At 38.0% G+C, this 72,089-nt stretch overlaps 1 pseudogene; it reads right to left on the reverse strand.

Annotated features, from left to right (window-relative positions):
• Positions 1–22,848: 22,848 nt before the first annotated feature.
• Positions 22,849–30,533, reverse strand: LOC133828706 (eukaryotic translation initiation factor 5B-like; annotated as a pseudogene).
• Positions 30,534–72,089: the final 41,556 nt, after the last annotated feature.

Below are 72,089 nucleotides of genomic sequence, written 5' to 3' on the forward strand. Positions count from 1 at the left end.
TTCCTCAAAGGGAGGTTCTCAGACAGTAGCTGTTTGAGTTTATGTCTTCCATGGAGCAAGGGATACTCTTTTTTCATTTCTAAAGAATTGTTGTGAGTATATGCATGTTTGTTTGGCCGTGTTTATCTTGTGATTTGTGACAATGTATGTGCTTAGATGCTGTTTGATCTATGTACTGACAGAACTTTTTGTATGTGTGTTAGAAGATTTTGATGTTGAGTTCAGTTTTGTTGGTATTGGAAGTACTAGTCTAGTTTCCGATATAGAATGAACGTAGAAATACATTTTGGAATATATTTTAAACTGGATCTAGAAAAGTATCTTTTCATTTCATTATATTGTTATGCTTACCTTTACATATGCTTTGTTGATGAGTTTCACATACATACTGCTAATCTTGTGTCTACTATGGCATTTTGATTTTCTATATAAACAATTTTATAAGCTTCTAGAAGATCGTAGTTTGGTATTTTGGAAGCTGGATATTAAAAGATTGGACTTTGTGTACTTGCTACAAGATAGTGACAATATATCAATTATCTCATTGAGTTGATTTTGTTGTTGGTCTTGTGAATGCAGGGCTTTGTTGATTTTCATTTCAACATGGCTTATATAGTGAAGAGAGTGGATGGTCCATTCTCTTTTATACAGCTCATGAACACCTTTCGCAGTGACTCTCAAGCTACCTTAAAAGCTCTGACACAAGTAATGTATGATTTAGTCTCTATATGATTGTTGTATATGTTATGAACTTTCATTTACCCTGTTGTATGAATCTTTTTTATTGCAAATACTTTGCCTCATTGATATTAATTTACAGGGATCAACAAGCTCTTAATTTTGATGAAGTGGATCAGCATTGTCTCAAAATCAAAGGGAGTACTGCATGGTAATGAAAGGATTGTTAAACTCCATGCACTATGTTGACAATTATAACTGCTTTTATTAGGTTGCAGATCATATAGTCATTGATCATTTTCAGAATCTTTGAGATCAACCTATTTTTTTTCACACATGTTGTCATCGCCTGATATGGGATTAACATTCAGCTGTTTTTTTTTCTTTCTATCATTCAATAAATGCTTATCGTATGCAGCGATCATCATTGCATCATTATGATTTACTTATGTTGATTGTTGCGATGTTGTATAAAAAATTGGTTTACCACAAATATTGTGCTTGTGGAAAGATATGAGACTAACCTTCCATATTTTTTCTCATTGAATACATGGTTGTCTTATTTGGAACTCATCATAACAGCGATATGATTTGCTTATGTTGGTTGTTGCGATGTTGTTATGGAATAACTAACTACTATATTCATGAGCAGGCTTTTGGTGGAGTGTTGACAATTATTTGTATTCTGGTTTAGGCTATTGGCAGCGAAATATAGACCATATGTAGTTTACAAGGATGGTCGGAGTATTCTCGTAATTCATAACCTGGCACGTCAGGTGAATTTTTTCTTCCATAAAAAATCTAAAATCTCAAAAACACATGAAAATGTCAGAACATTACATACTTTGCTGCATCATTAGAATGATATATTAGAAAAAATTAAACCAAAGGAGAATAGAAGTAGAGGTTCATCTGGTGATGACAATATAATTTTTATAAACAAAGGCTAAACTGCTAAAATAGTGAGACCAAATGTTAGTCACAGGGGAGAAACCCACAACTTCATTTTAAATACATTTGATGTTCTTTTGTAGAAGTTGTTGTTCTTGCGGCAATATGATCATTCTATAGATTAATTTGATAACTATACTTAAAAAGAAAGAAGAATTTGATGTCTTAAGATGTAGTGAAATCTGAAGCTAGATATATTATAATTTATGAAATTGACCTTGTAGTAGTGGCTAGACGAATGCATATTGAAGCTGCTTATATGTATTGTGCATGACTACAATGCAGTGACTGAAGAATTGATAGAGAGATCAATGGCAACATCTGCATCATATTACTTATTGGATGAGAGTGTTGAAGCTCTTAATCAAATTGATGGAATTAGTTGAGAAGTATACGCAAAGGCTATTGAGAAGTTTGAGAACGGGGTGTCCAGAGCATTGTTTCTAATGATGCAAGAGCATAGAAGAATAGATTTGTTGCTAAATTTGAAGTGAAAAAGTTTAGACTTTGTTTAGCTATGAACAAGATGACTTTATTTAGCTATTAACTTTAGTTTTGTTTAGCTATTGACTGAATGAGTTTGTTAAGCTATTGACTGGATGACTTTATTAGTTATTGACTGTATGACTTTGTTTAGCTATTGACTGGATGACTTGTTAGCTATTGACTAGATGTCTTTGTTTAGCTATTGCCTGGATGACTTGTTTTGCTTATTTTGCTTTATGGTTTGACTTTGACACTCTAATTATCGACACTCTATTTTGAGAAATGTCATTAAGCTTTTCAATTATTGACACTCTTTCCTGAGAAATGTCATTGAGCGGTGTTTCGGCGTGTTGAAGGCTCTCTTTCCAATCCTAAAGCAAATGCATTCATATGATCTAAGAATACAAAAGTACATTGTCATTGCTTGATGTGGGATTCACAATTTTATAAGGACAAATGCAGAAGCAGATGTATATTTTGATGGAGGTGAAGGAAATTCTGAAGTACACGGATGAAACTTTGACTGATAGTGTAGAGTTCAATATTTCTAGAACTCATACGTGAAATGGCTCATGTTCGTGATGAAATTGCTGATCATACATGGAGAGCTAGTCGATGATAGTGAGATTGAGTAAATACATTAGTTTATTGTTATGACTCGTTTAATACTTCACTTTAAATTTGGACAATCATCAGTTCATACGTTTTTATTTTACTATGTAGACTTTATTGATTTTGTGTTATCTCATGGATAGATATTAAGTTTTGAAATTTTTTATTATTTGGATATTATTAATATGATCTTTTTTTTACTATAATTTTCTCATTTTTTATTTTAAAATAATAAATAGTGGTCACAAAAAATATTTTTATTTTTTAGTTTAGAAAATGAAAATAAAGAATAAAATTTTAAAAAAAATGTTTACCAAACATATTTTTTAAAACAAAATATAAAAATAAAAGTTACCAAACACATTTTTATTTTTATTTTAAAAAACAGAAAACAAAAATAGTTACCAAACGCATTTTTATTTTATAAAAATAAAAAAACATAAAACAAAAATATATTTCTATTTTTTATTTTAAAAAATTTTAAAACAAAAAATTTAACAAACGCAACCAATATAATTATGATTGGAATCTAATTATTTAATTAATGACTCTCTCTTTGAAAAAGTTAGAGTGTTATTTTTTAATTTTCTATTTTATTTGTGTTAGAAGTTTCAAATAAATAAATATCATAGTGTGTAACTAAATACACATTGTGGAATTAGAGTGTGTATAGTATTACTCTCTATGCATCAAATTAATTCTCATATTCTTTATTTTATTTTAATAGTCTATCACAAAATTAATAAAACTACATTCACACACAGATATTGTAAGAAAATTATGTGCATGCACACCACGCACATGCATTGCAGGTATTAAACACTAGTATATATTTATATGTGTTTTTATGCGTTCTTGCACTACCAGCCCTCTTCTTCTCTGTTTGCAATTTAGTGAGTCAGTCCCAACATTCCACGGCAGTAGCTTATCCTTCCATCTCCTTCTCCTCTTCTTCACGTGTCCACAACCGTCTAGGTCAGTGACATTTTTTTTTTTGGACTGCATCTCTTTATTTATACACATGGATAATTCTTCGGTGCAACTCTATCAAATGGACCAATTGGTGGGACAATTATATTTTTGTTTGCCGCGTAGAGATATTATAATCTATATTTTTTTATATGACTGTATACATTGTAATCATAGGAACATCTTACAATTTTATAAGAAATTTGAGATTATTTAGAATGCTAAAATTAGAATTCAAATATTATATTGCATTCATGTCTGTTTATATATATAACTACAATGTTCAACGTCATATAAAATTAATTTGAGTTATAATTTCTCCAAAGTGCCGAAATAAATTTAGTCCACGTTGTATAAAAAAATTTCAAGGGTTACTAACTATACATACTTTATATAGTAAGTAAATGTATATGTATGAGTTTGATTCACCACATCTCATAACAATTATATATATATATATTCATTTTCATATATACGTATATTTTTTTGAAATAGAATTTAATTTTAATGTGATGCTATCCGAATTTACTTAAATATATAACTGCATGTTTACTTAATGTTTGAATATTTTTTAATAGACTTATTGCCTCTATATATTCTCTTAGCCCAAGAATAGTAGAATTAGGTACAACTATGTATTTAAATATGTATCTACTAAATGGTATGAATATTAATTTAATTCTGATACAAATCTTATGATTGCACTTTTTGAATGTTTGATCTGATTTTATAAATCAGATCAAACATTCTATTGTACTATTATTTAAATATTTTTAATTAAATAATTAGTACTATTATTTAAATATTTGTATCCTTATTTGAATGTTTTTTAGTATTATTTGGATCTGAATTTAGTACTTGGTATTTTAGTTGTGTTTGTTTCTGTATAATACATAGAACAATATAGATTATTGATAATATTCATTTATAATGCTTTAATATTTTGAAGAATTGTCTCAAAATGATTTGTTTTATTTTAGTATGATATATAAGTACTAATTATATTATCCTTTTTGTAACGACCCGAATTTGTTAATTGGGCTTAGGGCCTTGATTAGTGTGTCTGGAGGGCAATAAATGATTTAATATGCTAATATGTGGAATTTATGTGTATACATGATTATGGTGCATGTTTAGTTAAGTTAAATATGCATGTGGACCCCATCTAGATATTAGGGGTATAAATGTGATAAATGTTATATATATGTGATATGCCTGTGTAGCACGGACCGAGACAGTCCTGGTGAGTGGTTAGTCAGAAAGTCACAACCGGGTTGAGATTCGGACTCGGGGCGAGTCGAGGGGTAATTTGGGTACTAGGTGTGTTATGGGATTATCGGGACATGAAAATAAATATTTGGAGATATATTTGATGATAGAATGTCTAGGCGGGAATATTGGGGAAATTTTCCATTTTCACCCTCGGAGACCTTTTGGTACCCCGAACCTTGAGGTAACCCTTTAGACTTAAGTCAAATAAAACAAAAAGAGGAATTACTTAGAAACCCTAGGGAAACCGACTTACTCTCTTTTCTTTCAGCTGAGGATAGTTTTATCTCTTTCTTTCTCATTCACTCTCTAAGATAAACACAAGGAAAACTATGGGAATCAACTTGAAGGTCTAAGGAGTTCAGTTGGGATTTAGGGAGCTTGGAGCCTAAGGGGGGCTGGTTCTAGGGTTTAATTCAGCAAAAGGTAAGCTTTAATTGTTGAGGTTATGTTTAGAATTTCAGCTGGTTCGTTGGAGCATGCATGTTAGCAAGTTTGAATTGTTCTTGAGTGATTTAGTTGAGATTTTGGAGCAGACTTTAATGGGTTTTGATGTTGATGCTGAGCAGGAATGATGGTGTTAATTATCTAGGATTGTTAGCTTGGTTTTAGTGAGGATTGGCTTGAGGAAAGTGCAGGAAAAAGGGTGAAAAATCTGGGTTTGGAGGTGAGAGTCGCGGCCCTAGGAGGGGTGCGCCGCGGCCCGTGTGCGCGTGCGGCCATGGGTGGTCGAGAGGTTCATGCGCGCCGCGACGCTTGGTTCGCGCCGCGGCTCGTGTGGGGGTCAGTGTGGTGCTAGCCTCTATTTCAAGGCTAGCCGCGACTCTTGTGGGTGGGGCCGCAGCCCTTAGTGCCAGTTTGAGTTTTTAAGGGTATTTTAGGCTTGGGAACTCAAGGGGTAAGGCTCGGGTTGGATTTTATCACCCGGATTGATAGAATTCAAGGTACCGGAGGTTAGGGTTATGACTCGAAGTTATTTATTGGATTAGAATTTGATGGATGGACATTGTTAATGTGTTGTGACTAGGGTTTCGGCGAGGCTCACGTTAGAGGACTGTGCTCGGGGCATCGGTGCTCAGAAAACTTGTAACTCAGGTAAGAAAACCCTTGTTCCCATAGAGCTTGTGTGCAGGGATGAGCCCAATGTGTCTTAATGGATTGATATGCAGGGCCGAGCCCAATATGTTAAAAGTGCGGGGCATAGCCCTTTAACTGATTATGCTAGGATTCTGTACTTGCTTGCTATGCTATATGTATTATGATGTGAATGATCGGCTAGAGCCGGGAACAGTGTGGACCGAGAACGGCGAAGGGCCGGGAACGGCATTGGGCACGTTGAGTGCAAGGCCGAGAACGGCAAGGGGCCAGGAGCAGCGTTGAGCACGTGGAGTGCGAGTTTCCAGGGCGAGTCCCTAGAAGGATACCTGGGATATCCTCACGGTGTGGTCCGCGAATCCAGGGCTTGGTAAACGCCTGGGACGGCTAGGCCATATCTGTTTAGCCAATTGGTGGCCTATTTATATGCTTGATATATGTGTTGCATATGTTATCTGTTTGTGGGTTTTCTTGCTGGGCTTCGGCTCACAAATGCTCTGTGGTGCAGGTAAGGGTAAAGAGAAGGTCAACCAACCATGAGTATAGCAGGCGTGAGGCGGCGTGTACATGTTTGGCCAGCCTGGCTGCCACAGCCAGAGCATTTTCGGGAGATGCTTGTAAAGGAACTTAGATTTTGTCGTTTAGCCGACTTAGTACAGTTTTTATGTTGTAAATATTTATAAATTGTATTTTGGGATCCCAGGTGTCAAACTTTTATGATCTTCAATGATATGGAGTTAATTATACATGTTTCCTTTGTTTATGGCTTAATTACATTGTTTGACTTAAAACCTCGATTAGCGAGTGAAGGCACGCTTTTAAACTCACTTAGTAACGGCTCTAAGGAAGTAGGGCGTTACACTTTTGATAGGTTTTTATTAAATATTATAATAATGAATACTCTTGACTAGATTTTCTCTAACAATTAAATAAACTAAAACTCAAAGAAAATCATATTAGAACACATATTTTATGAGACAGTAGTGTCGTTTGTCGTTTGTATAATAAAATCAAAGAAAATCTATTTTGTCGTTTGTACGAAGTCAACACAACAATCCATGAGACAGTAGTGTAAGAAAGCTATCTATGGCCCAGTGTGAGTGTGCTTGACACATAACTACCGCTCTACTGTTCCAAAGGAAGCTCCTAGCATACTCGAAAGAGGTGATCAGGGAGGAGATGGTCTTGTAGCTAGACTTGGAGCACCACCCTATGAAAGGGTCCTCAGGGAGGGGTGCTTCTACGAGGATGTACTCCTCTGGTGGTAGTGAACTGCGAGGAAGAATGGGCTTAACTCCATGGAGCCTTAATTAGGCTCCGTGGAGCTTTATCAATTTACATGGAGCCCTAATTTCCCTTAATTTGTGCCACCTGTCACTCGGAGAAAATATGGACAACATGGTGAATGGTTGGTGGATGTCCTATCAGTGGACGATAAATCTATTGTACTTTAGGCAGTTCCTCGAGCCAAGAACCTTTTGACTGCTCCAGCGTTTTCTTTAAAGTGGCCTTAAGCATCTTGTTGACAACTTCCACTTCTTGTGTTTGCCTGAGGATGAGAAGCTTTTGATGACTCTGTGTCTTTCCCAAAATCATATGAATAGATCACTGTCAAATTCTCAGTGGAAAACAATATTTTCAATGAAAAATTCTAGCGCCTTTTTAGAGGTGATTGTAGCAAGAGGTTCGACTTCAACCCACTTCGTGAAGTAGTCGACTGGCGCAATCACATACGTTACTCCTCCTTTTCCCGTGCGCAAGGAGCCTATTAGGCCAATGCCCTAGACTGCAAAAGGGCAACCAAATTGTCATCTAAGTGAGCTCATTAGGAGGAGCTCGGGGATGTTACCATATCGTTGAAATGTGTCGCATCTCTTAACATAATCCATTGAATCGCTATAAATTATGGACAAAAAATATCCTTATCGCAATCTTCTTGGCAAGGCTTCCCCCACCCAAGTGTGGTCACTGCAGAAACCTTCATGCAAATCTTGGAGGATAATTTTGGCCTCCTTCTCAGAAACACATCAGAGTAAAGCCACTGAACGTCCTCGCCTGTATAATATGCTATCCATGATCACGTACCGAGGAGCTTGGTTGAGTGGCTTAGAAAAGATCTTTTGTCACGAGGTTGGATTGTTTCCACTTCCCTGGTAACCACGATGCTTGGAGAAGCCAAGTAGTCAATTGGGACCTCATTTACCATCTCCACGTCCTTAGTGGTGGTTAGCTTGGATAGAGCATTAGCGTTGGAGTTCTGCTTCCGTCGAACTTGTTGGATGGTAAATCTCTTGAAGCTGTGTAGCATTTCTTGGGTCTTGGCTAGGTAGGCAGCAATCTTGGTTCCTCGAGCTTAGTACTCTCCAAAGACCTGGTTCATAACCAGCTGAGAATCGTTGTAGATTTCAAGTCCCTCAGCTTTAAGCTCCTCGGCAACTCGTAATCCAGCTAAAAGGGCTTCATACTCAGCTTCATGGTTTGTTGCGTCAAACCCAAATCTAAGGGCACTGTGAATCCCGTGTCCCTCTAGAGATACCAATATTAGAATTTCTCTGGCACTCGTTCTCATTTGACGACTCGTCCACATATAGCTTCCTTATAGGCTCAATGTGTACGACCTCCTCGATCCCTTCATTCATTCTAGTGTACTTCATGATCAAGTCAAACAATGCTTTTCCCTTTATGGCATTCCTTAGTTGGTGAGTTCTGTCAAACTCGCTATGCTCGACCGCCCATTTGAGGAGTCTCCCAAAGGACTCCGACTTCTGAAGAACTTGCCTGAGAGGCTGGTTGGTGAGAACTTTGATGGGACGTTCTTGGAAATAATGCCTGAACTTCCTAGAAGCTATCATCAAACAAAAAGTGAGCTTCTCCATGAGTCGATACCTGGACTCCATTCTAAGAAGTCCCTTACTGACATAATAGATTGGTTGTTGGGAGCGACCCTCCTCACGTACTAGTGCCACGCTAATGACATGCTTCGCAATGGCCATATAGAGGAGTATGGGTTCTCCATCTAATTTCTTTGATAGTATTAGATGATTTTACATGTGCGCCTTGAGCCATTGGAAGGCCTATTCACACTCATCCCTCCACTAGAATCTTTGACATCCTCAAAGGGTGTTGAAGAAGGGTATGCACTTGTTAGTCGCCTTCGATACAAAGCGGCTGAGAGTCGCAATCCAACTAGTCAAACTTTGCACATCCTTGTGCTTTCTGGGTGATGACATCTCAATTAGGGCTATGACCTTCTCAGGATTTACTTCCATTCCTCATGCATTCACGATAACTCCAAGGAACTTCTCGAAGGCTACTCCAAATGTCCATTTTTGGGGATTCAACTTGTTGACCTGTGAAATTTGATAACAGTTGTATGTACAGTAAACGATACCTTTGAACGAAATGAATATAATATATGACAGAGTACAAATATCTTAAATAAACACACATAAATTTTATAGTGGTTCAGCCCTATTATGATGAACAATAATAACCTAATCCACTTAGTCTTTGGTATTGAATCACTTGATAGACAATTACACGGATGAACTGAAGTATTCACTTGTCACCAATTGGCCTAGAGTTTCACTCTAGAAAATACCTCTTTCAAAATCTTTCCAAGAAAGATCTAACAAGCCCTTTTTATGAAGCTTTGGGTCTTTATTTATAGTACCCAGGGGCTGTTACGTGATCAGTAATACTGGAGATCATGGTTTGGTACACGATTATTGTGTAGTGGAGATACGTGTACACCTCCCCATGATTATGAGATCGTGTGTCTTCTCGTTGTTTCTCGGGATCGTGGTTGACGATGCACGATTGAAACCTTCGTGAAAATGCTAAGTCTTGGTTGGTTTATGAGACTTAGGTGCTAGGCTCAATGACCTTTTAGAGCTTGGGTGTTAGGCCTGATGACCCTTTGGGTGCAAGGCGTGTTGATCTTCTGGGTGCTAGGCCTAATGACCTTCTGGGTGCAATGCCTGCTAACCTTCTGGGTGCTAGGCTTGATGAACTCTTGGGTGCTAGTCTTGTTGATTTCAGCTTAAACGAGCGTAAACTTTATCCAACAAAGTGTATTTGGGAGTTTAGGCCGACCACCCCCATGAAGAATAGGGTGGGTCGACCACCACATGCAGTTCTTTAGCATGTCAGGCTGACCACCCCTACAGGTTGAGGTCAGGCCGACCTCCCCTAGGGGGCTAGGGCCAGGTCAACCACCCCTAGGGGGTTTATGCCTGGTTGAGATCCTAGACCTATCCTTTTTTGTTCATCGATCTTATTTCAATACTGTGTCATTTTTCCATGACTTGTGATGCCACGTGCCACTTTCTCATTCGCCACATCATCTCTTGGATTTTGAGGGATAACATTTGCCCCCCAAGTTTATCATACTGTGTTCAACATTATGGTAAACTTGATCTGGCTCGAGAAACATATCGTAGCAGTACCCTAACAACAAAGTTCCTCTAGAGATTACGTAGTACTTTTTATCAACTGTCTATAGTTTTCTCAGCACATATTTTTCAAGGATAATTGTAATTCCTAAAAATAATTATATTTTTTATGGAAAATTAATTTATTAAAAATATTGTATATTTTTCAAGGAATTTTGAAGTCCTAAAAATGTAATATATTTTTGAAGGATATTAATTCCTAAAAATATAAAATATTTTTCAAGGATTTTTAATTCCTAAAAAATATAATATATTTTTCAAGGAGTTTTGAAGTCCAAAAGATATAATATATTTTTCAAGGAGTTTTGAAGTCCTAAAAATATAAGATATTTTTTAAGGAATTTGAATTCCTAAAAATATCAGATATTTTTCAAGGAATTTGAATTTTTCACAATCCTAGATATTTTTCAAGGAATTTGAATTCCTAAAAATATGGTTAGCCTAAGAGGCTATAAGTAGGGCCTCACTTATCAAATCTCTAACCCATGCGCCTCCTTCAGGAACTTTTGAGCAATGGAATTCTCCAATTCTTCATCAACTTTTCGTATCTTCTCTTGGGTCAGTATTTTCTCCCAATCTTTATGTCTTTGATGCATCTGTCTGAATTTCCTTGCTTTGCTCTACTTTGATTCAAAACAACTGACTTATGTGAACAAAAAACTTGTTTTGAATCCAAAATTGGCTTGATCCTTGCCTCTTTCTACGTGATGCTTTAGGGTTTAGAGGTTAGTAGGCCGACCACCTTCAGATTCACTAGCCTGGGTGATTTCTAGGCTTGGGAAACCCTAACCTAGGCTGATCACTTTTGAGATTTACTAGCCCAGGCAATTTTAAGGTTTGTAAAACCCTAGGCCGACCACCCTTAAATTTCCTTGACCTGGGCGATTTCCGGGCTTATAAAAATTAGAGTTGGCGATTTTCAGGTCTTCACATTTAGGCATAGGCGACTTCCATGGTTTCAAATCCAGGCATAGGAGATTTCCAGGTTTGTAAATTCCATCATGGGCCGACCACCCCAAGGGTTTCCCTTGCCTTGTGCGATTTCACATATCCCATCATGGGCCGAGCACCCCTAGGGATTCCCTTAGCTTGAGCGATTTCCAAACTCGTGAAGCTCATAATAGGCCGACCACCCCTAGGGCTTCCATCATAGGTTGACCACCCCTAGGGCTTCAATCATAGGCCGACCACTTCTACGACTTCCTTAGCCTGGGTGATTTCCAGGCTATAGACCCTATGATTGGGCGATTTCTAGGGTTACAAAATCTAGCTCTAGACTCTATTCCCCATGTCCTAGGAGATTTCCAGGGTTCCTAGGCCTGGGTGGTCGGCCCAAACCTTAGCATAGACTAACCACTATACTCCCATGGCGATTTCCAGGGATCAAAGATCCAAGGTGGTCGGCTCAACCATAGGCCGACCACCTGGGACCCTAATTTTTTTTTCTTCGGTTTTGCTCCTTAGTAATGGATATGCCCCCAGCTATGGCCTCATTATGTTGATGTACTAAATTTACTCATTATCTTTTCTTTGTTGTAGATGTATAGCTCCTCTTCGTCAGATAAGTCTATAAGCGAGTGTACTCCACAAGAGTTCTTGGAAAGGGTGAAAAGGAAAGGATTTTCCCTCGCTCTACTTTATATTTATTTAGTGAGGAAGATTTCTTAAAAAGGTATAGCTCAATGGCGAGAGTAAAATAGACAATTCGGCAATCCTCTGAAGATAATCCTCAAATTTCTAGGCACATCACTCAGGGCTCTTTACCTGACTCTTCTCATATCTCTTCTCAGCATAGTACTCCTATGGTTATCAAGGTACATCTCAGCGAAGTCATTTTTCTCAGCGAGTCTATCTGGCCAACGAGACTCCTTGCAATGCTCTTTGCATCGAGATATCAGTCGGTTTCCCCATCACGCTTCTTCTCAGCAATAACATACCGAGGGCTCTCATTGCCAGGCTACTCATCCTCAAGAGCGTTCTATTCACAGGTTCTGACCTAAGGTGGTTTTCCCTTCTCCCAAGAGCAATACAATCTTGCTAGTTGCGCAGCATAAGAAAAGACGACAGAAAGAGTTCCATTCATCAAATTCTGGGGCCACCATTGCAAGTGAGATCATATGGAAACCGGTTGAGAAGCCTTGCCTTGCTGATTACGAGGTGGTTTAGTTCAAAGGGGCTGCCTCTGACATAACTGAAGAGAAGGTAAATTACTTAAGGAAGACCTTTGACCTCTCTGGCATTTCTATTATTATCCTTGGTCCAGATGACAGAGATGAAGACCCCCCTTTGGGTATGTGTGCATGGACACGCTCTGCCATCTAATCTTGCGCCCTACTTCCTCTTCATCCATACTTCCAGAGCGTGGCAGATTATTTTGGAATGAGTCACTCTCAACGGGCTCCCAATCCAACCTTGGTGTTATCTGCGTTGTACATTATCAATCATCATAGAAAATGGGCTGCTCCAGTACCTCATGAGATCCATTACTTATTTGATCTGAAGGCAACCCCTCTCAGCGTAGCTTGAGGTACTTCCACTTCCACCATTATACAAGTGAGGGTACCGACACCTTCTTGGAAGAGATCTCTGGAAATAGCAAGGCGTTTAGATATGCCGACAACTATTTCTTCACTAAGGATGCAGAGGCCAATTACTCCAAGTTTAAACATGTTGGACCTTTTTATAGACCGCTCTCGAACCAGGCTATGACTGTTAGGGCTAAGTCATTGATTTCAATGACCCCTGAGGAGAAGAACGTAAAGACCCTCGTTACTTCAGAGAACCTTAGGAAGGTCGGGCTATTTCCTTCTACTATCGTCGATGTTCCAGATGAAGAGGGTCCTGAGCCCGAGAACGCCATAGACTCCCCCAGACCTATTCATATTGAGGAGGTACCATCTTCACCCATGCTAGCTAGATAGGAGTGTGATGTGGTGGGTGCATCTGTGCGCTCACTGCTTGCTTCAGATGATTTTGATGAAGCCATGGTGAAACCCAAATCTCCTTCAGAAGGTTATGTTTCGTCTGTATTTGATTTCCCACTAATATTTGATCTTCTCTTGGAGTTTCAGATTTGTTAGACTTTGTTCACATCCAACAAAGGTCGACTCCAACCGAGAGTAGCCCTTCCGTTTGAGCGGCAAAGAGGGCCAGGTTGAGGCCGAGTCGATAATAGAGGTTCCTCCCGAGGTGCCTCTTCCAACTCCTTTGGCGTCTAGTCCTGTCGTAGAGGTAGACCCATCCTTGCCTACGCCAGTTCCTCCTAGTATTATTGGTACGGGTGCCTCCTCTTCTACGTCTGCTCCCTTATTTGAGCCACACCAGTCTTCCATATGGAATTTAGGTGCCATCATGGACCAAATGTCTCATCTGGAGCAGATGACAATGGCTTTTAATGGGATTAAGAATGAGGACTTGAGAACCATCCTCACAAAGTCACTCCTTCACTTTCAAAGTGTAAGTCCTCTACATTTTTCTTTTTGTCTGGTTAACTTGTGTTCCGACGTTATCTAACACTTGTATGTTTTTTGCAGGTGCTGATGTTGGTCTCCCATGTCTGTGGTAGGTCTGTAGAGTATACCTCTAAGCTTACCAACCTTCATTCTGAATTGGAAACTGTCTGCCATGAGGTGCTAGACCTTATGCATGTTCTTGGCTCTAGGGATGTGGACATTGCTTTGAAAGATGAAGAGATCAACACTATGTGCAGTACCGTGGAGCTTACATAGCAAGAAGTGACCGAGTTGACTCTCAGGGTAATCCAAATGGAGGGGGAACTTGCTGATCAGCTCAAACAGTCTGAAGCTGAGAAGGAGAAGTTGATTGCTGATATGGATCAACTGCGGAAGGATGCTCTTGTCGAGAAGGAGCAAGAGGTCAATGATTCCTGGGACAAGGCTTGAGAGGAGTATTCATAGACAACATTCTCTTGCTTCTACTTGATCTGGAAGTCAAACAAAGATCTGAACTTGGATTTCCTTTCCAAGAAGACACGAGCGAAGGAGCTTAGGAAGTGTCTGGCTCGTGAGGCTGTCGAGGCTCAGGGTGGTCTTTCAGATGATACTCCTCGCCCTAGTTAGTCTTCTTTTGTTCTCTTACTCCGTCTTTCCTTTCATGCCATTGGTGGGGCACCTTGTACTTTACAATTTTTACATATGACATTTTATTCATTTATGCTTTTTGTTATGAGTATTCATTTTATTGATTAATTTTTTTTTTAATTTTCAATGCTTACTATGTATATCAACTCACAACCCTCATTGGTTCAGGTATCATTATACTCTGAACACATGTATTTCACGTGCCATACTAAACTTACTCCTTTACTTTTTTCATGTTAACAACCATGGTAATGTGAGTAGTACGATACTTCACCAAGTACCATGAACAAAAATGTTAGGTCGACCACCCTATGGGTGATAGGCCGACCACCTTATAGGGTTGATGATCTAGTCGACCACCATATAAAGGACTTGGTTAGGAGTCTCCCCACCAATGCATTTTTTTTGTTTTTGATTTTTGCACATTTGGAACACATGTTTAACAAATCTCCTAGAAAAACTTGAGCTTTCTTAGTACTTAAGGTCACGTCCTCATTGCCTATGTATACCTCGATCGGTATGTACTATATGCCCCCCAAGTGATCATGGGTTTAAAAGCATTGGTCACTTGGTACTTGACCATGCCTTGCTTCGAGTGTTTAGACACATAGTACTATATTTTTCACCCAATGATGCAAGTAGCAAATGCTTGTCCCTCATTGGTAGTCAGGTGATGGTTTCATACTCAGTAGTAATGATACCTATACACAGATGCAGATTATGTAGTAAGTGTCGATCACAATCTACGTAATCTCTCATGTACTCATTATAATGATTGTAGACAGAAGTGTCTAAGATGGACCAACCTAGTCTAGATGGGCTAATCGAGCCTGTAACGAGTCTTAGATCAAATTATCGATCGGTCCCTCAAGGACCAGATTTGATTATGATCCAATGATGGCGATTGGTCTTCAGCCCAGTCTCTTTTTGATCGTATGGGTTGATAGGTTCCTCAAGAACCAAGATCAAACATGATTAAATAAGTTGGCGACAAGGTCCTCAGACCAGTCTGTTGTTTGGATCGTATAGGTCGATAGGCTCCTCAAGAGCAAAGATCGAGCATGATTTATAATTTGACAATAATGTCCTAGGACCTGTCTCTCTTGTTGATCATGTGGGTCATAGGCTCCTCAAGAACTAGGATCGAACATGGTCAAATAGTTTGGCGACAAGGTCCTCAGACAAGTCTCTTGTTCGGATCGTATGCGTCGATAGGCTCCTCAAGAACTAAGATCGAACATGATTCATAATTTGATGACAAGGTCCTAGGACCTGTCTATCTTGTTGATCGTGTGGGTCGATAGGTTCCTCAAGAACCAGGATCGAACATGATCAAATAGTTTGGCGACAAGGTCCTCGGACCAGTCTCTTGTTTGGATCGTATGGGGCGATAGGCTCCTCAAGAACCAAGATCAAATATGATCCATAATTTGACAATAAGGTCCTAGGACCTATCTTTCTTGTTGATCATAATTTAAAGAATCAAGAGAAAATTAAGAAATTAAATTCATTCATTCATTGAAGCACGATGGTTGTTACATAGATAATTTGAAAATACTACATTTGCAAATAAAAACTTATGTCGTTGCTGAATAGCTTCCTTGATAGTATCGACGGAGGTGTTTTCCATTCCAGTAGTTTTTTATTAGTTCTCCATTCAATTGAGCATTCTTGTACGTCCCTGGTGGGATCACCTCCTTCATAAGGTATGACCCTTCCCAATTTGGCCCTAGTACCCCTGCTGCAGTGTCCTTAGTGTTCAGGAACACCCTCCTGAGTACTAAGTCACCAACTTGGAATTTTCAATCTTTCACTCTGAAGTTGAAGTAACTAGCCACTTTTTTTTTATGTGATGTTACTCTGAGACTTGCCATTTCTCGTCTTTCTTCGATTAAATCGATCGACTCTTCTATTAGTTGACGATTCCTCCCTTGATTATATGTCTCTCATCTATGCGATTTCTTCGATTAAGTCCGCCAATGCTTGTCCTTTTATTGCCGTCCTCGAATGATAAGTGTTATCAAACTGTCCTAACTCCACACCCATTTGAGTAATCGTCCCGAGGCCTCTTGTTTCTAAATAACTTTTTGTAGAGGTTGATCAGTTGGGACTCGAAATGAGTGAGCTTGGAAGTATGGGCACAACTTTCGAGAGGCGATCACTAAATAGTAGGCTAGCTTTTCAAGAGGGGGACACCTAGACTCCACACCTACTAGCCTATTATTGATATAGTACACAGGGTGTTGCATCCTGTTCTCTTCTTTCACCAAAGCAGCGCTGATTGCGCTCGGTGATTGCCAAATTGATTAATAGTACTTCACCATCTATTGGCTTCGCTAGGATGGGAGGTTGAGCAAGATGCTCCTTCAAGGCTTGGAAGGCTTTCTCACTTTCCTCAGTCCATTGAATCTTCTTGCTGCCTCTTAGTAAGTTTAAGAAGGGGTCACACTTGTCTGTAGACTTTGATATGAACCTACTGAGGGCAGCTAGTCTCCTTGCTAAGCTTTGCACTTCTTTGATTGTGGTAGGTTACTTCATGTCTATCAATGCTTTGATCTTCTCGGGGTTAGCCTGGATTCCACATGAATTGACTGTGTATCCGAGAAACTTACCAGAACCAACTCCAAATGAGCACTTGAGAGGATTTAACTTCAAGTGATACTTTCTAAGCATTGCAAAGCATTCCTCCATGTCTTGAACACGCCCTCCATCTTCTTTGGACTTGGCCAACATGTAATCGACATATGCCTCCATATTTTTTCAGCTATTCACTAAACATTGGTAGGTGGCTCATGCGTTCAAGCAGAATGGCATTACCTTATAACAGTACAATCTGTTGTTTATCTGAAAGCTGGTATGTTCCTCGTTGAGAGGGTGCATACTTATTTAATTATACCTAGAATATGCATCCATGAGTGAGAGTATTTCATGTCCTGCAATTGCATCGACCAGTTGGTCTATTCTGGGTAGAGGGAAGCAGTCTTTGCGGCAGGCCTTGTTTAGATCTGTGAACTCCACGCATGTGCTCCACTTCTCATTTGGTTTTGAGGCCTGCACGAGGTTTGATACCCAATCTGGGTAGTAGGCCTCCCTTATAAAACCATTTTCCTTGAGCCGCTCGACCTCCTCCTTCAGAGCTTGAGATTGGTCTTTGTCAAGTAGTCTCCTTTTTTGTTGCACCGGTGGGTAGTTTTTGTCCACATTAAGGAGATGGCTTATTACGGACGGAGAAATTCCAACTACGTCCTTGTGTGACCAGGCAAAGACGTCCTGGTTCTTCGAAAATTCTACCAACCATGCCTTAATTTCTGCCTTTAGCTCATTCACAACTTTGATTACTCTAGTCGGGTCCTCCTCCTCTAGTAGGACTTCGTCAAGATCTTCAACTGGTCCTACCCCCATGACGTCATCCCCAAAGCGAGGATTGATGTCATTTCCCTCGCTTTGGGAAACTTACTATAATAACAAATCTTTGTTAAAAGGAGCCCCTGACTCAAGTATAGTGTTTCTTTGAACGTCAACTTCCATGTTGACAACCTCATTGGTTCCTTCATTCCCTTCGCAACAGGTTACTACCATGTTGTTTAGGCATGGTCCTTTCTTTGCCTTGACCACTGACGCATTATAGCATTCCCGTGCCTCCCTTTGATTACCCTATACACATCCTTGCCCTGCGCTTGTGGGGTACTTCAAAGACAGGTGCTAGATAGCACTGCTGCATGTAATGCCATCAAGAGGGGTCTCCTGAGCACTGCGTTGTAAGCCGATGAGCAATCTACCACCAAGAAATTTTTCATCATAGTCTCATCCCTAGGGGCATCCCTCACCATGACTGGTAGTCTGATAGATCCTGCTGGTGCTAGGCATTCTCTTGTGAATCCATATATCACTTGGGAACAAGGTGTCAGGTCCTTGATCGTGAGCTTCATCTTCTCAGGGGATGATTTGTAGATGATATCTACTGAGCATCCCGTATCCACCAAACATCTCTTCACTCGGGCATTGGCAATTTAAATGGTAAGGACCAGAGGGTCACTGTGGGGATACCTCACGTGCCTGGCATCATCTTCCATAAAAGTAAGAGTTTCGCTTTCACACTTTGGATTTTTTGGAGACCGCTCCTCGATTTCCATGCACTGGGAAGACTCCCCTACCTCATGTCTTAGGGTCCTTGCATATCGCTCACGAGCATTGTTACTGTTTCTTGCTATGTGGGGCCCCCCCACATATGGTATCCAATGTGAAGTCCACAGCCGTTGGCTCTTGTAATGCCCCAAAATCCCAAATGCGGTTTAATGGCTGGATTAGTAGGCCGAGAGGGCCATAATTGTTTTATTATGCCATTAAATGATTATATGCATGTTTATGTGAATTATATTATAATATGATGTTAAATGCATTTATGTGGGTCCACATTTGATTATAAGGACATTTTGGTAATTTGGCCCGTTGAGGGCATATTTGTGTATTTTGGTGCATGTTGTGATTTATGGATGAGATCCCATTATTATTGGGATATATTCAAGCTATTTGGCATGAGACGGTCTTAAATTGAAAATTAGCAGTTTTGTCATAACGGGGTCAATTATTGGGATATTGGATAATGAGAATGTTTATTTGATGATATATTGGGAGTTATTGAGATCAGGAGGAAATTCTGGGAGTTTTGACTATTTTATCCCCGGGGGCATTTTTGGGTCCCCGAGCATTAGGTTTTATTTGAAGTTACTTAAGCCTAAAGTAGTCTGTCAGAAGGAAACCCTACGTTAAAAACACTTTTTCTCTCTCCCGTTATCCTTTGTGGAAATTTCAAAGAGAACTTCAGTTCTAGGAGTCGGAATCAAGCGACGATCGAGGCATAGCAATCCTAGGAAAGATTAGAAGCTTCTTGACCGAAGGATTTAGCGAGAAACAACCCAATCAAAGGTAATCTAAGCTTTAATTTTTTAGTTTTAGAGTTTCTAAGCCTTGATTTGGATTTTGTGTATCGATGAGTTTTTGATTTGATTAAGCCTCAGGATTTGATGATTTTGGATCATTGGGAAGTTTGGGAACTTTGATTTTGGATTTGGAGATGTTTAGGTATGTTTTTGGGTTTTTACTCAATCAACGTAATCATAAACCATGAGGGTCCTTAGATGTTGACCAAGGTCTTGCGCTTAAGTCTTGAAAACTCAAGTCTTTATCGACTTCTCTTAGTACTTGGAAAATTTTCAAGCCTTTAGTGTTGCTCTGTAGGCTCGCAGTCCTCAAAAGTAACTTTAAAGATAGGTCAAGTTATTACTCAATGCGGCCCTACATCCCCGAGTTCCCACGACTCAGGATAGGGCCAGCTTGTGGTACTTAGAGCTTGAGCATCTTCCTGTCAGTGTTTAGACGCTTGTGCATTTAGTGTTTCATCTTAGGCTCGAGGTCATTAGAGTAACTTTAATGTGGTGTAAGTGAGGGCACTCAATTATCCCTCGCCTTCATGTTTTAACGACTTGGGTTTTAGAAGGTCTTGTCACTACTACAAAATTGACATGGGACGATGGTTTTAAACTGTCGTATGAACTCTCGTACGTCGGTTCTAACACCGTCGTCCCATGCAATGTCATGCCATGTAAAGCAAGATAAACAGTTTAAATAAAAGCGTCATCTCTTGTGTTACATGAGATGATGGTTCCTATACAAACGTTATCTCTTGTGGTACATGAGACGACGGTTCCTACTTAAGCGTCATCCTCCTGCAGTATATGAGATGACAATTTATGTGCAAGCATCGTCCCTGCAATACATAAGATGACAGTTTTGTGGAGACCGATGTCCCATGTAGAATATGAGAATTTTTTCATTTTTCTATTTCCAACCACTATATTCATTCATAATTTTTTGTGTAATTACAATATAGTTCAGTCAGAATCAGCAGGCAGACAAATCAATAGAACTCAGTATGTTCCAAATCTAAAAATTACAATATCAAAATATACTTGCAATAACTATGTAAGTGCTAACTAAAAATTACAATTAGTATATTTTTTAATTCTGATTTCAAAAGTTACTCTAGCTATGACTCATCCACTCAAGAAGCTTGGTTGCCCATTCATTTCGAGTTTCATTAATTTCGTCAAGTGTATATGTATTCTTCCCAGCACACTATAAAACACAAAAATAAAAAACTAAGTTAGAAATTAAATTCAATAGAATTGTAGTTCAATAATTATAAATACACTTACATTACTAGTTAGCCATCGCATGGACGTCTCATTCAAGCAATAGTTCTTCATAATCCTTATGATATAAAAGCCGCACTCTACTGATGATGTTTGACGAGGACAATTGACTATTTTCCACTTGTAATTTTTTTCATTCCTTCTTGTCTTTCGCTTGATGTGTGAAGAGACACTATATATACATCAATATGAAGAGCACATTAATTTTTTATTTCCATATCAAATAACCATATTATATTCTAAAATGAGTTTCAAATGTATTACCTGTTCATAAGGTTCTTGAAATTATTTGGAGGAGATTTCTAAGTGGATCAAGATAGTAAAATATATGGTAATCTGGATCAATGATCACTAACATCCAGTGACGTTTGCATTTAAAATAGAGTTATTAAAATAAACATCATAAGATATAAGTAAAATTAATAATAAATGAAAATTTTACTTACAAAAAATGGTATGGCATTAACCAAGTTTGACCCATCACTGCGTTATTGATATGCTCTGAGATCATTTCAGTCTGATTATCCATATTTGCTCCAATTCTCGATGACCACGATGGCTCAATGAAACCAAAAAAGTGTGATATCTCTCTATTACACAACTCAAAATATATTATACTACATACTGAAAGTTAATGATATTATATTTATACTTAAAAAGAAACTAACTTATATAATGTTTATTAATTTAAAAGAAACTATATAAGTCATTTTATGTATAGCTAACATGGATATTTTATAAACACTTCCACTCTCACAAATAAATCACAAGTAATAAAACACCACATTCAAAGATTGACCATCTTTTGGGAAGGTCTCTCAAGTAACTAGGTAGTTTTAACCACATTGATAAATAATTGGCTTACCAAACTTCATGGCTTCAAATATATAAATTTATAAAAAAATATATATTTTAGACTCAAAAAGTGAGGAAATGGAATGGTGTAAGGAGCAAATCACATAGTGACACATTTCTTACTTCAAACCTTAACCTTTACCTCACTAGCGTAGATCTTACTCCATGAGTTTCTCAAGTCCATCAATCCAAATCAAAGTCTTAAGTATATTTATACTATTAATTATTGAATACTTAAAACTTCCAAACTCTAGCTACCATGCAGAAGTGCATGGAAACACTAGATATTTCAAAATAAATGAAAAATTAGAATGTATAGACAAAGCTATAAGCTCAACTTTCAGGTTGCTAATATATTTTTAGAACTTAAAATTGTGTTTATAAAATTACATATTACCATGAAATGAAAGTGTACAATTCTCAGCCTTAAACCAATGTGCCAAAGAGCTGTAAATAATAATTTTAACTCACTCTTGTTAAAATGAGAAATCAACATTATTTTCTTAAACAATTTACCATCTGGGTAAAGAAAACTACAGCAGAATTTAAACTTGACAGACTAAAGCGCAACAAGAAGCATACATAAATATTGATTACAAATATATGGTGCACAAAAATTAAACAACAATTTGCACATCCCAAATAAATGTGAAAATTTTAATTGGGCGTATCATTTTTCATAGCATCAACTTCACAATTTCACGTTTAATTTTAAGAGAGAAATCAAGATTGGCCAGTCCAGTTAACTTTCAAGAAAGTTGCACCAAGCCATAAAACCGATATTTTACTTAATTGATAATGTTGACAACGCATGAAATCAATACTTGCTACACAACAGACAACAAATTCAACTTGACTAATACATGCGTCAAACACCACATTAAATATTACTTTAATGGTCACCCCCTCTGGCGTCAAAAGCTAAAATTCTCGCAAACTCCTTTTTCTTTTCTAGCATCACACTGGCCTTCATGACATCTTTCTTGTGTAGAGGGCCTATGCTTATACAACTAACATGAATATTTACTTATGGGGTTTTAAGAAACTCCAACAATGCTTCCAAGGAACCAAGAGTAGATGCTTGCACACAAACTCCTTCACCACTCTTGTTGACCCTGCTCGTGACAGACTTCATATCCTCCATAGTTGTTTCCTTGATATCTTCCAAGTCATCATTAGGGCCCACCACATATAGACTAGTACAAGCAATAGCATGCTCAAGGCCCAGCATAAAACATTTATTAGAAAATTAAGAAATCTCAATTCAGATGTGGACCTCATCAGTAACCAGTTCAATTCCAAAGAGCTTAGGGCTTAAAAAGCATGGAGGATTAGCAAGAATAATCACCTGTGCTGTGATCTTTATACCCTGTGCAGCCTTGATTTCCTTGTGATGTAGATAGGTTCCCTAAACATCAAACAAATGATAAATCAAAATCAAAATATTTCAAAACTATGATTAAGGGACACAAGGACATCACAATATCCACACAAAACGGTAAAATAACATATTTAATGATTTAAAGTTCGCTAGCCCAATCCATAAAAATTATCTCTGTGCAAGACATTGTGCAATTCAAGTTTAATGAAATGTTCCACCTTGTCACCTTTGGTGACCTCTAAACAATAATAATTTTGTTAATTAGGAGTAATCAGTAAATCATGGAAAGCTTATATCAGTATAGAAAACAGGAATTCCTAAATGTAAAGTAAAGAAAAACCCTTGGAGGAAAATTGGCAGCACATGTTAGAGCCCAAATGTAAATTTCCTTGCAATTTTTCTCTATTTAGTTTCTTCACATTAGATTTACTTTAGTTAGTTTTCAAAGTGGAGAAAGACTTTAGGCGAGGCTTCTATAAAAGACACAATATAAAATTAGTAATTGAATTTCTTCTGGAAGATTCTCCAAGAATCTTAGTTTCTCAGGAAAAAGATTACCTTGACACAGAGCTCTTTCATGGGATGAGGTGTTAACAATGCTCGAATGCTAGCAACAATTGGTCCCTTCAAAATAGAATACATATTGAAAATAATTAGTGAAAATCTAATGTAATATCTATGACTTTTCATATGAATAATGAATCAAAAGAAAAAATAATGAATTACACAAACTACAAACTCAGACTCTAGGCTGGATTTTGAAGAAGGATTATAGATGCTTACTTTCATGCCACAAACAACAATTTGATCTCCTTCATGAAGCACTCCGTTGACTAGTAAAACATCAATAGTTGTCCCATGACCTTCAATGACCTTAACTTCTAATACAATACACTGGCAAAAAGAACGAGATTTAATCAGATTAAACTAGTTTTAACTGTCTGAGAGTTGAGTAATGGTATGGTGAAAATAAAGCAAACCTGCACTTCATTGCTGAAAGTAAGCTTTTCAACCATAGTTTTCTGAGTCCATTGAACCAATAGTAACAACATATCTGGAATGCCTTCACCACCGAAATAGTTACCCCAAACACAAAACATCAGACAAGGAAGCAAAAACAGACAGTCCAAAGAGAATAAAAAGTTACAATGAAATATGAACCCAGAGTTAGTAAATCATACGTAATGGCACTTATATGTACAATGCTGTTTGTCTCTCCCATTTCTTTGTTTTTGTAGTAGAGCTCAGTATTTAAGCCTTGTTCCTTGAACTGGGTAACAATCTGATGAGCCGATCAAATTTAAGAAATTTATTAGTACAATCGAACAAACAAAGTATAAAAGAAAAAGAAATTGGAAAGCTTCTAACCTGAGTGAGCCTCATGTTGAACTCATTTTGGACATCCTTGGATTGTTGCTTCATTGCCTTTACAATTGGTGCTTGCAGGTGCTTTTCCACCCATAGAGTCTGTCTACCTGCAAATTTAAAAATTGAATAAAAAAAAACATGAGTAAAATGTGAAGTAAATGGTGAAGGAAGACACCCAGAACTGTTCAGCTATAGTGTGCACCTTGTTCAATGCGACAATAAACTCAGTATTCCTCATTTTCAAAAGATTCAATGACTCGATTGTTTGTGGTTCTAAGCCGTGCATAATATCCACAACCAAAATTGCAATATCACATAACCCTGAACCCCTTGACCTCAAGTTTTATGAATGATTTGTGAGCATTCATTCAAGTTCAGTAATTATATTCTCATGTAATTCACTTCTGTCTTGTATACTCTGGTAAACTAGGAATGCAAGACAAAAATTTAGATTCAAACATTAGAAAAATTCTTCAATGCAAGACATTTTTCAATCACCAAAAATGCCCACACCACATTCGAATGCAGAAAGTAGAGCGTCCATGAAATGGTAATAATCAAGAGTAATGTGCATAGGCAGAAAAAGCAGTATTTCAGTACCAAACAAATCTATAATTCACTTCTTAAATCACATAAATAAAAGAAAATCTAATTAGTCAAAATGAACTACCAGGAGAGGAGGAAAAGCCATTGGCACATTCCTTGCTCACATCCACTCTACTGTGTTCTTTCTAAGTTGTATGGTGCTACTACTGATGATCAAGTTAGTTCAAAATAGTGAAACAAATATGAAACATTAATTATTGGTATTGAGACCATAGATATATCAGTTCAAAAACCTATCTTTCCATTCAAAGAGTAAATTAAACAATTCTTAACTTATCGCCCTTAAAAAGTTAGCACTTATGTCTGGTTTGTATACAAAATTGACTAGACAAGTACAAGGGGGAGAAATAATTACTTCAACACATCATTGAGGCCTTGAGGCATTCCTAAACTCTGAGCAAGATCGCTCATTCTTTCCTTCATAGCCTAAGGTATAAAAAAAATTAATATTTTCATTCTTGAAAATAAAATATGAATCCCCAAAATAGCCAAACCCATTATCAAACCCTTACAAATTCACATTTATAGAGCAGAAGCCCCAAATAACCAAACCCATTATCAAACGCAGAACAAAACTTAACTATTTCCCACATATAATAAATTCACCACAAAGAACAACCAAACATGCTAATGCCGCATAAAGCACCAAATCTGAAAGAATGTCGTTTGAAAGAGATGCTTACCCAGATCTTCCCAGACACCGGAAGTTCTTACTTCCCCAAATCTGCCCAAATGTTACGCCTTTGTTGCGCCCAGAAAATTAATGAGATGCTCGGATGCAGGGACAACAAAATTTGTCTCGTTCGGCGCTTCGTTGACAGGGACGACGATGCAGATGGAGGAGGGAAGAAGATGGAGCGAGTAGGACAGAGCAGCAGCTGAAGAAATCGGGGAAAAAAGAAGAAGAAATCGGGGGAAAAAGAAACAAGGTCAGAGGGAAAAATAAAATAATATCTTTAGTTTTTTACTTTTATTAGATAAAATATTATTATAAAATCAATTTCGTTAATTTTCTTTTGGCACCAAATTTCAAAAATCATCTCTATTAAGTCCTTTACTAAATTCATTTCATTTTTTAAAAACCCCAATTATAATTAAATAACATTTTAATCCAATAATCTTGACTAATCAAAATTCTTTCTTTTAATCTCAAATATTATAATTAAATCATAATTTATTTTAAATCTCACAAATTTTAGGATAAACCTTTCATTCAATTGGATATATATTATTATTTATTTCAATAAATGATAATATAAATTAAGAGGGGAATATTTCTTTATAGTCTCAAAATTGGTATAAGGGAAATTGGTGGCAAAAGTACCCAATATTTTGGATTTCTTGCGATTTAGTACCCAACTATTTTTTTAGCACGAAAAGTACTCAATATCAAGTTCCATCAGTTTATGTAGGTACCCACTTTAACAGAGCCGTTAATTTCTGTAGGTACAGTTAGGGATCTTGATCACCAAGAGTAAGATCACACCATTGATCTAGCATTTAGAGGCTTGACAATTAGTTATGAAGTGGCACACTACGACATTCGTGCTATGTTTAATAGTCAAAATTTTAATTAATTAAATAAAAAACTAATTTTTTAAGTGTTACCAAATAGCACCATCATTAATGAATTTTTAATAAAAGAAATCTTCTTTTATTAAATATATAATAAGTAATTCAATTAGAAATTAATATTATAAAAAAAGTATTAAAAATTTAAACAATTATTTGAATAACTTATTTACAAACAAAACTCATTTTTTAACTAGTAGCTATTGTGTGTTACAAATTATTAATTAATACTTTTTATTAATATATTTACATAAAATATATTAAATTATATTAAAAAAATACAAATTAAATTAATACTTATTCATTAGAAAATTGATATTGCATTAGACAACAGTTTAAGTAGAAATGTTGTTTCATGTTAAAAATAGGCATGTTACAACAGTCTCATTAGAATTGTCGTTTCATGTGAGTTTTAATTTGCATGGCACAAAAGTTTGTGAGCGATTGTTGTGTCATGTATATTTTTAACATGACACGACAATTCTAATACAAAACGTCATCTCATGCATGTCGTCCAAGTACAAATTTGTAGTAGTGTGTACTGTATGGTCCTGTCTTAGTGCTCGAAACTTAAGACATTTAATGTTGCCTTCCAGACTCAATTTCCTTAAAAGTAACTTTAATGTCATCTCGTGTCCCCAAGTCCTGATTACTCTGAACTTTAGGGGGTCAGCTGCACTAAGCTATGTGCCCCCTGGGTACGTGGTCACCGGTGGGCCAGCTTTGGATTCTTGGTTTGCCCCTCGAGTATACAGCTTAGGACTTAATCATGTGTAAGACATGAACTCATTATCTCAAGCCCAAGAGGTTGAGTTCCCCGCCTTTTGAATAGCTATTTTGTGACACTCAAGTTTTAGCACTCGAGTTCTGGCTCCGAGTTCCAACGACTCGAGCCTCTGTTTGCATCTCGAGATCATAGGGTTCATTCACTACTCCTCAAGCACGGTGTCCTCGGGAGGTAACATCAGTCCATACTCGCGCTACTTGGGCTTTATTAAATCTTAGGATCGATTCCAAACTCCGAGTGCAAGTGACTCGAGTCCCAACTCGCATCCCAAGATCGAGGGACTTGGTTCTTACTTCCCAACCATGGAATCCACAGAAGGTAACCATAAGTCCAATCAAGCGCTATTTTGGGACAACTAGTGTTAAGGTCCCGCAGAGTATTCTATTTAAGTCTTAGGCGACTTAGGCTCCTGCCCGAGTACTGACGATTTCGGCTTAAGTTCACATCTCAAGGATTGGAATTTGTTTATTACTCCTTGGGCAAGCGCTGTCTTCGTGAGAATATGATAAATCCAATCTCATGTTACTTGGATCTTTTCGGCACTTTTTTTATCAGGCGACTTAGCTATGGGGTCTCATGACATTAGGGGTGCTTCACTCTTCGACTAGCTAATCTTCCCATGTCATGGACTTCCCAATGCTACTTTTGCTCAAGGCATACTTTGGACTTGGTCAGAGCTCCTCGGGCGCAATGTCCACGGGAGGTGACGCAGGTCTGTTCTTGCGCTACTAGGATTCTTAGTTTAGTCTCTAAATGCTAAACCTACTCTTCTTTGAAAAAGCTTAGTTTCCTAGGTTTTTCTATTCTCGAGCTAGTGACACTAGGCTTACTCTGCTTTTGACAAGCTTAATTTCCTAAGTCATTCCTCGCAAGGCCTGATGTTGTGTGAGGCTGCCCTAACTCCATGGCCCCCAAGTGATCGGAGACTAGTCCGCGTTCACTTGTCCAAGCAAGCGAGCGGGTGCTCTATGAATAGTACATGCAGAACAACGGAAACTAAAAAATATAAGCAAAAACACAAACAAATTTCTTCTTTACCATGTTTTATCTACACGGTTTCCATTAAATGTGCCTAAAAGCTACAAGGGAGAATACAAAATTTAATAAAGTCCACTGCTCGTATCACTGGTAATACCAGCAAACATGCTCGACATTCCAGGCTTGTGGTATTAATTCCCCATTCAATCGAGATAATTTGTATGTCTCCGAACATACAATGCTCTCGACTTGGTATGAGCCCTCCAAGTTAGGTCCCAACACTCCCGCACTGGGTCTTGGGTGGCTAAGAAGACTCTTTGCAACAGCAGATCTCTGACCCCAAACTTTCTATAATTCACTTTAGAGTTGAAATAGCTAGCCACTTTGTGCTGGTAGTATGCTACTCAAAGTTGAGAATCTTGACAGATCTCCTTCATGAGGTCTAGGGACTCTCAGAATAAAGTGTGGTTTATGGTCGGGTCATACGTGTCTCGTCGGTGCGTGTAGATTACTATCTCGACTGGGAGCGTGGCCTCATACCCATAGGCCATTGATAATGGCGAGTGGACAGTTGTGCCTGGCAGTGGTGTGATAACTAAACAATGCCCTAGGTAGCTCCTCTGGCAGAGCATATTTTGCCTGTCCAAGCCTTTTCTTCAAGGTGGCTTTGAGCATCTTGTTGACTGCTTCCACCTGCTCGTTTTCCTGTGGGCGGGGGATGGAGGAAAAGCTTTTCATAACCCTGTGTCGCTAACAAAATTTCGTGAACACCTCGTTGTCGAAGTGTAGATCGTTGTCATGGACTAACTTCCTAGTGAGCCGGTAGCAGCAAACGATGTTCTTAATGATGAAATCTAGAGCCTTCTTGGACGTGATAGTAGCGAGTGGCTCAGCCTTGACCCACTTCATAATGTAGTCGACCACGATTATAGCATACTTTACTCTTCCTTTTTCTGGGGGCAATGACCCAACAAGGTCAATGCCCCAGACGGCAAAACAGCCAAGGACTTGTCATCTGAGTGAACTCGTTCGGAGGAGCATCCTTCTCTCAAGATCTTCTTGACGAGGCTCTACTTCCCAGCGTGGTCCCCGTAAAAACCCTCATGCACTTCTCGGAGTATCATATTGGCTTCTTTCTTGGACACACACCGCAATAGGGGCAACGAATATCCCTGCCAGTACAACTTAATGTCCATGATAATATATCAAGGGGTCTGGTAAAGTAGCTTTCGAGCTACTTTCTTGTCTTGCGGTTACTCATCTGAGGCAATATATTTCACTATGGGCTCCATCCAACCATCCTTAGGTTGGATTGCTTCCACCTCCTTGGGAGCTAAGATGGTTGGAGAAGATAAGTAGTCGATGAGGACTAAATTGATCAACTCAGCATCCTTGGTTGTTGCAAGCTTGGCCAGGACAACAACGTTCGAGTTCTATTCCCGTGGCACTTGTTGAATTGTGAATTTTCTGAAGCCATGCAATATCTCTTGGGTCTTCACTAGGTAAGCGACCATTTTCGTTCCTTGGTTCTGGTACTCCCCGAGTACCTGATTAACTACCAACTACGAGTCACTGAAAATCTTGAAGCCCTCGGCCTTCAGCTCGAGCGTAACTCAAAGTCCAACTATTAGTGCCTCATACTCTGCTTCAGTGTTGGAGGCATTGAACCAAAATGTTAGGATGTCGTGGACCTTGTGTCCTTCGAAGGATACAAAAATGAGGCCTGCTTCGACACCATTTTCATTTGATGATTCATCTACATACAACTTCCAATGCTAGCCCATGCATCAGGGCGCTCCCAGGTCCTTTGAGAGTTCCTGTGCACTCGGCGATGAAATCTGCCAGTGCTTGCCTCTTCATGGCAGTCCTCAGAGCATAAGTGATGTCAAACTGACTAAGTTTGACAGCCCATTTAAGGAATCTCCCTGACGACTCTGGCTTTTGGTGGACCTGCCGTAAGGGATTGTTTGTGAAGACCATGATGGGATGTGCCAGGAAATAGGGCCTTCGCTTCCGAGAAGCTACCATCAGACAAAAGGTCAACTTCTCCATGAGCGAGAATCTGGACTCTATTCCGAGGAGTCTTTTTCTTACATAGTACATGTGGTGGCCTTCCTCGCAGACCAAGGTTGCACTGATGGCATTCTCAAAGAAAGCCATGTAGAGTATGAGGGGTTCTCTATCCATGAGTTTCGACAAGATAGGAGGGTGTGCCATATGAGCCTTCAACTGTTGGAATGCTTGCTCACACTCCTCTGTCCATTCAAAACTCTGCCCTCCTCGGAGGATGTTGAAGAATGGGATGCACTTGTCAGTCGCCTTTGAAACAAAGTGACTCAGGGCAGCGATCCTCCCGATGAGGCTTTGGACATCCTTATGTGTTCGGAGAGATGGAATATTGACTAGTGCTTTAATCTTTTCGGGGTTTTCTTTTATTACCCGAGCACTGACGATGAATCCTAGAAACTTTCCGGACGCAGCGCCAGAAGTACACTTTTGGAGATTCAGCTTCATTCCAAACATGCGAAGCACCAAAAATACCTCCGCGAGGTCCTTCACGTGGATGGGAGCTGTTCTAGACTTTACCAACACGTCGTCTACATACACCTCCAAATTCTATCCCAACTATTCTTTGAACATATGGTTCACGGGCCTTTGGTAGGTTGCCACAACATTATTTAGTTGGAAGAGCATCACCTTATAGCAATAAACTCTTTTATCCATTTGGAAGCTGGTGTGCTCTTGATCCGTGACATGCATGGAAATCTGGTTATACCTCGAGTACGCATCCGTGAAGGACAAGAGCTCATACCCGGAGGTCGCATCAACTATCTGATCAATCTTCAGCAATGGGAAACAATCTTTGTTAAGGCCAGAGAAGTCTATACAGGTCCTTTAGGTGTCGTTTGGTTTTGACATGATGACGGGATTGGATACCCACCTAAGGTTTTGTGCGCTCTAGATGAACCCATTTATGAGTAGTTTATCCACCTCTGCCTTTAGGGTCTCTGCTTTAGTTTGATCAAACATCCTTCGCTTCTGCATGGAAAATGATGTTCGAGTCAATGCTGGTCATGTTAGAGTGAAACCAGGCTAAGACGTCCTGATTCTCCCAGAGAAAGGCAAGGAGTGAGTCTCAGACCTTCGCCTCTAGATTTTTACCGATCTTTGTCCTTCTGTCAGGGATGGGATCATCAAGAGCTACCTCCTCCAATTCCTCCATGGGCTCGATCACCCTCTCTTCTTGAACACGTGGGTCCAACTCATTAGCTTCTTCAACCAGTACCCCTGCACTTACGTGTCCACAGGAAGAGAATGTCTGCGGGCCATTGCCTTAACTACCTTTATTAGTTTCCAGAGGAATACGTTGTAACATTTACTCGCCTTTTTTTGGTCTCCTCAGACTGAACCGATTCTGCATGGATGCAAAATGGAGATGAAGACCCCAAACTCCACTAAGGTCAGACGTCCGAAAATGGTGTCATACGTGCAGGAACAATCAACCACCATGAATGTGCAATACTTCAAGGCCTGTCGAGGTGCTTCCCCCAATGTCACGGGCAGCTTGATTTGGCCCATTGGTCTGAGACCTTCCCCTGAGAACCTATATAGAGTCGAGGTGCACGGGGATAGGTCACTTGTGGTCAGCCCAATCTTTTCAAACGCTGACTTGAACATGAGGTTCATTGAACTCTCGTTGTCTACCAATATCAGAGCCAATCTTCTAACACACAAGGATGTGTGTGGGCACGTAGGATTCAAAGGTTGATTTAGGACTCTCTAGATGTACTCAAAACATGAGATCTAAAGAGGTTTCAGAAGAAAGAGAATATTGAAATTACAGTTTCAGGTTTAGAAAGTTCTATTGTTACTTTTCTTAGAGAGACTCTGACAATGAAAATTAACAACTTCCTTATTTAAAATAGAATCGCTTATTTTCATGTTTATATAGATAATTAACTAATTTAATTAGTCTTTATTTTATTTAAATAAAATTGATCAGTTACATCTAATTTAATTATTTAATTTAAGTGATATTTATAAAGAATAATTAAATATCATTAAATAAATTAATTAAATTGATATTCAAAATTCAAATACAAGGAATAGAAACATCCATGAGTTCTTTCTCATTCGTTTGTTTAATTAACATTTAAGATAATATATTTATTCCAAAATAAATCTTGTTAATTCTAAATTAACTTTATCTACAAATATCAATTTTAAATAAATAAATATCTTATAATAAGATAATAATTAAACTCTTTATATATTAATCCAAACATAATTAATATTTATTTTAACATAATGTTTTTCAGAATAAAAAGTATATAGTTAAATAATTAATACGTTCACAATTAATCAATTGCCCATAATTATCACATAATTATTTTCTTGCCCAAAAAAATTAATTCCTTTGCAGTTTAGTCATCCTCTCTACAAATCTTCCTTATGACATCCTTACCATTGACAGTATAGGACAGAGGTGAACTGAGGACCATGGACCTATAATTCGAAGCTCCAATAAACCATATTATTAATTAAACTCTTTATTCTAAAATTCTTATTTAATAATTCTATATAATCAATAAATGTAGTTATGTCCTCGATTTATTGGTTCTTAATTACATCTGGACAAAATTATCATTTTACCCTTCAAATTACCTCTTGATCCTTAAGTACCATTAATTCACTATTGAATAATCAATCTATAATCATATTATAGATTTGAGCTTAATAAATATTCAGTTCCAAATTTAATACTTTAGGGAACCAATATTCGATTCGTTATGAAAGTATAGATTCCATTATTGTAAATCATGTTCCTAGCCATCCATGATATTGAATCTCCAAGACAAAAGTCCCTAGCGTCATTATAATAACAGACCTTAAAGTGTGAATCGAAAGATCCAATAAGCGCAAACAGGAGTTCATGACTACTTAGGATTTAGACTGATCTACAAATGATCATCTATTGTGATAAAAATTAAATATTTATGGCAAACGGTAAGTTTATAAAGAAAATTAATTCATATCGTTCCTATCATATATAATTTCTCTTTTATACAGTACATTTGCCAATATGTCTATCCACATCAGTAATCCTAATCCAGAGTACTTACATATCGTATGCTCAGTAAACCGTACTATTAACCATTCATTAAAGATTCCTCACTTTAATATGTTACTGACTATTTTATTTATTGTATAAGATATTAATTCTCTCGTACTAATAAAAGATCAAATCCTCATAAAGGAATATGGATATCAATTATTCAAAAAAAAATTATAACATTCAAATATAACAAAATCGTACTTTTATTTAAATTAATAAAATGTTTTTACATGCCTTAAGGGCATAAATCCTAAAAATCTTCCACTTTCCCTCAAAGCAAGTGAGTCATCTTCCCTAATCCCATAAACAACTTTGCAAGAAGTGTCTTGGTAAACAGGTCTGCCAGGTTTTGTTTCGATGCTATCTTCATAACAGTCACATCACCTCAGTGAATAATCTCTCTAATCAGATGCTCTTTCCTTTCTATATGCTTTCCTCTCTTGTGGCTTCTAAGTTCCCTAGAATTAGCTACTGCTCTTCTGTTATCACAGTACAGGATTAGTAGCTTCTCCATATCTGGAACTACTTCCAAATCAGTGCATAACTTTTTTAGCCAAACCACCACCTTAGCTACATCACAAGCAGTTATCTACTCGAATTCCATGGTTGAATTAGCAATACTGGATTGTTTAATACTTCTACAAACTACAACTCCTCCACCAAGAGTGAACACTGACACAAACGTCAAATTATGACTACCTTTGTCTTATTGAAAACCAGAATCAGTGTGTCAAGTAGGTTTTAGCTCAGCCCCTAAATATACAAGCATGTAATCTCTTGTTCTCCTAAGATACTTGAGAATGTTCTTTATTGCAATCCAGTGTTCCAAACTAGGATTTGATTGATAATGACTTACAATCCCTACTGGCATATGTTGGGCCTAGTACACAACATAACATACATTAGACTCCCAACTGCTGAAGCATAGGGATACTTTCTCATGTCCTCTTCCTCTTGAGGTGTCTTTGGACATTGTTCTTTGGAAAGAGTAATTCCATGTGTTGTTGGTAGTTGACCTTTCTTGGAATTCTCTATAGAGAACCTTTAAAGCACCTTATTTATATAATTAGCCTAAGAAAGTGCCAAGAGCTTATTCTTCCTTTCCCTTAGGATTTGGATTCCCAAAACATAGCTCGTTGCGCCCAAATCTTTCATTTGGAACTTTTCAGCTAACCAGTTCTTCACGTTTGATAGTATCTCTACATTGTTACCAATGAGGAGAATGTCACCCACATAATGAACTAAGAAGACCACCACTTTACCTTTAACATATTTATACACACATGCATAGTCATCATATTGTTCGAAGTCGTATGTTTTAATTGTCTCATCAAAGGTGATATTCCAAGATCAAGATGCTTGCTTTGATCCATAAATGGATTTCAGCAACTTACACACCTTATGATCTTCCCCATGCATAATGAACCCTTCTGGTTGTATCATATAGGTACATTAATCAAGATATCCATTCAGAAAAGTTGTCTTGACGTCCATTTTCCATATCTCATAGGTGGCAGCTATGGATAAGAGGATGCGAATGGATTTTAGCATGGCCACAAGAGAAAGTGTTTCTTTATAAACAACACCCTCTCTTTGAGTGTAACATTTGGCTACTAACCTTGCCTTGAAAGTCTCTACTTTCCCATCTACACCTCTTTTCTTCTTGAAGATCCATTTGTGCCCAATGGGCCTGACATCTTCAGGTGGGTGTACAAGTGCCCAAACAGAATTGGAATACATCAATTAAATTTCTTGGTTCATGGCTTCTTTCCATTTCTCCTTTTAAGGATCATCCATTGCCTCAGAAACAAGGACATCTCCTTTTCATGGCTTCTTGACATTTCTCTTTGAATGTTAATGGATCGTCCTTGTTTTTATCAGAAACAAGGACATGTGCCTTATGTTCGTAGCAAACATGTTGTCTCACAATCCTCCCACTACGACGTTGCATTGGGGCTTCTTTTTCAGGAATAGTGGTTTACTCAATTTTTCATTTATCATTTAATGATGATGATGATGAAGGTGATGGAATCTTATTAGCTAAGAGTTCCTCCAAAACTACTTTGCTCAAAGGTTTATAGTTATTCATATATTCGTGTTCAAGGAAGGTCATATTCATTGAAAAAAATATATATTTTGGTCCTTGTGACTATAGAAGTAACCACCTCTTGTTTCTGTAGCATAGCCAATTAAAATGCACACTTTAGAACTTGAATCAAGGTTCCCTGATTTAGGTCTAAGAACATGAGCAATATAGCCCCAAATGTGGAAGTTGTGCAAACTAGGTTTGTTACCATTTCACAGTTCCAATGGAGTTTTGTATATGGTCTTCGATGGGACTACATAGACATGACCATGTCCAACAAGGCCATGTTTCTTCTTTGTGAAATACCATTTTGTTGTGGTGTTCTAGGTGCTCTTAGTTGGGATAGAATACCATGCTCCATCATGAAATCTTTGTATTCCAAATCCAAATATTCATCACCTTAATCCGATCGAAGTGTTTTAAGAGTCTTACCTAACTGCTTCTCAGCCTCATCTTTTAAGTTTTGAAACTTAACAAAGGTTTCAGACATCCTACGAAGTAGGTAAGTATGACCATATATTGAGAAATCATCAATGAAGGTGACGAAGTACTCATATACACTTTTAGCTTTTATGTTGATTGGACCACAGACATCGCTGTGTACAAGCTCTGAAGCTCTTTAGCTTTATTGTCTTTCGCTGAGAAATGATGTTTGATAATTAATTTCTAGATAAGACTCACAAACCGGAAAAGTTCCAACTCTTTGCTCTCTTAACGATCGAACTTATGTTAACTAATTTATCCTGTCTATTCCTATATGACCAAGTCTAAGATGCCAAAGATATGTGGCTGTAGAGTCCAAGAACTTTACTTAGCTAGTTAGACAGTAGTATTATAGTATTAATAGTATTATCTTTATGACTGTGGATTTTTGGTTCAGACTGGGATTTATTTGGACACTCATAGTAGTACTTGTAGACTTTCTAAGTTTAACTTATAGTTTAAGAATATTAATTTTAACCTAAGGTTTGATTAATATAACTGATATTGAGGATAATATTTATTATACTATAAGGTTTAGATAAGAACCAATAGGATTTTAAGCACATGTTATGTATGGGTTTAATAATGATTAAGTATTTGAGGATTTTATTTATTAAGTTAAAATTTGAATACTCTAAGGTCAGTCAGCAGCTTTGAAAACGTTAGAGGGCTTAGTCAAGGCTATTTACTCAATTTGAATTAAGCTAAAAATGTGTAATTTCGTGTTTAAATAATCAGCGTATGCCGATATATCGCAGCACATAGATACGGAAAACACGAAACGATGCACGTTTGCCTCGGGCATAATGGTCTAGGCGATATATCGGGCGATATATCGCCTCCTTCAGCATATTTTGAATTTTTTCAAAATCGTTTCCCATTCAAACCTTCAACCTCTTGATAAGTCCAGCACCTTTTTGAACGAGTCTTCAGCCTCTGCTGAACGATAATTCAAATTATTTTCACCTAAAAAGCCATTATTTTTATTCAAGTTAAATGAGATACTTTCATTCCTAAACTCTATAAATAGGACCTAGTACCCAGCCATTATTCATCTTTTACTCTAAGTTCAGAGGCTGCAAGTTGCTAGGTGAGTGTGAGAGTGTAAACACTTGGGTGGGGAAATCATAAGCTTGATCATCATAAGCTTATCAAACACTTGGGGAAGTAAGGTTTTATAGTATTTCGGTTCAAGCTTTAGATTGGTCTTACAAGTCTTCAAGGTATTTCCACACTCTAGTTCATTGGTATTATTTTCTTTAAGTTCTCAAAATCTTCTACCAGCCTTCTAACCTTATTCTTATTTTGGTTAGGAAATCTAAGAACTTGCACATAAGTTTTTGGTAAGTATTTTCTCAATGGTTTAGTCCTTCCATTCCTTTCATTTCTCTTCTTCACTATACTCACTCTTTTTCAAATGGTTCTTAGGAGTGTTCCAAAGTCCCAACTCTGTCCTCTTATCCCGGTAATTTTGGTAAGGAAAATAGGATAGAATTCATATGTTATATGTTTTATATGTTATCTTATGGTTTTTATGTTATGATATGTATGTTTGTAGGCTTGGGCATATGACCCATATGACTAACAAGCCCCAAATAGATTATGGGCATATGACCTGCTTAGCTAGTAGGACCCCACTAATCTAATGGGCATATGACTTGTTTAGTCTATGGGACACCAAGTAATAATGGCCATTATAGTATGTGTATGATATAAGTGTTATGTTATGTTATGTTATGTTTTTATGTTTCTTATGAAATTTATGTATATGAACTATGTGTTAGATTTTTCCTTGCTGGGCATTAGGCTCACTCCTTTTTGTTTATATGTGCAGGAAAGTAGTCTTAGTGGCGGGAAAGGTTCTTGGAAGCTTGGAGAATGTGTATTGAGGTCGAATGGATTCAAGAGCCGAGCGTTACGATTCGAGGATGTAGTTTTGTTTTATGGTTTTTACATGTAATTTTCCGCACTATTTATGTAATCTCTTTTCATTTCAATTAAGATATGTTTTGTTTTTAAAACAATGGGATCCCATATCCTAACCTAAATTTTATGTAAGTTTAACTCTTATTTTTACAAGTTTCTTAATAAAGTTATGGTATTTTTACTTGTAAGTTTTATTAAGGATTAGTATGTATAGTTTTCGTTAATGGTCCAAAAGTCTAGAGTAGTTGGGTCATTACAGTGGCATCCTCATTTGAAACCTTTTGTCTTTTGTTTCCTTTTGGTTTAGCTACTTTAAATATTTATGAGTTATTTAGAAATGATTCATTTGGATTGAGCATATACAGTCTATTTGTTTGTCCCGCTTCACAAATTTTGAAACCATTCTTTGGAATAACAATCGCATTATTATTAGAAGAAGTATCAAAAGATTGTTCATCCAACATAGATAAAGAAGCTAAGTTTCTAGAAAATTCAGGACTAAAATAAACATTATTCTAAAATACGATAATTGTTCCCAAAAAATAAACGGATTGTTCCCTTTGCTCTTGCTGAAATAAGCGCTCCACTTCCAACTCACATAGTCACCTCGCCATCAACAAGTTCCCTTGATGACTCAAGTATCTGCATAGATGAACAAACATGGCTAGTGGCTCCTTAATCTAAACCCCATGATGATATATCGTATTCCACTATACAAGCTAAAAGTACAAGAAAATCACATTTATCGTTCTTTTTCAACTCAGCAAGATACTTTTTACAGTTTCTCTTCCCGTGACCTTCAACTCCATAATGGAAACACTTTCCCTTTGGTTCTTTCTTCTTGGAGTTATTGTCATTCTTGTTCTCCTTGGATTTTGGTGCCTTCTTGCCTTTCTTCGACTTCTTGCCCTTACTTTTGTCCTTGTCATTGTTCTTCTTCCTCTTCTTGGTTTTATCCTCACATGTTGAATTCTTCTCCTCAGTCACATTTGTCGCAACTTCTTTGGTTATGGTTTTGTTAAGAGACTCAAATCTATGTAGTTAATTCAACAGCTGGGTCATTTTGAATTCCTACTTAGTTAAATTATTGTGGGTTGTGAATGCAGAGAAATCAGGAGTGAGCATTTCAAGTATGATGGTTACTTGTATACGCTCATCAATCATAGCCTCGTGTATTTCTACTTCATGCATCACCTTGATCATGCTCAAGACATGTTCACGCACAGAAACACCCTTCTTCATCTTAGTAGTCATGTAGGTTCTAGTAGTCTCATGTCTACTTTGTTAAGATTGGTGTCCAAACATGGCTTGCAGAGAATTCATTATCTCAAAAGCATTTTCCATGGGTTTATACTGTGTTCCCAGAACATCATTCATGCTCGCAAGCATGTAACACTTAGCCTTGTTATTGGATGAAATCCAAGCATCATATTTGACCAAAATATTCTTTGGGGCATTGGCAGTAGAATCTTCCAGACAATCCTCAGTTAGGACAAATTTATGGTTCTCACTTATTAACATTAAATTCAGATTCGATTAACATCTTATAAAATTATCACCATAAAGTTTTTCAAGTGAAAGTAAAGCAGCAATTAGATTGCCACTGTTCGATATTACTAAAAGAAATAAAATATACTAGTGTTACTACTTGAAAAATATCAATTATTTGGAAAGTAAATATAATGCTTCAATGCAACAATTAAATCACATAAACTTAGCATTTAATGTTCCACGATAAAACAACCCAACACATAAAGTGTTGCCTTAGGGTTGGTCAAGTTAAATTCAAATAGCTTAAAAGACAATCTTATATTTATTATTTTAAAGCTTAAAATAACTCTTATTTTCTCTTTTAAAAATAAAGTACCACGCCTTCTCTCTCTCTCTCCCCCTTTGTGTTGTGTGAAAATGAGAGGTAAGCTCTCTCAATTTATAGGATCCAAGGCCCCCCTTCTACACTCTCATCGAATCCTTTAAATAAAATGTTGATTCATTCCAATCTTCCAATCAAATAATCTTTATTGATTCCTAATCTCCCAATCAAATAATCTTAGTTGATTCATAATTTCCATTTACCATTTATACACTTGATTCCATTTTAAATTTACAAATCTAGTTTATTCCTTGTACCAAGTTCATGATTCCAAATCAAATCACAAGGATTCCCAAAATAATCTCCCTTATCCCCTTAAATAATTTCAAAAATCACTTATAAATGGAAAGACCAATCACTCATTGGCCATACTTCATTGACATGTTATCAATCACACTTAGTGAGTGATAATCTCTTAGCCAATTTCGAAATTAGCCTAGTAGGATACCTTGAGTTTCCTCATTTCTCTCAATCACCAACTCGTTAGATCAAATCTAAATGATCTAGTTTCCATTAATAAGTCAACAAAATCTCTAATGGATAACGACACACCATTTTTTAAAATCATAGGAAATTTCTAGAGGATTGCACATCTCATTGTCTAGTCACCATTTAGTCACCTTGTTATCATAATTCACACTTACTAAATGCACCACAAGAATTCGAAAATAGTTACCCTTTATATTTTCTGAACTGTATCCATGATGGTGATAAGATAACCTTCTTGATTATTGTCCAACTCATCAAGAAATCAATCATCTTTTAATATATTTTCCATACATAGCAAAGCAAGATCACTAACCACACTTCTGTTTCACACACACACCACACTCCCAAGGCTATTCCATGCACACACATGTGCACACATTTATCATATACTTTATTCAAAGCATAAATAAGTAAATAAAATAAAATAAATAAATAACTATATAAATAAATAAATAGGAGATTAACGATTATAGTAAATAAGGTAGCAACTAATTCAACAAGACAATAACAAAAGAATTTTAAAATAAAATAATTAATTTAAAATAAGTAAATAAATTAAAATAAACATTAAATAATTAAATGTTTGTTTGGATATTACATTCTACCCTCCTTAAAAGGAATTTCTTCCTTGAAATTCGATTCACCAAATAAACCTCGGGATACCGTTTTCTCATGTCATCCTCCAACTCTGAGGATGCTTCCCTTGGCGAAAAGTTTTTCCACAAGACCTTAACTAGTGGAATCTTCTTCAATCTCAGTTCCTTGATATCCATTTCTATGATTCCCACCGACTGCTTGTTATAGCCTAGGTCCTATCTTAACTCTAACGGCTCATAACTCAACACATGGGATAGGTCTAACATGTACTTTCGTAGCATAGATATGCAAAAACATTGTGCGTATCTGCTAGGGCTGGTGGTAAGGCAAAGCGATAGGCAACTTGCCAACCTTGTCCACTATCTCAAATGGACCTATATATCTTTGGCTTCGCTTAACCTTTTTCAGAAAACGCATCACGTCTTTCAAAGGTGATGCCCTTAGAAACACGAGGTCACCTACTGCAAATTCAACTTCATGGCATTTTGGATATGCATAGCTCTTCTGTCTACTCTAGGCAGTTAACATCCTTTTTTTATTCTCTCTACCATCTCACTGGCTTCCCGAACTGCTTCGAGGCCTAGCATCTGTTTCTTACCTACCTCATCTCAATGAAGAGGTGACCTGCACTCCTGTCCATAAAGAATCTTGTAGGGTGTCGTCCCAATAGTCGATTGGTAACTATTGTTATAAGAAAACTCTATTAGCAGTAGGTAGCGACTCTAGGACTCTGAAAAAGTAAAGCACGCATGATCATAGCATGTCTTCTAAGATCTAAATTTTCCTCTCAGATTGTCTATCAGTTTGAGGATGATATGTGATGTTAAACATCAGCCTAGTACCCATGGCCCTTTGTAGACTCTTCGAGAAATTTGGGGTAAAATATGAACAACTATCTCATATGATGAACCTTGGTAATCCATGAAGTCGCATGATTTCCTTAACATACAACTCTGCATACTGATCCACAGTATAAGTTGTCTAGACTAGAATAAAAGGTGCCGACTTCGTGAGTCGATCAATAATCACCCAAGTTAAGTCATGTTGCTTTGTGGTCCTTTGCACTCCCACCACAAAATCTATGGATACATCTTTCCATTTCCATTCTGTGATACTAATAGGTTGTAACAATCCGGCTGCTCTCAGAAGCTCGGCCTTAACTTGTTATCAACTTAGGCATTTAGCAACATATTCAGCAATGTTTTTCTTCATTTCTGGCCATCAATATAACACCTTCAAGTCATTATACGTCTTGGTAGCACCAGAATGTAGGGAATATGGTGCAATGTGCGCCTCTTTCATGATAATGTCCTTAATCTTCTTGTCATTGGGACACATATCATGTCCTTGTAACGCATCAATCTCCCACTAGAAATAGTAAAATTAATGTCGCCATCCTTTTGAATCAACACTTTTTGCTTTACTAGCACCTTATCACCTTTCTATTTCTCCTTGATCTACTCCAATAAGGTCGATTGTAGGGTGAGGCTTGATATACTCCTAGTCACTAGTTCGATTCCTGTCCTAGCAATCTCCTTTTGTAATGGTAACTTTATTCCTCTAAGTATCAAGATACTTCCATAATTACACATACTTCGAGTATCTGTTAAACACTCTGGATAACAAAGACCGTTACACTGTGTGTTTAGAAAAGTACAAGACTTGCTAATCAAGTCGTTTGAACATAAATGTGTTTCTAAAGTCAAGTGACAAGTTAGGATTAAAAGATTTTGATCGTATAATGGTTAATTTTCATTAACATAAGAGTTTGATACATGGGATCCCAAAAATAAGGTTTACATGGCAGATGCAACCCTAAAAAGTTATACAATAGTAGCAAGTCTAAATGGAAAAATACCAGTTTGAGCTCTAGTCCCTGTATTCCCTCAGTTGTGGCCGTTGAGCAGCTGCCGATGTACATTCCGTCCCCAAAGCTCTCCAACTCATGGTTGGTCTAGCTTTCCCTTGCCTTTACCTGAACCACGTAGCACTCGTGAGCCAAGGATCAGTAAGAAAACCTTAATCAACAAACGTAGATAACAACAGAAAGTGCATAGTAAACTTTAGATCAACTAGTTCAACCAATAACAATGTATAAGCAATAAATTAGGCAACAGTAAACATATACTTCCAAACATATAGTCCAATCTTCAATACAAGCATTTAGGTGTCGGTGCCCTTAGGCCGAGCCCTCTGGTTATTTAGCTTATCCCGACTTGCTTAGGCCGAGATGTGTTCAGTACGCTTAACATCAGCCCTGGCACACTTAGGTCGTACTTTAACATCACACATAACAGATATATAGATTACAGAGCACATGTGTTCATTTAAAGGGAATCCCAGTCACATTCACAACTTGGGTGCAGTTTTCTTTCCTCGAGTCCTGAGCGAAGGATGTAAAGCGGTCTCGAGCATGATCCACAATCTCAAGCCATAACAGTAACCCTAGTCACAAGCGACAATGGAAAAATATCAAACTCTAATCCAATTAAATGCTTTGGAAACAAATACTAGCCTCCGAGACCACGAATTCTACTAAACTGGGTAGTAAGATTCGTCCCAAGCGCTAAGGTTTAAGTCCCCGAGCCTATAAACCAAACTTGGCTATGGCTGCCAAGGCGGACCACGACTTGGCCCTAAGGGTCGTGTCACGCCTCAAGTCAGAGGCACTAGCCTCTTGTTCCAGAGAGGGAGGCAGGCCGTAACTTCCCTTCTATGGTCACGGTGTGCCCACAAGTCAGCAACCCTCCCAGGGCTTTCTGGGGAACGCAGGCCGCGATGCCCATGAACTACGTCACAGCGCGCCCCCGTGAACTTAGAAATTCCTGGGTATTATGCATATTTCCCTCAACTCAACTCAACAAAAATCCCTTGCAACCTTCAACCAAACCCATAACTGAGTCTGGGACTCTTAACGACATAACTTAGGCATAACAAATCACCCAAAAACCTACTGAAATTACCACCCCAAATCAGCAATAAATCATCACCCAAGAACCCAGTCAAAACTCATCCTAACAACCTGAATTCTAAGAAGATTCAAGATAAAATTCTTACCTCAGTTTATAGCCTCAATCCACAACAATTCCTTGACTGACCCTAGCTTGATATTCCTAGACTTCCCATCTTAAAACCAAGCTTCTCCCTTCAAGAATTCCTTCAACCTCAATGCACAAGAGAGGGAGAGAGAGGGAACGTGCAAGAGAGAGAAAGATAGAGAGTTTGAGAAATTCTGATGTGTTCTAGCCTAAGTCTGATACTTTCTAACTATATCTCTGAATTAAAATATCCAATATACCCCTTATACTAATCAACCTCCTCTATTGCCCATAAGGGCAAAATGGTCATTTCCCCATTTTCTGCTAATTCCTCGAGTCATCCTACAAATTCTCAATTAATCCCGACATGCCCAATTAATCACCAAACACTTAGTCGTTACTCAATAAATCCCAAATATCCATTAAACTTCCCAAAATACCCCTAGGCTCATCTCGAGCAGGGTATTAAACCCTCACTGTGACTATTCCGCTAATCCGCTCACTAGGATCGCCTCAAGTCGAATACTGCATATATATCCACATAATAATATTGTCTCAACCATTTAACACATATAATAACATTTATGCCCTAAATGGGCCCAAATTACAAGTATGCCCTTAAAACCAAGAACGGGCCCACATGCATATTTAATACTCAAAATCATGCATGTAAATATATTCATATTATCATATAAATCATGCATGCCACATGGGCACACATTTAATCAATAAATCACACATTTATCCAATTATGCCCTTCCGACACACTAATCAAGGCACTAAACCCTATTAGCTTTTTTGGAACGTCAAAACTGTCCCCTCCTACTGAGAATTTTGTCCACAAAATTTACCTGAATAACTCGGGATACCGATCCCTCCATAAGACTTTGACTAGAGAAATCGTCTTGTTCCTCAGAACCATATCCTTTCTGTCTAAGATTTGAATTGGTCGCTCCTCATACAATAAATCGATATCTAGCTCCATATCTTCAAATCCCAATACAAGGGTCGTATATGAGAAGAACTTCTGAAGCATTGAGATGTGGAATACATCATAAACTTCTGATAATGACGGTGGTAGAACCAAACAATAGGCTACCTACCCTATCCTCTCCAGGATCTGCAAAGGTCCTACGAATCTAGGGCTCAGCTTGCCCTTTTTCCCAATTCTCCTCACCCCTCGCAATGGTGAAACTCGCAGAAACACGTGGTCCCCCACCTAGAACTCCACATCCCTATGCTTAGGATCAACGTTGCATTTCTGTCTGCTCTTCAAAGCGAGCATTCGATCTCAGATCTTCTCAATAGCTTAATTAGTCTTCTAAACCATCTCTGGTCCCCATCTCATCCCAATGAATGGATGATCTACACTTCCTTCCATATAACATCTCGTATGGAGCTACTCCAATCGTTGATTGATAATTATTGTTGTACGAAAACTCAATCAACGGGAGGTACTTACTCCAAGACCCCTTGAAATCTAACACACATTCTCTAAACACATCCTCCAATATCTAAATCATCCTTTTAGACTGTCTGTCTATTTGAGGATGAAAGGTTGTACTGAACTTCAGATGATTCCCATAGCCTTCTGTAAACCACCCCAAAACTTGGAGGTAAATATGGGTACCCAGTTCGATACTATAGACTTAGGAACCCCATAGCGACGTACAATCTACCTCATATACAACTTTGCATACTGATCCACAATATAGGTCATTCTTACTGGCAGAAAGTGAGTTGACTTCGTGTACCTGTCTACTATCACCCACACCGAGTCATGTTGCCCCACTGTCCTGGGTAAACCTCCCACAAAATCCATGGTAATATGTTCTCACTTCCACTCGGGAATACCCAATGGCTATAACAACCCCGCTGGTCGCTGATGTTCAGCCTTTACCTGCTGACAGGTTAAACACCTGGCTACATATTCGACCACGTCCTTCTTCATCCCAGGCCACCAATAGAAAGTCCATAAATCCTAGTACATCTTTGTGGTGCCTGGATGAAGTGATTTTGGTGTAGTATGGGATTCATCAAGGATCTCTCGTCTAATACCCATATCCATCAGAACACAAATCCGATCCTTGTACAGTAGTAAACCTGTCTCTGAAAAGGAATAATTCTTATAGCCACTCCAGCTAGGACATTCAATCTATAATCCTACAACTGTGCATCACCCACCTGACTCTCTCTTATCCTCTCCAAGAGGGTTGATTGTAAGGAAATATTGGCCAACTGGCCCATAACAAACTCTATCCTCGCTCTAGTCATATCCTCGGCTAATTCCTTCGATATCTACTTCGAAATAAATAACTTCCCTGGGCCCCTTTGGCTCAAAGCATCGGGCACTACATTGGCTTTTCCTAGGTGGTAGAGGATGTCAAAGTCATACTCCACCAATTCCAGCCAACGTCTCTGTCTCATATTTATGTCCTTCTGGGTGAAGAAATACTTCAAACTCTTATGATCAGTGTATATCTTGCACTTCTCTCCATACAGATAATGTCGCCATACTTTCAGTGCGAATACCACCGCTGCCAGTTCCAAATCATGGGTACGGTACCGCTGCTCATATTCCTTCAACTGTCGTGACACATAAGCGATAACTTTCTCATTCTCCATCAACACGCATCCCAATCCCAGTCTTGATGTGTCACAGTACACTACAAACTTGCCCCCATCTGAAGGAAGAGTCAACACCAAAGCAGTAATCAACCGTTGCTTCAACTCCTGGAAGCTACCCTCGCATTTTTCTGACCATGTGAACTTCATATTCTTTCGAGTCAACTCAGTCAACGGCGTGGCAATCTTTGAAAACCCTTCCATGCACCGTCTGTAATATCCAGCTATTCCAAGGAAACTCCTAACCTCCGAGGCATTCCTTGGCCTCGGCCAATCCCTAACTGCTTCTACCTTTGCTGGATCCACCTTAATCCCATCTTCGTCACTTCTGGCAGCCAAAACTTACACTTCTTTAATTTAGCATATAAATGATGCTCCCTTAACCTCTGGAATACCATTCGGATATACTGCTCATGCTCTGCCTCTGAACGAGAGTAAACGAGGATGCCATCAATGAAGACAATCACAAAATGATCTAAGAAGTCCTTGAACACCTTGTTCATCAGATCCATAAATGTTGCTGGGGCATTGTTCAAACCAAACGACATGACCAAGAACTCATAATGCCCATACTTCATGCGAAAGGTCATCTTTAGAATATCCCCGTCCTTGATCCTCAGCTGGTGATAATCAGATCGAAGATCAATCTTCGCGAATATCGTCTTACCCAAAAGCTGATCGAACAGGTCATCTATCCTCAATAGGGGGTACTTGTTCTTGATAGACAACTTGTTTAACTCCCTGTAGTCTATACACATTCTCAGAGTCCCATCCTTCTTCTTCACAAACAAAACACGAGCACCCCATGGCGAGTTGCTAGGTATGATGAATCCCAAAACCAATAATTCTTGCAATTGTATCTTCAACTCTTTTAACTCTGCCGGAGCCATCCTATATGGTGCCCTCGACACTGGCTCTGTAATCGGCGCTAACTCAATGACAAACTGAACTTCCCTGTGCCGCGGCAACCCCGATAAATCCTCAGGAAACAGATCAAAGAACTCACATACCAGTCTAATCTCTTCTGGCCCCACAGGCATAACTCTAGTGGTATCCACCACACTAACTAGAAAACCTATACAACCTCCATGTAATAAGTCCTTAGCCCTCAACGCTGATACCATCGAATGCATGGTCCGTGCATAGTACCCACAAAAACAAAGGGATCCTTACCCTCAGGCTCAAAAGTTACCATCTTCTTCCTGCAATCTATAGTGGCCCAATATCTAAGTAACCAATCATTTTCCAAAATCATATCAAAATCATCCATACCCAACTCAATCAATTCTATCAATAGTTCCCTACTATCCACCCTCATTGGCAGTGCTCTAATCCATCTCCTAGAAACTACCAGCTCCCTTGTAGGCAGTATAGTCCAAAACCCCGCAATATAATACTCACTAGGTCTACGCAATCTATCAATCACTTTACTAGAAACAAGTGAAAGTGTAGCACCAGAATAATTCAATAAAGTATATGAAGAGCCAGCACTAGAAAGCTGACCTGCCACTACTGAGGGACTAGCCTCAGCCTCTGCCTGTGTCAAGGCGAACACTCGAGCTGGAGTTAAGCTATCCTCCTTCCCTGGTTCCTCTTTCTTCAACATCGGGAAATCCTTCTTGAGGTGTCCCACCACCCTGGATAAGTAACAGGCCTTTGCCCAACATTAGCTCAGATGGCACTTTCTGGGTAGCTCCTCCATGACTCACCGGCTTCCTAGGGGCCACCCTGGGCACCCCGACCTTTCCTAGATCTGATCAAAACTTTGCTAGCCTATCAAATTTCAGGGCATACTCAGTAACTGTCATTCACCTTTGTCGCCCTGACGGCAATGTTATAATATTTCTGGTTGAACAAATCTCTGAACCCATCCCAACTCATGGTAGAAACATCTCGCGTTTATGATGCTACCTCCCACCAGATGCGAACATCATCCCGAAGCATATATGTTGCACAGGTCACCCTGTCATTACCTTCCACCCTTATAAAATCCAGGATGGATGTGATCATAGTCATCCACTGTTCAGCCTTAAGTGGACCTGGTCCTCCTAAATCCTCCACCTGTTTCCAATCTCAGGCGGTTGTACAGCTAGTACCACAACAGATGGAAAGTTAGGTGCAGAACTCCCTTGTGGAGCCTCCTGCCTCAGAAGGAGAATCTCTTCCTCCTGACTCTGAAGTCTAGCTTGCTTATCAGCAAGAAATTGCTGCTAGCTTTTAGGGACTGGTGGAGGGTTCCGGCCCTGCTCATCATCTCTAGCCTCGACCTCGATGCCGGCTAGTCGAATTAATCACCTTAGACACAGAACTATCCAAGTTTATCTGCAATCAACGACTTGGCTAGTCAGGCAATGATATCAAGTTTATGTTCATTCCAAGATCTAATGCCAATATCCAAGCCACAAAACACAATCATGATGCAAACATGCATTTAAACAATTATTCACATGCAGTAGCAATGCTAATAAGCACGCCTTATCATATTCACATAACAGTCAAGGGCCAGGCCCTATCAGTGTATCTCATGCTCCCTAATAAATGTACAAATAAAGCATTTAAATATCATTTAAACACTCAAACGTATAATCACATATATGGTTACCAAAGCCTGAGTTGAGTTTATCTTTAGCGGCGAGGGTACATGCCCATCTGGTCTTCAAGAACCCTTAAACCTAGACGGCTCTGATATAAAATTGTAACGCCCTTGATAACCAAGACCGTTACACTGTGTGTTTCAAATAGTGCAAGACTTGCTAATTAAGTCGTTTGAACATAAATGTGTTTGCAAAGTCAAGTGACAAGTTAGGGTTAAAATATTTTGATCGTAAAATGGTTAATTTTCATTAAAATAAGAGTTTTATATGTGGGATCCGGAAAATAAGGTTTACTTGGCGGATGCAACCCACAAAATTTCATACAATAGTAGCCAGTCTAAATGGAAAAATACAAGTTTGAGCTCTAGTCCTTGTATTCCATGTACGCTCTGCCCCCAAAGCTCTCTAACTTATGGTTGGTCCAACTTTCCCTTGCCTTTACCTATACCACGTAGCACCCGTGAGCCATGACTTAGCAAGAAAACCTTCATCAACAAGCATAGATAACAACTGAAAGTGCATAGTAAACTTTAGATCAGCTAGTTAAACCAATAACAAAGTATAAGCAATAAATTAGGCAACAGTAAACATATAGTTCAATATTTAATACAAGTATTTAGGTGTTTACGCCCTTAGCCCGATCCCTCTGGTTATTTAGCTGACCCTGGTTCACTTAGGCCAAGCTGCATTCAGAATGCTTAACATCAACCCCAGCTCCCTTAGGTCGTACTTTCACATCACACATAACAAATATATAGATTACAGAGCACATATGTTCATTTACAGGGAACCTCAATCCTATTCACAACTTGGTTGCAGTTTTCTTACCTCGAGTCCTATGTGAAGGATGTAAAGCGGTCTTGAGCACGATCCTCAATCACGAGCCTTAATGGTAACCCTAGTCACAAGCGACAATGGATAACTATCAAAATCTAATCCAATTAAATGCTTTGGAAACAAATACTATCCTCCGGGACTTTGAATTCTACTAAATCGGGTAGTAAAATTGGTCCCGATTGCCTAGGTTTAAGTCCCCGAGCCTAAAAACCAAACTTGGCAATGGCTACCTATGCAGATCGCGACCTGGTCCTAAGGGTTGCGGCGCGCCTCAAGTCAGAAGCGCCAGCCTCTTGTTCCAAAGAGAGAGGCGGGCCGCGATTTGCCTTTAGGGTCGCAGCGCGCCCATAAGTTAGCAGCCCTCCCAGGGCTTTCTGGTGCATGCGGGTCGCGGCGCGCCTCCGTGAACCTAAAAATTACTAGGTTTTCTTCATATTTCCCTCAACTCAACTCAACAAAAATCCCTTGCAACCTTCAACCAAACCCATAACTGAGTCTGGGACTCTTAACAACATAGCTTAGGCATAATAAATCACCCAAAAACCTACAAAAATTAGCACCCCAAATCAGCAATCAATCAACCCTTAAAAACATAGTCAAAATTCATCCCAACAATCTGAATTCCCAGAAGAATCAAGACAAAATTCTTACCTCAGTTTATAGCCTCAATCCACTACAATTTCTTGACTGACCCTAGCTTGATATTCCGAGACTCCCCATCTTAAAACCAAGCTTCTCCCATCAAGAATTCCTTCAACCTCAAAGCACAAAAGAGGGAGAAAAAGGGAATGTGCAAGAGAGAGAGAGAGTTTGAGAAATTCTTATATGTTCTAGCCTAAGTCTGATACTTTCTAACGATATCTCTTAATTAAAATGACCTAAATACCCCTTATACTTATTCAATCTCCTATATTGCCATAAGGTCAAAATGGTCATTGTCCCAATTTTCGCTAATTCCTCGAGTCATCCTACAAATTCTCAATTAATCTTGACATGCCCAACTAATCACCAAACACGTAGTCGTTACTCAATAAATCCCAAATATACATTAAACTTCCCAGAATACCCTAGGCTCGCCCCGAGCAGGGTATTAAACCCCTCATGTGACTATTATGCTAATCTGTTCACTAGGATCGCCTCGAGTTGGATACTGCAAATATATCCACATAATAATGTGGTCTCAATCATTTAACACATATAATCACATTTATGCCCTTAATGGGCCCAAATTACAAGTATGCCCTTAAAACTAAGAACGGCCCACATGCATATTTAATGCTAAAAAGCATGCATTTTAATATATTCATATTATCTTATAATTCCAACATGGCATGTAGTCACACATTTAATCAACAAATCGAACACTTATCTAATTATTCCCTCCTGGCATGCTAATCAAGGCACTAAACCCTATTTGCATTTTTGGGACGTTACAATCTGCCACTCAATTGGCCTTTCTTGGGTTGTTTAATATCTCGTAGTCACAGTCTTTTACAAACTCAAACCTCCTTCGTTGCATCATGTTCAAATTATTCTTAGTGAAGAAATACCTCAATCTCTTACGATCTGTGTAGATTTTGCACTCCTCTCCATTAAGATGGTCGCTCAAAATCTTATGAGCAAATACTAGGACCAGCAACTCCAAGTCATGAGTAGGATATATGTTCTTGTACTCCTTCAGTTAGTCTTGGGACATAGGCTGCTACTTTATTTCATTACGTCAAAACACACCATAATCCCAATTTTTGATGCATCTCAGTATTCTTCATCTTCTCATTGTTACTGTGTACACAACAACAATGGAGCTGAATCAACTTTCTCTTTAGTTCTTGCTAACTCCATTCGAACTTTTCTGACAAGGCTAACTTTCGTCGTTTGCGAGTGAGATTGATTGGTGGTGTTGCAAACTTTGGAGAATCCTTCTATAATCCTCCGGAAATGGCCTGCTAGGCCAAGAAAACTATATATTTTATATATGCAATCGAAACTAATAATAATAATAATGAAAGTAAAGTTCATCCCCACGAACACTGATTTTAATTACTAATAAATTTAGCTTTAATTCTATTTGGTAAACTATATTAGAGTTCAAAAATTTAGAATAGGATAAGGGCATGAGATTAATGCTAGCCCCAAAGTCACACAAAGCCTAAGCTAAAATAGTACTCTACTGCAATTGTTTATTCAATGTGGCTACTTCAGCAATGACGATTATAATAGCATCCAATTCATGTATTCCATCAACATTTTTAGTTCCTAATCTCTCATCGAACAATTGGTAATTATTCATGGTCATCTATTCCAACAAGTCATAAGCCTCATTGGAAATTTTGCTCATAAAAGTACCTCCTCTTGTGGTACCAATAATTGTGTGAGTAGTACCACACAACCCATTATAAAAATTGTGGACTAACATCCACTTTTCAATGACATGATGGAGACATCTTCTCAATAATTTCTTAAATCGCTCCCAAGAGTGATATAGTGACTCACCCTCAGTCTGATGGAAGTTTTTTTTATCTCGATTATCAACCTTTGAGCCTTTGATAGATCGAAAAACTTAGCCAGAAACATTTGAGCGAGTTCCTCCCAAGTAGTTTTAGAATTGGCTTGTAGAGAATTTAACCAAGCCTTTGCTTTATCACGTACAGGGAACAGAAACAATCTCAGTCTAATCGCATCATTACTAACCCCATTATATTTAAATATCACACATAGATCTAGAAAATTGGTGGTGTGCGAATTTGGGTCCTCCATGTGTGAACCCCAAAATTGGAAAATAGATTGTGTAAATGTGGAAAGTTTTCCTTTGTGAATTTTATTTCACCAGTGAAGCTCTATGCTACGAGGCATCCTACATGCTACTTAGTGCACGTACAAGGGGACGAGGATATCACACGGCGTTGAAGGAGTTGGGCTAAGAGAGCCACCCTCACTATGCGAGGGCCCTTGGCCACCCGCCAAACCAAACGCCACCCTCGCTATGCGAGAGTCCTCGGATGGCCATCAGCGTACGCCTTGACCCCTCAGGCATCAGACCTCACCTCGCCTGCACGCGGGAGAAGAAGACCAGCCTCGCTATGCGAGGCACCCTCGCTATGCGAGAGTGTGGCCTTGTCGCGGCGCCCATACCCCGAGCCATGCCTACACCCGAGGGAAGAAGGCCAGCCTCGCTATGCGAGGGTGTGGCCTTGTCGCGGCACCCGTACCCCGAGCCACGCCTAGACCCGAGGGAAGAGGACCAGCCTCGCTATGCGAGGGTGTGGCTTTGTTGCGGGGCCCATGCTACGAGCCTCGTGTCCATGTGACCGGCATAAGCCAGCCCCGACCCCTGGCGCCTTGACTTCTCAGAACATGCATAGCTTGAAGCCTCCTTGACATAGGCACGGGATCAATTGGAGGAACCTTGTTGATATGCCAAACGAACATGGAGCATTGAACGGGGATCGATGAGGACGACCGAGTACGGAACACATGCGCTGACACGGGGCGTACGGTTATGGAAAGAACAGAGGCACGACCCTATGATCTGCGTCTGAGGAGTAGTGGCGGTACGGACCTGTACGAAGAGTAGTGGTACCACTTGGACACCCCCGACCATACGCCAGAGCCGACAGTACTATGTCCTAGGCCACGACTCTGACACCATCATGGTAGACACCACTACGCCCTGAGCCACTACACTATCAGAGTACCTGTGTACGTCCCTGTGGTCTGGGACTTGTTTGTATCCAGGGCCAATAGAGCCCCCCCTATAAATAGGCTCCAACCCCTCAGGCTAAGGGGTTGGAAAACTGAGTGTATGAAAGAGACTTAAGAAATATATGTTTCTGGTTTTCATGGTTGCCTGAGTTTTCATCTGTTGATTAGAGTTCTTTCTATCTGATTCAAAGCTTTCTATAGTATAGAGATTGTCGTTTTCTAACTATCAATCGTTGACGAGTTCTTACCATCAACAGATTGAACCATTTGTAAGATTGTCGGCTTGTTCTCAAAATTATTGGCATTAACCATTGCTTTTCTCATGCACGAATGTTGCTCAGTGATCATGCAATCTTATTATGTTGCCCAGCAGCAGTTGCCGCCCTATTGTTGCTGACATTGCCCGCCCCTAGATCGAGATCTTGCACCATTCTGTCCCATTCCTTGTTTTCACATAAACCACTAGAAAGTGTGAAATAGATAGAAAAGAATCTATTAGTATAATCAAAGAAATATAATTAGAATCATTTTAGATATTTTAATATTAATAATGACAGTCCCCGATATCAGTGCTAAAAACTTGTTATATTTTTATATACGCAGGTATATGCAATCGAAACAAGTAATAATAATGAAATTAATGTTCGTTACCAGAAAAACTGATTATTAATTACCAATTAATTCATCTTCAACTCTCTTTGGTAAGCAAATATTAGAGTCGAAAATTTTAGACAATCAAAGAATAAAAGTAAAAACTAATTTCAAAGGAATAATTAATAATTATAAAATTAAATGGATGGAAACTTAGGCCTATTAATTTCATCAATTATCCTTTCTATTAAATTGCTAATAAAATTTGATAATTCTTCTATTATATTGTTAATAAAATTTGATAATTCTTCTATTATATTGCTAATCAAATTTCATAATTCTTCTATTATATTGCTAATCAAATTTCATAATTCTTCTTTCTATATTGATAGAGAGTTTACTAAAGTGAAACGTATTCTCTCTCAAGATAAGATCTCAATTTATATGTGAACTTTCTACACCTGTATGATCATTCTAACATATAAAAGGCATTAAGATTAAAAACTCAAAAGCTACACAAATCATACATGTATTCTCATCCAATATGTATTTATTATTATATAACTATAGCATATTTCACTCTCACTTCTTACATCTCGAATTAAAATCATAAAAATCATGCAAAAGATGGTCTATCAATCACAAACATTAAGCATAAATTAAAAAATTCAATATATTGATGAAGAAGAAATCACAAAATCATCATAACGAATAAAAGAGGTTCAAGTGTCTATATTAGAAACCCTAGAAAAGTGTTGACACAGTTTTTGACAAACATTAGATTAAGAAATTTGAATAAGGGAGATTTTATGTGGTTCAATGGTTAAAATCTACCTATTCCATGAGTCTATATTATTCTGTTTATGAACTCTTGGAGAAATTTCCTAGGACAATTTTTGCTATGTTTTTGCATACCAAATTCACTCGCTTTTACAGTCAATTCCTTTTGTATTTATAGGGAATTTTGGTGGACAATATTAACTAACCACACAATATATGGTACCTTACAAGAATGGGTAACTTCCCCAATACATAAATATTTGAAATATTATAATTGTTGTGATATTGAGCATTTATTATATAACAATTACAAGTATTAATTGTGTATAAAGAATCCCCGAGTCTTTGGGGATTCACCCTTATGCGGTCACATGACTGCTGCGAACTAGAGGTTATACGCCAGGGCGATTTGACCCAAGTAATGCTCAAAGACTGATGGGGGTTATTTGGACGTTGCGTTATTTGATCTTTATCACAGACATTTAGGGTGATATTGAGGATCTCATGATAGACCACCTTGATGAAGTAATTTTGAGCTATTTATTCTAGAGTTACTACAACAAAAAAGATCATTTGCGTCAGTTTATAACTGCCAGAATTGAGTTTTTGCGTTAGTTTTATATGTGACGCGGAATCCCATGATGCAAACTAGACTGGCGTTTACGTTAATGGGGCATTGTCACAAATCTTGCATTTGTGGCAGTGCCCCACTGACACAAACACCAGGTGTTTGCGTCACTGGGGCACTGCCACAAATGCTAATTTGTGACATTGCCCCACAGACGTAAACGCCAGTTTGGTTTGTGTCAGTGAAGCACTGCCACAAATATTAAAAACGAGTTTTTTTTGCGTCAGTTGGGAACTGTCACATAAAGTATTAACCAGGGAAATTGCAAATGTTTAAGCCAATTTCCCTGGCCTGTTTTTATAAAAAACAAACAGCAGCAAATACAGAAAAACAACAGTATAAACAGAAAAACAATAGTATAAATTTGTTTAAACATTTATCTAAAGTTAACATTTGTGATCAAATCTACAAAAGTAATTCAGATTTCAAAGTTAATCTATGTATATAGGTACTCTTGTGTTCTAAATTTCTAAGTATTAAACCTACTTAAACTAAAATTTTCTCACAAACTTGCTCATTTGCTAACTGAGATGCGCCATAATTGATTCAGTCCACTCATCCCATATCTCGTTAATTCCGTCAGCAGAAAGACCCAAACGAATATTCCTCGGTTAATTACCAAATTCCGACCATTTAACATCTACTGTTTTCCAAGCTGGCGAGTCAGCTAGATATCTTAGCTTGCCATCCTTTATTCTATCTTTGGCATGCCAAATTAAATTTTTAGGATGATCATCATTTCGGTACAACCGAACCAAACGATGTATCGATGGTGATACCATAGAGCCTTTACAGGGACACCTTTTCTAACTGCATCTGAATTTTTTTTCTTTTGCCATCTAGACTCGCCACATGTCGGACATGCAATTTCATCAACAAATCTCTTTCGATATAAGATGAAATCATTAGGACAAGCATGTATTTTTTCATATTGCATGCCTAACGAACGCAATGTCTTCTTTGCTTCATAAAATGAAGACGTCATTTCATTACCTTCGGGTAATAATTCTCCAAAAAATGTTAGCAACTTTGTCATTCCCTTATCGCTCCACCCATGTTTGGATTTTAAGTTATACAACCTAAGCAGTGTTAATAATTTAGTGAACCTTTTACAATTAGGAAAAATTAGTTTCTCAGCATCTTCTAAGATTGACTGAAATTTAATTGGATCCACATGTGATTCATATTGTGCATCATCAATCATTTCTGCAATATCATCAACTTCGTAATCCACATCAAAATACCCATTATTCTTAGATGGTCCATCATTAGTGACTTTCATTCTTTCTCTGTGCAAAAACCATACATTATAACTTTTGTCTATTCCATTCCTAAATAAGTGATCTTTTATTTTAAAAATTGGCATCCTGACAATGTTACCATACTTAACACAAGGACAAGGAATACTATTAGGAGATTGAGTATTTCTTGCACAAAATTGCAAAAAAAAAAAAAAAAACTCAACTCCATTCCTATATTTCACGGATAACCTATCCGCTGACATCCAATATCTATCCATTGTCAAACTTCACACAAAAACAAACAAACAAACAAATAAATAAATTAACAAACATTAAAAATTAGGTTCGTGGATTACCTAATTGACAAGTAAATAAAAGAAACAATGTGTTAAAAAAAATTGGGCAGCATTTCCCCTATTTCTATCACATTTCCCAAATTTAAAACGTGCATGTATACAAAACATGATATACACAAAAATATTCAACAAATCAATCAAACATACATAATTCTCATATTACTAAATCTTTAAAAAAAAAATTGGACAACATTTCCCCTATTTCTATCATATTTCCCAAAATTTAAATAAACTTATATTCATCACATAAACATAACCAATCAAACATGCATAATTACAGCTTTATATCACCGCAGCACACAGTCCCAGAACCTATCTTCACTATATTATAATTCATACATTCCACTAAGTTCAATATCTTAATTATACATTAAGGTTTAAAATATTACCTCTAATATAAAATTATCCAAAGCTTGATCTCACCGACAAAGTTTTCAACAAAATACATACTCAAATATAACAATAAAAAAAAAATAATAATAAAAAAGTTGACAAACTATAACGAAAAATATATTAAAGCTATATTATAACTAAATAAACAATAAAGTGCTTAAATAAAACAAATATTTTGTTATATGTACTAATTTAAATAAACCTGAAATAAAATATATATATTTTTAAAAAGTTAACAAATCACATAAAAAATGGACTATAAATATCCTAACTAAATTAATAATAAAATATAACTTAAAGAAAACAAACAATTTAATATATACATATTTAAACAATTAAACGAAAAAATTAAAAAGTTAACAAAATATAAACAAAAATTTACTCATAATATTCAAACTAAATAATTAATAAATTGGAACTTATACAAAATATATACATTAATATATATACTCATTTACATAAATAAATCTGAAATTAAATTAAATTATCAAAAAAATTGAAAAAGCTAACAAAAAAATAAAGAAATTATAATAAAAAAAATGCTAAAAATTAAATATTAAAATGCAAAGTTTAAACCTAAAACAATTAAATGCAAAGTGGTAATTGAGCAATGTGGGTTCTTGAAGTAAAAAACCCCAAAAAACTAAGAAAGTTTATGGGTTTTCAAATAATAATCTTCAAAAATTCAAAATCTACACACAAATTTTTTTAAAAATTATATATAAGGTTCATAAACATATATATATATATTGTGGATGTCAAAAATTGACCGAGGAAAAAGAATCACTAAGGGTGCAAGGCACCCAAGAAGGAGGCCTGTAACAACATGTATAAAGTCTTCATATAGACTTCAAGGCACCCAAGGCAACCAAGTGCCTTACACCATGAGACTTCATATAGGCAGCAAGCCAAGTGCACTTGCGCACCCCTCACAAGGCCAAGAGACTCGCATAAGTGAAGCCCCACGCAACCCGGCTAGCCAAGTTCCGAGGCTAGCACGCCCACTTGAACCTTGGTGTCGCAGCCCATGAAGAGTCTCCATAGCGAGGCTAGGTGTCCCATGCAGCCAAATGTCCAAGGTGGCCCACCCATAGAATTGGCTTCTCGCCCCAAGCCTTGCGTGGCAAGGCCAAATGCCTCGTATCATCTCTCGGACGGCCTCGCGTAGCAAGGCCGAATGCCCCGAACCAATCCCTAGGGCAGCCTCGCCCAGTGAGGCCAAGTTCCTTGCATCACACATTGAGCCTCGCATAGCGAGGAATGAGTCTCGCACAGCAAGGCATGCGCCTCGCGCCAGACATCTGGCTCCTTAACCTCGTACAGCGAGGCATGCGTCTCGCGCCACAAAGAGGCGTGCCAAGTGCCTGGCACCTCGTCCTGACACACGTGTAGAGAGACCATGCGCCTCGCGGCATGTGCCTTGCCTAGCCTCGCGCAATGAGGCGAAGCCTCCCTCGCGCCTAGCACCCTTCGGCCGCACACATAGTGCCTCGCGACAGGGACCTTGCCCAGCCTTGTACAGCGAGGCGTAGCATCCCTCGCACCTAGCACCCTTCGGCCGTGCACATAGTGCATCGCGATAGGGGCCTCGCCTAGCCTTGCACAACAAGGCGAAGCATCCCTCGCACCTAGCACCCTTCGGTCACGCACATAGTGTCTCGTGACATGGGCCTTGCACCTATCACCCCTCGGCCATGCACTAGGGCCTCGCACAACATTGGTCCAACGACCCCCAAGGTGCCTCACACCACCATGGTCTCACGACACCTAAGGTCCCTCACACCACCATGGTCTCGCAGCCCCTAAGGTGCCTTGCACCACCATGGTCTCGTGGCCCCTAAGGTGCCTTGCACCACCATGGTCTCGCAGCCCCTAAGGTGCCTCGTGTCAACATACAAGCTCTTCCACGCTTAGTAGAGCGTGGGATAGCCTTGAGCAGATACATGCCTCGGGGATGCGAGAATGGCCACTAGGTACCAAGTACCCGTACGTATACAGGTGCAGGACATACGACCATGAGGAGGACAGAAGCATGACCCTGACATCGGTATCACGCAGGTAGTGGAGGTACGGATTTGTATAGAGAGTGGAAGCACTATATGCATGCCCCTGACACGTACTAGAGCAGGCCACCACTCTTCTGACACCACTACCACCTATGCCATGACCCTGACAATGTACTCTTGTACTATTTAGTCCAAAGGGACCACCATGTATAAAGGGCCATTAGAGCCCAGCTATAAATAAAGCTTTAACCCTCAGAATAAGGGGTTGGGGAATTCATTGTATGCTGAAGCTATTAAGCAATATGTGGTTTTTACTCCATTGTTGATTTGTGTTTATCCTTCTATAAGTTCATTCTAAGTTCTTATCTAATTACCTTTGAGTTTTCCAATCTAATTTCATTGACGAGATTTCACCGTCAACATATATCATCAATTTTACATTAAAATTGAAAAAAAAAAAAACTTACCAAAAGGAGGGAAAACTCGTTGGGGCGTCGCTGGTTTTCTCCAGTTTTTTTTTTTTTTTTTGCTGAAAGTTAGGTTTGCATAAGGGGTTGTCTCAGGGACGAAAGGGGTTTATTCATTTAATGTGTCATTTGCGTCAGTGCCCTACTGATGCAAACGAGCCTGTTCACACCGTTAGTATGTGTTATGACGCAATTGCCCCCGCATTTGTGGTAGTGTCCAACTGCCACAAATGCTAATTCTTGGTCAACACCGTCAGTCAATTTGACTGACACAATTTCCCTTTTTTGTTGTAATGAGTTAATAAAATTTTATCAAATTCTAGTAACCTTGATTTATTACTTGCCAGCAGTACGTCGAACAAGACTAGTTAGCTCGTATTTTTAAGGTACAACATTTTCCCCCAAGTCCCTGCTCGTGTATGATGTCACTCCTGACACGCACTATAGAGGCTTTTTACTTCCGTTGTGGGAAAACGTGCCCACCTACCCACTCGAGTGTAGGACATGTGCCTACTTGTTATTGACATCTGCTCGGATTTTGAGTACTATGACATTTGTCTTCTAAACCTTTTGCTATCGTTTGATTCATTTAATCTTAGCCCTTAGATCTCGAACTGCTTTGATCGTGTGGCTAAGATCTTTCCCCGAAATTTATGTATATATAGGACTGCAAAATCTAATTCTTCACCACATTTGCATTCAAATTTCCTTTTTTCTCTCTTCACTGAAATCCTCGAGTTCTCATTGATGTTTTGCGATTCTTCCCATAAATTCATCTAAAATGTCGACTTTCCTTTGTTTTTTTCTCTACTTTAAACTTCTTCTACACATTTATGTACATGTTTATGAAGTTTTCCAGTTATTTCTTTTTTATTTTGGTTTTGTATGTGGTTCAGTCTGGGTTTTGGTACGCCAAAGTAGATAAGCCATCTTATATGACAAAAATAGATCAAATGTAAGGCACAAAATAGGCAACTTTCTAGGCTTTTTCTAGGTGTTGAGGTTGAATCAATAAAAAATTTTGGCCAAAAGTTTAAGTGTTTAAAGGCTTGAAAATTGAGTAGCTTAAGTGACATGATTCTGGGGTGATCTTGCATTAAAACCGCCTTTCAAAACCAATGTTCTAACATGCAACGAACGAGGTGATAGTACTTCCCGATATTAGGGCACATGCATTAAGGGCACGTATGGATACCCGTATATGGACTTTAGTTACACATTTAGCCCATAGAAGCTTTAGTTCAAGCTCTCCCATGATCTTGTCCTAGGTTACATCCTTAGGTCGCCTCTATTAGTCGTTTTGTACCTAAGCAAACTAAATCATTTTAAGATGAGCAACCAAAAAGGCAAAGCTATCTTCTCAAGGAAAATAGGTCGCCAAAATCCCCATCCCCCATTTTGGACCAATGGTGGAGAGAGCGGTTGATGTAAATACCAACAAATTTTACGAGGTCTAGAGGATAGTCTCTCATATAATTTCGATGCTCCAGATGAACAAAATAATGAGAGGCAATGGGATCGAGACAAATTCCATGTTTTACGCGCAACCTCCGCTGGAGGATGAGCAGAGATGCACTCCCCTGGAGGATGACTTCTGGGCATGTAGTGACAAGCACCTGAAAGCAAGCACATTCCTCCCACTGAGTTTGTATTTCAGAGACTTTCTAAATTTTGTGGACCTAGCTCCGTTCCAGCTTCCCCTCAACACTTATTGACTTTTCATGGGGTTTAAGTATATATTTCTTAAAAATGAGTTAGAGGACCCCACTCCTGAAAATATATTATATTTCCTTTTCTTTAAGGCCAATCCAGACACCAGAACTAGTGGTTATGGTTTCTACTACCTCACCTGATTTTCAAAAATAGCTATCATTATCGACCTCCCAAGCCATCCAACTGACTATAAGGACCAATTATTTATGTTGAACGGATACCAGACCTGTGAACACCGCTGGATAATTTAGATAATAACTCAAGTCAAGCGGAGTCTGTGGCAGAAGCCAGCACCTCTGGCCAAGGTAATAATGATAATGATATTAATCAAGTTATTTCTAGTTTTGTATTTGCCCATCACGATCTAAGGGAGGACGTGGCTAGGCACCCTGAGGATCCAGGCATGGACGTCACGCTGCAATAATGTGTTGACCTCCTGGTCCTTTGCCACGATATTGTCTATCCTAAATATACAGTAGTTGTAGATAACACATTCCATTTTCGGTCCACCATTTTTTAGCAATATTGTACAAACATCTATGGCGCCTTAACCCCGAGCTTTAGGCAAGCCGCATACGAGCCTAGCCCAGATAAATATATCAAACCTGAAAGGGTTCCCTATGTAGTTTTGTTAGAATCTCCTCCACTCCCAATAATACAAAAGTTATAGGTCCCAACCGTAGCTAGTCTAGTCCCTAATCCATAGCTAATCATTGTAGTTTCCTCCTCTAGTTCGGAGGGTAGGATTCTTGTACTTTTACTTCTTGTTGTTTACATAGTTAGAATTTGTTTAACTCTTTTGATCTTTTTGCACAAGACGACATGGACCTCGAAAGCGCCTTTAATACCAGTTAAGGTCTCACCTTTAAGAGGCAGCAGGCCTCAAAGAAGGTCACCTCCGCGGCTAGAGCTTCAACGAGAACTTAGGCCCAGGACAAGGAGACCACATCCTCTCAACCATTAGCTTCAATGGTAATGATCATAGATACTCCTCCCCCAACTCCTCTAGTGACTGATTCTGTAGTTCCCCAAGTTATCCAGGCAACTCCTTTGGTTGTCATCTGAACTTGTCATATCGAGATGGGAAAAGTTCTCAACCATCTTTGAGCTTCATTCCAGGGTCGTACAAGCCAAGTGGTCTCCCATATCATTTAGCTCTCCATTAAGTAGATGAAAGTGATTGAGGGAGAGGCTGCCCCATCTATTCTCATAATTTATCCCATATTATTCGCAGTCTAACCCTTCATTTATATTTCAATGCAGTCATGTTTTGCCCAGATCTGAGCTATAGAAGGGATATTTTCTGCCCTTGGTGTAGCAAAGCAATCTACAAACGAACTCGAAAAACTCAAGGATAGGTGCAAGCAGATCGAGGATGCAACCTTTAAGGAACTGTAGCAAGCTTGCAAAAAGACTCCACAGCATGAGGCAGATCTGGAAACCTCCCAGAACAATGAGAAGATTGCCAAGGCACAGGCCATGGAAGTGATCCAAAGATGTGACCATGTTCAAGGGAAAGTCAAGGAGCTCCAGTTTAAGTTAAAGAAAGTCGATGCACAAATTGAGGAGCTCCAGCTGAAGGTTAAGGGAGTTCATGCGAAAGTTAAGGATCTACAACTAAAGGTTAAGGGAGCTGATGCAGAGCTAGCAGAGTCCCTAGAACAAATGCTTTTACAAGGTCTGGTGCTTTAGCCATGAAGGTGAATTCTTCTTCCTATATGTCGAGTTGTGGGGCTGATACTTCGCCAAATTCCAAGATCAGCAGGTGAAATAACTAGCCGTGACAGTGGACACGACCTCGAGGGCTGGAGGAAATGAAGGGGAGGATGAGATTTCTTCTCATTAGCAATTTGTGGGAGCTCAGAGTTGAAGGCCTCATTCATTTATGCTTTATATGTTTGTCTTTTTCTTGGGGATATTTTTTATCCATTGTAATTAGGCTGTATATGGCGAGGAAATTTTCCTTAGGGCCCTATTCGAGGTTATTTATCCTTGTTTCATATATACTTATTCACAATCTTTACACTTTTTCCCTTCTATTCATTTATTATAGTACTTTTAAACTTTCTAAGAGTTAATACACTTTAATAGTTATAAGGATTGCGTTTAGATCAAGGAATATGCTTGATGGCTGCCAATTAATTTTATGCCGCGGACCTAGTCGTATCCAAGGTTTTCATTGCCTATTTTCATGTACCTATTAGTATTAGGCCTCGTACCTGGTTTAGTCCAGGGTTTTCTTTACCTGGTTTAGTTCTAGGATTTTCGCTTTGAATTTTCTTAACTTAGTTCATATTTGGAATTACTTTGAAAACTCGAGCTTTAAAAAGCCACAAGATTTCCAAATTTCCAAATTCTATGTTATACAATTTTCTCTTAAATTTTTAGAACGTTCCAAAGACTGTACTAAGGGTTATATGCCCCCCAAGCGATCATAATTTATAAATATTCTAGATCGTTTCTACAAAATGAACTCGTACTAAAAAATTCAGGTACCGTTTTTAAACTACAAAACAATGTTTATTAATTCAAATATAAATTAAAAGATATGGCCTTTATAATTAAGCCTTAGAAAAATGATAACATAAATTGAACTTAACAAATAGACCCTATTACTGATAGTATTTCTTTAAATGCAAGGAAATCCAAGTTCACAGAACTGCCTCTCCATTTAGCATAGCTAGTCTGAAAGTTCCTTCTTGTAAAATTTCCACGTATGGGTATGGTCTTTCCCAGTTCAGTCCTAAGACTCCACCTTTAAGGTCCTTATTGGATAGTAACACCCTTCAAAGCACCAAATCTCCTAGCTCAACCCTTCGTCCTTCGTCCTTTGACCTTTGAATTGAAGTATTGTGTTACCCTTGGTTGATAATGGGCGAGCTGTATATGTGATTCCTTTCGCTGTTCTTCAATTAGATCTAGGGATGCATTTAGCAGGTAATGATTTCGCTCCTTTTAAAAGGTTCTTTGCCTATGTGATGCCACCAAGGACTCGACTGGGAGCATAGCTTCACTTCCATAGTTTAGTGAGAAGGGGTATGCCTAGTAGAGGTGTAATGTGAGGTTCTACAAGCCCAAAGCACTTGTGGGAGCTATTCAGGCCATATCCCTTTAGCATCCTCCAATCATATTTTTGGATTGGTCTTGAGAGTTTTGTTTAGTGCATCCACCTGTCCATTAGCCTGAGGATATGCTATTGAAGAGAAACTCTTGATTATGCCTTACTTTTCAGACATTATCTTGTTCAGGTTTTGACAGGATGAGGGTTTCTGCAAGATGCCTTTTTAAATCTTGAAACGCATGTTTGAATTCTTCTGTCCATTTAAATTGTTTATTTCCCCTTAGAAAATTGTAGAAGTTGAGACATTTATTAGAGAATTTGACACAAAATTGTTAAGGGTTGCAACTTTCCCAGTTAGGGTCTGAAATTCTTTTTCACGATCTGGGAGATGACATATCTAACAGTGATCTAATTTCTCGAGATTAGCTTCAATCCCCCTCTAGTTGAAAATTAAGCCTAAAAGCTTCCCCGACAAGACTCCGAAGGATATTTCTAGGGGTTCAGGTTCATATCATACTTTCTTAATATAACAAAACATTCTTCAAATTTGGATAAATGGTTATTGGAAGTTTTTGACTTGGCGAGCATGTCATCAACATACACTTCCATGTTTTTCCCGATCTGGCCACCGAATATCTTGTTTACCAATTTCTGTTAAGTTGCTCAAGCATTTTCAGCTCGAACGGCATGACTTTGTAACAGTTAATGTTGTGCTCAATCATAAAGCTGGTGTGCTCTTAGTTCGTGGGGTTCAACGCGATCTAGATATATCCAGAATATGCGTCTATAGGTGTTGGGCCGAAGGATTTAAAAACAAATATTTAAACAAACTTTAAATAATTAGATCCATTAACATGCAATCATATAGAAATAAAAATATGATGATTTACCAGTTGAAGAACTATCAATAATCCTTGCTATATTTTTGTTTCTCCAACGAACATCCAATCCAAAGCAATTAATGGATCAAAATACTCAAGCCAAGATCTTCAAAGATGTATCGCTACACTTCAAGACGTGTGTGGGCACGTAGAGAAATGGTAGGAAAACAATTTCTGATTCACAAGATATTCCCAACACATGAGATCTTGGAATATTAGGTCTGAGACAGTTTTCAGGGACAAAGAAAAGTAATACGATATATTTTTTAATTATTATTAGGTCCAACCATTTTCTTTTAATTATTTTTTATTAAAAAATATCTAAATATGATAACTTATTTATCAGATTAATTAAATAATATATGTCATTTCAAATTCAAATCCAATTTGAATTACCATAAATATCTTTTTCACATTATTTAAATAAATAAAGCTAATTAATTATCTTAACTATTTAAATGCTATTTTCAAAAATACCAAAATAATTTTTTTAAAATATAATTAATTAATTTAATAATTTTGAAAAGTTATATATTATTTTTTAAATAATAACATATTAAAAAATATCTAAATATGATAACTTATTTATCATATTAATTAAATAATATATATCATTTCAAATTCAAATCCAATTTGAATTACCAGAAATATCTTTTTCACATTATTTAAATAAATAAAGCTAATTAATTATCATAACTATTTAAATGCTATTTTCAAAAATACCAAAATAATTTTTTTAAAATATAATTAATTAATTTAATAATTTTGAAAAGTTATATATTATTTTTTAAATAATAATATATTAAAAAATATCTAAATATGATAACTTATTTATCAGATTAATTAAATAATATATATCATTTCAAATTCAAATCCAATTTGAATTACCAGAAATATCTTTTTCACATTATTTAAATAAATATAGCTAATTAATTATCTTAACTATTTAAATGCTATTTTCAAAAATACCAAAATAATTTTTTTTAAATATAATTAATTAATTTAATAATTTTGAAAAGTTAATTAATTTGTCTCATTCTTCCCAATTTCAACTCTTACCTTGAATTGTGTTGATAGAGTCATCTCGGAGACCTATGGACCTATAATTTCAAGCTCCAATAAATTTAGGTTATTAATTAAATCTCTTTAATATATGAGATTGCACTCTTGTAATTATAGCCATTTATTTATTGAGTACTTCTAAATATATAAAAAATTGTCTATCGATTTCCCTTTCTTTTGTTATTATTCCCTACCTGGTTGTTATAGGTATTGAGCTAAGTCGTAGCTGCAGTATTCTCTACCACTTGTAACGCCCTGCGTTTAGGGAACCGGGTAAACCCTAGTTCGAGTATTTTAATTCCCTGTATTATGTATTATGTCAGGGGAACATGTTATATTACAAGAAGTTGTGATGTTTGAATGCTATCCATGTTGTGGTAAGTGCTGTTTTATTAGAAACCGAGACCTTTAGTCATGGATTGGGTTAAAAACTCTGATCGGGTAAAAATCTTGGATTAATTAAATAGGAAATACTATGGCATAAAAATATTAATTTTTTCTGACGCTGGGACTTTATAGTCAAGCCAATAAATTTAAGAAAAATTGATTAAGGATTTAATTCCATTCAACCTAGTTTAAGAATGGAAATTCTTGCCCGAGCCCCTAAGGGAATTTTGGTCAATTTGAGTAAATTACCAAAATTATGTGTTATGTGACCAAATTTATTTTTGGTCACATTTATTCAAATTATTTTAGCTGAGGATATTTAAAAACTATAGGGTAAAAATTTGGTTAAATTTGGAGAGTGAAATTACCAAAGGGACATTGAGTGTATTAGAATTGAGTTAAAAGAGGCAAGGGCATTTTAGTCATTTTCAAAGGAGGAGAGTGCGTGTGATGGGCAGCTAGGCTATGCCCTAGTGTACTCAAGTGTCTATGACACCTACCCTAGGAAGAGTAAGAGGCTACCTCACGCATTGGCTAAACCTCCAATCATTTCCCTCTTACATATCCAATCATTATTTTTCTTTTAATTTCCTTTTTCCTCAAGAAAACAAAAATAGGCCTCTCCATTTCTCTCCCCAAAACCGCAGCCTAATCTCTCTCTACCCTCCATGGCTGCCATTTTCTCTCCAAGGAGCAAGAACACTCACTCTCCATTGAAGGAAGGAGACCTTCAAGAGTTCTAGCACTATAAGTTTCAGATCATAACTCTTCCTTCTCTTCCTTTCTTCTTCAAATCTGAAACCCTAAGGGGTGGAATATGCATGCATGTGATCTAATAGCCATTCATGGCATGGATCATGTGTTCTAGGGTTCAAGGGAGGTTGTTCTAGGAGGATCTCAAAGTTTGAAGCTTTTTGGTGATCTAGTGAAAACAAAGGTAAGGGTTCTAGAGTTTTTGTGTTTTTTCATTCATCTAAAATCTCCTACACTAACACTCTCTTAAAAATCTGCATATGAAACCTATGGGGCTCAGTTTGAGGGTATAGAATCCACGAAGGAAGTTTGGGCAAGCTAAGGACTATCATCTCCAAGCTAGAACAATCAAAGGTAGATCTTTGGTTGGTTTTGAGTTATTTTTTGTTATTGATGTTAGATTTGATTGTATAGGTTGTTTTGTTGGTTTTTAAATTTTATTTTATGCTTGAGGGTTATATTTGTTGGTTTGTTGATTTGCATGCATGCATGTGGCTAGGGTTTTGCTAGTTGTGTTTAGTTTTGCTAGAATGTGTAAAAATGCATGCTGCCATGTTTTCATGGTTTGACTTCCAATGGATCAGATCGTACCCTACTACCTCTGTTAGTGGAAATAATCTATATGTTTTCATAGTTCAAGATGAGTAATTCAGTTTAGGCTTTTGAAAATTGAAAAAAATGTTTTCAAACCGAAGTTATGAACTTTTTGGAATTTTAATGTAAATCTAGAAAATTTATGGGCAGCATGCACTGCCTAGATTGTTTTGACTTTTGAACGGGTTTTACTAATCAAAAAGCTATGAAATTTTGTAAGATGTTATTTTAAACATGTTTAAGGGTCACTATGAAAGTTTAAAGGAAAATATGTTAAGGTATACGAGATATGATTTTTCAAAGGTTGCCCTAGGATCTAGAAACAAAACTTCTGGGTAGCAAGCACTGCCCAAATGGCTTTAAACATTTGGTTGAGTTTTATTATTCCAATATTATGAAATTTTGTAGGAAGCTAATTTAGACATGTATAAAAATCCCGATACAATTTCAGAGAGAACTGGGCAACGGTGTAAGAGAAATAAATTTTCAAATTTACCAAAAAAACTTGGAGAAACTTCTAGGCAGTAGGCACTGCCCATATTTCATTAAAAATTCGAATATGTTTTGCCATCCCAAAAATTATAAAATTTTTAAGTGAATTAGTTAAGATGTGTACAAGGACTCCTGTAAAATTTTGGAGAAAAATGAGTTACGGTTTAAGAGAAATAATTTTTCTAAGTTTTCTATAAAAATTGAAAGGTAGTAATTTCGAACCTTAACATAAAGTTGATTTTTACCATTTTATAAGTTAAGTGTCCAATTTCCATTCTTTTAAAAAAGCATCATAAAGAGAGATCCTCGGTTATGGATAAGAATTAGTAAGAATGGGAGTTGGGTTTTGTAGAACCTTTAAGAGAGCAATATGGCATTATTAGATATTATTTGAAACGGATCAATAAGGGGTATTTTGGTAAATGATAGAAAACGATAAATTTTCGTAAGAAGATGACAAGTTGGTATTTTCTAAAGATATGAGTTAAGTATACCTCCTTTTTCCTAAAACCAAAATACGAGTTATCCGATAAGTGAGTTCTTCATTTAAAGAATATTAAAATGCATGGCACGATGAGCATGTTGTGGCAAGGCCGATGATCCTATGATATTGTTAAGACTGAAATGAAATCCAGCCTTATACACTGAAAAGTGTATAAGAGACTATTGTATAGAGTCCCTAAGAATTTTATTCCATGTAACTATTGTGGAGTATTAACTATAAGAATATGTCATAGTTTAGTCCGAGTAACTGTGTGGTTTCACTTTAGTGTTATCTAAGCGTGAAGGCCCGCATCTGGATAGAAGGTTTCCACAGCAAGCGCTAAGAAATCTGGGTAAGAGAACTTATGATATGTTTGGCTACAACACGTTAATGACTAGTTTAGATAACTGAGTTATTAGTTAATAATTTGAACTAGTCCTAACAGGTTTAATCAAGACCGTGGTACTAGAGAATTCGCATACTCATGACTAAGGTAAGCAGTCCGGCTAGCTACCGTGACAACTATGAACTTCAGCTAGCCACCAGGGAACTATGTGAGAAACCAGTTCGCCACCTATGCCTGTGTTGCTAAGTCGGTTTGCCATCGCGATATGTACGAAGTCTGGTTCACCACCGATGCCTGTGTGGCTAATTTGGTTGGCCATCACGATATGTAAGAAGTCAGGTTTGTCATCGATGGATGTGTGGCTAAGTCAGTTGGCCATTGTGATATGTGAGAAGTCCACTTCGCCACCGACACCTGTGTGGCTAAGTCTGTTGGCCATTGCGATATGTGAGAAGTACGGTTCGCCACCAGTACCCCGAGTTATTCAGGTAAATTTCGAGGAAGAAATTCTCAATAGGAGGGGATAGTTGTAACGACCCAAAAATGATAATAAGGTTTGGTGCCATGATTAGCATGTTGGGAGGGCATAATTGAATATGTATGTGATTACTTGATTTAAATGTGTGACTACATAACATGCATGACATATATGACGATGTGAGTATATTATGTGCATGTTTATTAGTGTTAGGTATGCATGTGGGCCCTTTATTGTTTATAAGGTCATATTTGTAATTTTGTCCCGTTAAGGGCATAAATGTGGTTATAAGTGCTAAATGGTTGAGATCACATTATTATGTGGATATATTTGCAGTATATGGCTCGAGGAGATCCTAGCAAGCAGAGTAGCGGAATAGTCACTGCAGGGTTTAATACCCGGCTTGAGGTAAGCATAGGGGTATTTTGGGAACTTGAAAAATATTTTGGGGTTTATTAAGCAACAGGTAGTAAGTTAGCAATTATTTGGACATGTTGGGATTGAACGAGGATTTATATGAATACTCGAGGACCTAGCAGGATGTGGCATATGACGAAATTGCCCTTAGTGGAACTTGAGGATTTAGATTGACTTAAGGGGGTAATTTGGACATTTGGCTAGGGGATATACTTAGTTTGGGTGCTGAGACTTTAGGAAGAAGTCAGAAGGAAGGAAATCACTAAGGAACCTCTCAGTACATTCTCTCCCTCTCACTCTCTCTATAGAACCTAAGGAAGACTTGAAGCTTGAGGAAGGCAAACTCAAGAACATAAGTTGGGATTTGAGCTGGAACCCATGGGAAATTAAGCAAGAAACAACTAAGTGATTGCTAAGGATCTAAGCTGGAAACTGAGGTAAGATTATAAGTTTTAATTTCTGAATTATGGTTGGGTTTCGATAGGTTCAGAAATGTTTGGTTTAGCTTTTGGTTTTGGGAATTCAATAAGTGTAAGGAATTGTTTATAAGTTGGCTATAATGTTTAGGCTATAAGGATAGGAAAACTAAGCTTAATTTTGAGTTTGGCTAATGATTGGGGTAGAATTTTGAGGTTTAGGCTCGAGGAAAATGCAGAAAAAAGGATGCTTTTCTGGGTTTGGGGGATCGGGTGGCGGCCGTGTTCTTAAGGCACCGCGACCCGTGTGCTCAACGAGGCTGGAGGGCCTCTATTCTGTCTAGGCACGCCGCGGCGCAAGAAGTAGCGCACCGCAGTGCAAGGAGTAGCGTCCCGCAGCCCATGTCTTTCAGCAGAGAGGAATTTTCTCCTCTGACTTGAGCGCATCGTGGCCCTTAAAGGGCTGGCCGCGGCTCAATTGCAAAGTTAAGGCTGTTTAAGGGTTTTAAGCTCAAGAACCCAAATGTTAAGGCTCGGGAAAGATCCTACTACCCGGATTGGTAGAATCCATGGTCCTGGAGGCTAGATTAATATTTAGAAGTTATTTGTTGGGTTTGAATTTGATAGTTATCCACTATTGCTTGTGACTAGGATTACTTTTAAGGCTCAGGACTGAGGATCGTGCTCGGGACCGCTCTTTATCTATAGCTCGGAACTCGAGGTAAGAAAAATGCACCCATGTGGTTGTGAATGGGACTGAGATTCCCTGTAATTGAATGTATGTTTGTTATGTAACTTATATGA

Source organism: Humulus lupulus, chromosome 1 (genome assembly GCF_963169125.1).
Source record: "Humulus lupulus chromosome 1, drHumLupu1.1, whole genome shotgun sequence".
Lineage (NCBI taxonomy): Eukaryota > Viridiplantae > Streptophyta > Magnoliopsida > Rosales > Cannabaceae > Humulus > Humulus lupulus.